Source organism: Lampris incognitus, chromosome 12, assembly GCF_029633865.1.
Source record: "Lampris incognitus isolate fLamInc1 chromosome 12, fLamInc1.hap2, whole genome shotgun sequence".
In the NCBI taxonomy this organism is placed as follows: domain Eukaryota; kingdom Metazoa; phylum Chordata; class Actinopteri; order Lampriformes; family Lampridae; genus Lampris; species Lampris incognitus.
The window spans coordinates 26,722,100-26,794,188 of record NC_079222.1 but is presented as its reverse complement, the minus strand read 5'-3'; the positions used below and the strand labels follow the sequence as shown (position 1 = coordinate 26,794,188).

Sequence of the window (72,089 nt, the reverse complement as noted above, 5' to 3'; positions counted from 1 at the left end):
CTTGACTGGTGGAGAGAATATAAGTTAAGGACTCATTAACGCAACAGTAGGTGGTGATAATGCTCTATCTGGTTGCAATTCGCCATTAATCCAGAAGAAGAAGAATACAGACTTCTTTTTTTTTCTTTTTTTTTTCAATTTTCCCCCTTTTTCTCCCCAATTGTATCTGGCCAATTGCCCTGCTCTTTTTGAGCCATCCCGGTCGCTGCTCCACCCCCTCTCTGCCCCGACTGACCGAAGGAGGCGCTAGTACAGCGACCAGGACAAATACCCACATCCGACTTCCCAACCGCAGACACGGCCAACTGTGTCTGTAGAGACGCCTGACCAAGCCATAGGTAATGCGAGAATTCGACCTGGCGATCCCATGTTGGTAGGCAACGGAATAGACCGCTACGCTACCAGGATGCCCTATTTTGTCGGTGGATGACATATTTCGTCAGTGGATAAGCCTTTGCTAACAGTACTGAACTGACTCCTGCTACCTGAGGTTTGATGCACATCCTACATGAGGGGGTATGTTTAAAACCGGGAAATGCTGATTTGCAATTACCAAAGTGTTTAATTAGGCCTACTTTGTTTTTTTGAGTTTTTTTTCTTGAAACGGGTTATTATCCTGAAAGTTTGATAAGCACAAGTAATGCTACTTAGGTAAATAATTTTGTTGACAATGAGCAACAATGTTCCTTTAACTACACCCATTCAGGTCTATGTTAATGGGTCTGATATTTGCACTATTTCTTCTGAATGTCTAATAACTTGTAGCTTTTATTATCAACAGAAAACTAAGATGCCTTGTTATTTTCATAGCTATAGTTCCACGAAGTCATTTTATAGAAAGATTAAAATGGAGCAGCTCCTGACAGTAGGGTTAAATTTCCTATTTTCATCTTAACTTTACATCCTATTCTGATCCTTTTATTGTTATTAATACGTCCTTATCTATTGTTACTCTCAATGCCACGTAGTTAAGAAATACTGCAAAGCACAAAGGTATATGTTTGCTTGCTAAGCAGCATAAAACTAATTTTTGTTTTATTCAAGAGTCACACTCGATTATCAATGATACAAGGTTATGGAGGTCTCAGTTGGGTAACGATCTATGGCGGGTTGGTGCATGGATCTGAACACTGCTGGTGTTGCCACTCTAAAACACATATTCTCTGGAACTATTCTACAGTCTGTCTGTGACACAGCAGGTCATTTTCTTTACCAGGTTATCAGCGTTGACAACTTAACTTTTGTGATGGTTAATATATATGGCTATAATTCTTAATCTGAGAATGATATCTTCTTGAAACGTTAAGAGAATCAGATTCAACACACTCTTAGGGACTTTCCAAATTCTGGTATAGCAATAGGAGGGGATTTCAACATGATTTTAGATCATAATATGGATTGCTGGCCTCCCCGAGACACTACTTCAGTAAATGAAAATTTAAAGGTTTTTATGCAAAGATGTAATTTAATTGACATATGGAGGAATTACAATTCTAACATAAATGCTTTCACTTGGCATAACAGACGTGCCACCAGACAGTCACAATTGGACTTCTGGCTAGTATCTAAAAATATGAACATTGACAATATATCAGTTAGTATCATTACAACACCATTAATAGATCATAATGCAGTCTCCATTTCTATTCCCTTACACTCTGCCAGTACTGAGGTCGGCAGAAGCGCTTACTGGAAGCTCAGTAGTTTGCTGTTACAGCACGAGATAGTAAAATTAGACATTGAAGAACTTATAATGCAATTCTGGAACAAAGCAAAATCTGAAAATACATTTTGTAGCAATTGGGAATTATTTAAATTCAAAAGCACGCTAATACTTGAGAAATTATGGTAAGTGTCTCAGCAAAAAATAATAGATTAGAAGAAGACAGGGTGGTTTCTAAAATAATTACTCTGTCACAGAAAAGCCCTGAAAATATGTCAAAAGAGGAAAGACTAGAGTTAATTTCAGATCAGCTTAAACTGAATGAAATATATTTAAATAAAACAAAAGGCGCCACTCGCAAAAAAAGGTGGCTTGAAGAAGGTGAAGAAAATTCTGCTTATTTTTTCAATTTAGAAAGGCATCATGGGAAAGTTAATATAATCCAACAATTTCATGTTAATGGCACTGTAACTGATGATTAAAAAAGAATAGCTGATTATGGCTCTAATTTCTATAATAATATAAATCCAAGTATAGTCATCAATCAACAACTGCACTTTTTAATTCCCTCAACGATATCACTCAAATTAATCAAGATGATAGAAATAGTTTATGCAACTGAACATCTCAAAATGAATAAATCTCCGGGAGTTGATGGCCTTTCTGCAGAATTTTATCAGGCTTTTACAGACTATTTAGCTCCTTTCCTGCTTGAAGTAATCTTAGAAAGTGCTGAAAAAGGAACTCTTCCTCCTTCACTGACACATGGTTTGATTACTTTAATTCCCTAACCCAAAAAGGATCTTCTTTTTATTGATAATTGGCGGCCTATTTCATTATTGAATAATGACTACAAGTTTTTTGCCTCAATAATTGCTAAGCAAATTAAAAATGTATTGGAGCTAATCATCAATGGCATTCCCTCAGGTTTCATGAGAAAAAGGCATATTTCCAATAAACAGCAGGCTTGTTTTAGATGTAACTGATTACTCATTCTTATGTCCTGATGATAGTTTCATCCTTTTTCTGGACTTCTATAAAGCCTTTGACATGGTAGAACACAATTTCATATTTCACTCCATGGAAAAATTTCGATTTGGTGACTTTTTCTGTAAAGCCTTTAAGACAATGTACACCAATGGTAATAGCTCCATCAGAATAAAAAGTGGTACATCCCCGAGGTTTGATTTAAAACGTAGCATCTGTCATGGTTGTCCAGCCTCCCCATATTTATGCATTCTTTGTACACAACTTCTTACTAATCATATTAAAAATAGCACATTAAAAGGAATATCCATTGCCAATAGAGGTATTATAATCAGTCAACTTGGCTGACGACACTGCCTTATTTCTAAAGATGCTAGTCACGTGCTTGTTGCTATAAAAACAATAGAATCATTCTCTGCAGTATTTGAACTTCGTTTGAACTTGAACAAGTGTGAGCCTTTCTCTCTTCAAGAATTTAACAATCTCTAACATACCAGTTAAAGAAAAGGTTACTTATTTGGGGATTACCATCATGAAAAATTAAGAAGTAAGGTGTTCTGAAAAATTTAGCTTGTTCATTGACAAAATGAGAAAAAAGCTTAACCAATGGTTGCAAAGAAATTTATCCTTAAAAAGGTGAGTGTTACTGATGAAGGCAGGAGGGTTATCCCGTCTCACATATGCAGCAATCTCTTTATTTGTTAATAAGCAGATACGTAATACAACTGAAAAATTACTCTTCAATTTTATCTGGAAAAACAAGACTCATTATGTAAAAAAATCTGTTATTATGAATACCTACGACTCTGGTGGGCTCAATTTTCTTGATTTCACTACTCTTGATAATACCTTTAAAATTAATTGGATAAAGCCATTTCTAAACAACCCTACATCTACTTGGAACTTTAAACCTAATTATATTTTCTCTAAGATTAGAGGCTTTGAATTTGTACTTTTGTGTGATTATAAGATAGAGAAACTTCCCTTAAACGTATCTAAATGCCCCCCCCCCCCCACACACACACACACACACATACACATATTGATACCTAGGGACAATTTAGTATGGCCGATTCACCTGACCTACATGTCTTTGGACTGTGGGAGGAAACCAGAGCCCCTGGAGGAAACCCACACAGACACGGGAAGAACATGCTAACTCCACAGAGGACGACACGGGATGACCCACCAAGGTTGGACTACCCCAGGGCTCGAACCCAGGACCTTCTTGCTGTGAGGCAACCGCGCTAACCACTGCGCCACCAATCACAATAGTAATAAACTTAAATAATTCTTATATAATCAATTTGATGATTATTTTAGCAAAGTATTACATTCATAAATCAAAATTTAGCCATTCTAAACCTTTATTTATAGTATTTGAGAATGCAACCAAACAGTACATTAAAACCATCATTAACTTTAAAAATAAGAAAGCTGCAAATACTGCCTATTTGTGTTCTTTGTTTAAAGTTTTCACTTAAACGATTCCGCCTGGCTCTGATGTTTTGTCTGTATTAATAACTTTTTTTGTATGTGAATTTTATTGTTAATAAAGGTGTGGGGGGGGGAAACATGTAAATTAACGCTGCCAACTTCCCACACCAGTAGTCGGTTAGGCCGCTGCAAACGGGATTTCGCGCCGCTAATGGTATTTTCATTAAACATTTTCAATCGCATTGTGTCTTATCTTTCTAAATATTTACAATATAACACATGTAAATGACTTAACACACTAACAGCAGGCTAACCAAAGCTATCCTAGCCAACTTCTGGACATTTATGCACCAAAACAAATCTCTTATTTACACAACCCTTATTTACTTTCTCATATTAACACAAAACTGATTTGAGCGTCGTCCTAGCAAAGTGTGCGGGCTTACCATAACTTGATCAATGGCAGCGCCGCCATTTTCCTGAACTCGACTGACGATGGTGTTTGTTTAAAGACGTAACACACAAACCATCAGCGTCTTTAAAACAGATCGAAACCAAGTGAATTATATAATTCACTAACTTTTTGTGGTACACATTACGTTATTATTCCCATTACTAACCTGAAAACCGGATAAAATCGAAGAGCGAGAAACGTGCTACCGCGCCTGAAATTTTTCCCGGAAAGACAGAAAAAAACGCACTTTTGCTTAAAAAGTGCCTCCCAGTGGCTGTTGTAGGGTAATGTTATGCAGCCAACAGCTCCCCCTGGGGGCACTGATTGATGTATACTTGCCCTGTGTAACATTCCTCAGTTGCGTTATGGGCACAGCCGGTGAATACATGTTACTAAGCGACACAGCCCGACTCTGTCTGTTATTTATATGCACCTACACTTGCAACAGTGGCCACATGGTGCATTTTTTGGCACAACCTGAGTACGCGCTCCCGGTCTGGTATTAACGTCAATACATAATTTTAGCTGCTGTTTGGTGGCTTTGCCGCAAATTTCAATTAGCTGTAACGGTCAAAAAGTTTCGAAAATCAAAAATTAACATGATAACTTCTGTGACTAAAGTTATCATGATAATGTGGTGGACACGTATTGGGGATAGAATCCACCCCAGGAACTAAGGGTTAAGTCCGGGTTGCCCTGGCAGGTTAATGCAGGGTTAAGTTATGGTTGTTCAGCCAGTTTTCTGGTTATTGTTGCCGCCTCCGCTCAGTCGAGCTGTGGTTTTGTTGTCTCGCTGATTTACCGTGGATTAAAGAAAGTTGCCTACACGGCTAAAGTGTGAACCTACGGTCTTCTCCGTTACTTCGGCTCTACACTGGTGACTATTGTATTTAGAAATCACGTCAGGACACAGCGCTGTCGCTCGACACAACCTCTCCGTGGCATTCTTTATTTAGACTGACACAGCATCAAAGGCAGACCCGATCAAACAACCCAGAGCCCGCAGGCATCACCAATCGATCCCAGCACAATAGAACAGCACCAAATCAAATGCAGCACTGTCGATGTGTGCATACATAACATTTCCCCCCCCCCCCCCCCGGGCAGGATTTCAAACATGAAAGGTTGACACAAAGTCCTCTAGGTGGCCAGGGCGTAAACGTGTGCGAACAGGTCGCGGGGCGGCCTGAGGCTGGGCAGGCCGAGGTGGGGAGGGAGATGGCAGGGGGAGCTGAGGCCCAGAAATGTCTGGGGCCCGTGTAGGAGCTGCATGAAGCCCCGGGGCGTCTCGCCATGCTGAGGGAATGGCTATGGTTGTGTCACCAGCTGTGTGTGGCGGAGCTGACACCTTCCGTAGACGACTGGAGTGCCACCGAGTGCCATCGCTGAGGAGGTAAGTGGCTGGGCCCAGCTGACGGGTGACTTGGAGAGGAGATGACCAGTATGAAGCCATTTTATTGTCCCTGTGGGGCCTGCGGACCCTGACCCAGTCTGACACATTGATGTCTGGCACCCTGGTTCGTTTTGACTGGTCAAACCGTTGCTTCATCCGCGTCTGCTGACGAGTGACTGAGGCTCTGACCCCAGAGGGAGGTGCCTGAGGTGTGGAGGGGCGGAGCCTGTCAAGGGGCATGCACAGTTCCCGGCCTAGCATGAGAGAGGCTGGGGAGACGCCTGTGGTCGAGTGCTGTGTGGCCCGATAGTGTAGCAGAGTGTGACGGATGGCCTGCGTGAAAGAGCACCCTTGGGCCATGTGTGCTCTGAGGCCGTTCTTCAGTGACTGGTGAAAACGTTCAACGCCGCCATTGGCCTGGGGGTGGTAGTACGCAGTGCGTATATGACGGATGCCCTTGCTTTCGAGATAAGCAGTGAACTCAGCAGAGACCATCTGAGGGCCGTTGTCAGTGGTGATGGCCTTTTCTGCTGCCAAGGTGTGGCGACAGTCAGGATTGCTGCCCCCCTTGTGTCTAAGAGGGAGAACCCCAGAGCGGAGAACAGGTCCAGGCCCATCAGGTTGGCCCCACGGCGTGCCACATGAAAAACTGCATTAGGCACCAGCTTGGTTCCATAGCGGACAGTCAGTTGGAGAGAGCCAACCAGATCGATTTTGGAGTCACCATACCCACAGAGGACAGCTGAGGGTGCGGACAGTGGCAGTGAACCGAAAAATTGACTGTAGGTATCAACATTCAGGAGAGACACACTTGCACCGGTGTCCAACAGCAGGGGAATGCACACATCATTAATGTTGACTGTGCATGATTTGAATGACACTGGCGCAGAGCTCACCTTGTGAATGACGGCGGTTGAAGACTGGGGGGTGTGGCCCTCTGACCCAGCCGGGGAAGATCGACAGACGTTGGCAAAGTGATTGTGCTTACCGCAGCTACGGCATGTCTGGCCACGGGCAGGACAGTTCTGAGCCCTTGAAACATGAGACCGAGACCCACAGTTACCACAGGACTGTTGAGGGCGGGGCCGAGAACGCCGTCGTTGCAGTTGCAAGACGTCCCCAGTGGAGTCGGCGCCCGCCTCGCTCTGGCTGGGTTGCGTCCCGAGGGGCAGCCGTGAGTAGAGGGAGGAGTCGTTGGCAGCTTGACTGGAGGTGGCCACTTGCTGTGTATTTAGCATAGCAGCACACTCAGCTGCTCCCTCAACCTGTAGTGCGATGGTAATTGCTCTGGACAGCAGCAGATCATCTTTTTCCAGCAGGAGAGTCTCACGCACCTTTGCGTTGTTGGTGTGTTCGATTAGCTGGTCGCGAACCATCTCGTCCTGAAGCGGGCCAAACTTGCATGAGCTAGCTAGCCCTCGCAAATTAGCTACGTACTGCCGCACAGACTCACCAGGCAGTTGGTGTCGCTGACGGAATATAAATCGCCGAAGGAGGGCACTCTGTGGAGCAGCGAAATGGGTGCTCATAAGTCCCACAGCTTCGGCAAAGCTTGTGACGTTCCCCAGAGACCCGAGCACACGATGACCCTCTGCTCCCAAGCAGTGAAGCAACAGAGCCGTCTTCCTAGCCTGGCTCACGCCGTCGAGCCCTGAGGCGATGATGTAATTTTCAAAACTATGTAGCCAGCGAGTCCATGGTACCGGAGGCTCGCCAGGTAATGCCAGGAAGGGGGCAGGTGGTGGGAGAGAGATATCAGCCATCCTCGTCGCCAATATTGTATTTAGAAATCACGTCAGGACACAGCGCTGTCGCTCGACACAACCTCTCCGTGGCATTCTTTATTTAGACTGACACAGCATCAAAGGCAGACCCGATCAAACAACCCAGAGCCCGCAGGCATCACCAATCGATCCCAGCACAATAGAACAGCACCAAATCAAATGCAGCACTGTCGATGTGTGCATACATAACAGTGACCCCGACGTCGGTTTTCGGATAAGTTTTCTGAAACCACACACATTATGGCTACGAACGCCGTTGCGATTAAACTGCCGGAGTTTTGGGAGTCCTCCGCGGCTACATGGTTCGCGCAGGCTGAGGCACAGTTCGCGCTCAGAGACATAACAGCAGACGAGACCAGGTACTACTACGTAGTGGCAGCGCTGGGGGGCGCTACGGCTTCCAGGATAAGCGGTTTCATAACCAACCCACCGGCCGATGGTAAATACGCCGCACTTAAAAATATCCTCCTTGAAACTTTTGAACTGTCAACAACGGAGAGAGCACGTCGCCTCTTCGCAATTCAGGGCTTGGGAGATGGCAAACCATCGGAGCTAATGAGCAGGATGTTAAATCTACTGGGTCAAGAAAAGCCATGTTTCCTGTTTATGGAGCTGTTTCTGCGCAACATGCCGCCCCACGTCCAGACTGCGCTCGCTAACTCCACCATCACTGATCCCCTTGAGCTGGCAAAGGAGGCTGACCGATTCTTCGTCGCTACACAACGTTCCTCCCATGCCGGGGTGCTGGCTCCTACCTTCACTGGCCCCCCGCCGACATCGCGGGCGTGGCCCGACGGTGGCGCCACAGTGTCAGACCGCTACAAGCCCTCTGGACTCTGTATGTACCACGCTCGATTTGGTGCAAAAGCTAAACTGTGCCGTTCCCCCTGCAACTACAGGCCGACGGGAAACGAGAGGGCCAACACTCAGTAGTGGCCATGAGTGTTGGCGATACGAGCAGGCTACTCTTCATCCTCGACACCATCTCCGGTCGGCGATTTCTCTGTGACACGGGCGCACAGAGAAGCGTGCTCCCTGCTACTGACGTCGACATCATTGGCTGGGAGCGGGGCCCCCTATCCACACCTACGGCGTGAGGTCTGTAGAACTGTGTTTTGGTGGACAACGTTTCATGTGGGAGTTCGTCATGGCCAATGTAACACTTCCCCTCCTCGGAGCTGATTTTTTGTGCGCTTACGGTTTGCTAGTGGACATTCAGAACAGCCGTCTGGTCGACGCCTTAACCTTCTCCTCCTTCGCATGTACGCAGGGGGAAGCGGCCTATGCAGGTCTAGCCAACTCTCTCTCAGAGGCAGACAAGTTCAACCGCCTCCTCGCTGAGTTTCCTGACCTCACCCAGCCTACCTTCTCTGCACCCACCGCTAAGCATGGGGTGGAGCATCACATTGCTACGAAGGGGCCCCCGGTCTACTCCAGAGCCAGGCGTCTCGACCCGCCAAACTCGCCATTGCCAAGTCTGAGTTCGAGCACCTGGAACGCATGGGGATCATCCGCCGCTCTGAAAGCCCGTGGGCGTCCCCACTCCACATCGTCGCTAAGCCTGATGGAGGTTGGCGCCCATGCGGGGACTACTGCCGACTAAATAACGCCACCACGCCCGACCGCTATCCTGTCCCGCATATCCAGGACTTTTCTGCAAACCTGTCTGGCAAACGCGTCTTCTCAAAAGTCGACCTGGTCCGTGATTATCATCAAGTTCCCGTGCACCCCTCGGACATCCCCAAGACAGCGGTGACTACCCCATTCGGCCTATTTGAATTCCTACGAATGCCATTTGGACTCAAAAACGCGGCCCAGTCCTTTCAGCGGCTGATGGATTCAGTGCTCCATGGCCTTCCTTTCATCTTCGTCTATTTGGACGACATACTCATCGCCAGCGCCTCCAAGGAAGAACACCTGTCCCATCTTCACGCCCTCTTCACACGCCTCAGCCAGCATGGGCTGATCGTCAACACGACGAAGTGCCGGTTCGGGCTGACGGCCATTGATTTCCTCGGGCACTGCATCACTGGGGATGGGGCGGTCCCCCTGCCCTCAAAGGTGGAAGCGGTGGCGGCCTTTCCGCACCCCCAAACAGCTCGTGCGCTCAGGGAGTTCATCGGGATGGTGACATTCTACCACCGCTTCATTCCCCGAGCCGCCTTTATCATCCGGCCACTGTACGAGGCGCTGAAAGGCAAGTCCCCCAACCAGGCGGTCGACTGGACAGCAGAGCGGGACCGTGCGTTCACCGAGACTAAAGCTGCGCTCTCCCAGGCTACCTACCCTGCTAGCGCATCCTTCACCTACAGCGCCTGTTTCCATAACCACGGATGCATCGGACTATGCTGTTGGTGCGGTTCACGAGCAGTGGGTGGGGGGGGCTTGGCAGCCTTTGGCCTTTTTCAGTCGCCAGCTTACACCCCAAGAGCGCAAGTATAGTACTTTTGACAGGGAATTCCTCGGTCTCTGGCTCGCCGTCCGGCATTTCCGGTTCCTGCTAGAGGGCCGCGAGTTTACTGCGTACGTGGACCACAAGCCCCTCACGTTTGCCATGTCCAAGACGGCCGAGCCATGGTCCGCTCGCCAGCAGCGACAACTCTCCTACATTTCGGAATTCTCTACCGACATCCAGCACGTCGTTGGTAAGTCTAACCAGGTAGCTGACTGCCTCTCTAGGGCAGTAATTGGAGCGGTCCACCTAGGCCTGGACTATGCACAGATGGCCGCTGACCAGGCCATGGACCCGAGCATCCTCCGTCTCCGGACCTCCGACACAGGGCTCCGCCTGCAGGACGTTCCTTTCAGCGACACAGGTGTCACCCTCCTGTGTGACGTCTCCACAGGACAGCCCAGGCCCATCGTCCCGGGCAGCTGGAGACGCCCCGTATTTGAAGCTGTGCACGGACTTTCTCATCCAGGTGGTAAGCCATCCATGCGCCTGACCTCTGCTAAGTTTGTGTGGGAGGGACTTAAGAGAGACGTGAAAGCGTGGGCCGACTCGTGTGTTGCCTGTCAGCAGGCTAAGATACACCGCCACATTAAGGCGAACCCCTGGAACGCTTCGCAGTGCCGGAGAGACGATTTGACCATGTCCACGTCGACCTGGTTGGTCCCCTACCCCCCTCCCATGGGTTCACCTACCTCTTCACTGTGGTGGACAGGACTACGCGCTGGCCTGAAGCTGTTTCCCTGGCATCCACGACGTCTGCTGATGTGGCCCGGGCTTTTATTGGGTCGTGGGTCTCACGTTTTGGTACGCCTTCCGACCTTTCATCTGACCGCGGGCCACAGTTTACCTCAGAGCTATGGAATGCTGTGGGTGAGGCTCTGGGCGTCAAGCTTCACCGCACTACCGCCTACCACCCTCAGGCGAACGGCCTATGTGAGCGCTTCCACCGGTCCATGAAGGCTGCGCTTCGGGCTACTCTCAAGGACTGCAACTGGGTGGACAAGCTCCCATGGGTCATGCTGGGCCTGGGGACCGCCCCGAAGGAAGACCTACAAGCCTCCTCTGCGGAGCTGGTGTACGGCACGCCGCTGCGAGTCCCAGGCGATTTCATGCCCAACGCAACGCGTCCCTGGTCAGCTGTGGACCAACGAGCCTCCTTGCTGGACGGGGTCAGAGCTTTCACACCCGTCCCTACCGCCCAACACGGCGCTCCGGTGTCCCAGGTGCCCCCAGGTCTGCAGTCAGCGGACTACGTGTTCATCCGTCACGACGCACACCGCCCCCCTCTGCAGCCCCCTTATGACGGCCCCTTCCGCGTCCTGGAACGGGGAACTAAGCACCTGGTGGTGGATTTTGGGGGCATGGCCGAGCATGTTTCAGTGGACCGAGTTAAACCCGCACACCTGGACTTGACGCAGCCGTTGGAGTTAGCCCAACCTCCTCGTCGCAGTCATCCCCCGGCTCCGCCTCCTCCCCCCGTGGAGGCCCACGCTGCCTCTTCTGCTCCTCAGGCCGACCTCCACAGGCCCGCGTCAATGCCTCCCAGGGACACTCCGGCCCCTGTTACCCGGAGCCGCCGCGGACAACCTGTCGTCCCCCCGCGCCTGCCTGACTTCGATTACTAGGGCGAATTCTGGGGGGGCTCATGTGGTGGACACGTATTGGGGATAGAATTCACCCCAAGAACTAAGGGTTAAGTCAGGGTTGCCCTGGCAGGTTAACGCAGGGTTAAGTTATGGTTGTTCAGCCAGTTTTCTGATTATTCTTGCCGCCTCCGCTCAGCCGAGCTGTGGTTTTGTTATCTCTCTGATTTACCGTTGATTAAAGAAAGTTGCCTACACGGCTAAAGTGTGAACCTACGGTCTTCTCCGTTCCTTCGGCTCTACAATAACATGATAACTTTAGTCTACCTGAGTTGACCAGTTATGATAACCACAAACAAAGTGGGAAAGTAGATTGGTCTAGGCTTACAGAAGATGACTTAAAACATTATAATTCACTGACTGATAAGAGCCTAAGTAATATGCATATACCATTTGATGCTATTCTGTATGGCAGCATTAACTGTAAGAACCAAAACCACAAGCACGATATGTATAATGTATGATAAAATTGTGAAATGTCTAAATAATGGCAGTAAATCATTCCACCAAAAAAGGGCTAAACAACATAACATCAGGCAAGGATGGAATGAATATGTAGCTGAACTGCATGTAGAGGCCAAAGAAGATTTTAGAAACTGGGTCTTATCAGGAAAAGCTAGGCATGGCTCAGAATGTGAACACAAGAAACAGGCTAACGCTAGACTTAAATATACTGTACATTTTATTAAAAGAAATGAGCAGGCCATGAGGGCAAAATCCATGGTCAAAAAGTTTTAGCAGAATAATGTCTATGACTTCTGGAAGGAAATTAACGTTATTAATAACAGTAAGATGCCCTTGCCATCCAGCATTGATGGGATTACTAGGCCTGAAAATATTGCTGAACTGTGGAGAAAACACTATAGAGACATTTTAATTGCGCAAAGAGTGATGGATTTAATATTTGTGATGTCTCTAACAATGAAGATGTGGTTATTAGACCCAATGAAATGTGCTATGCCATTGAGAAATGGCATAGAAATGGCAAAGCATGTGGCCTTGACCAAATAACAGCAGAACATCTGAAGTATGCTAGCCACAGAATCTCAGTGTTACTGGCTATGTGTTTTTCTGGATTGTTAATACATGGCATCCTACCTGACTCTATGTTGTCTGTCTTACTAGTGCCAGTAATCAAAGACAAAACTGGTAAAATATCCAGCATAGAAAATTATAGGCCAATTGCTCTGGCTAGCATACTTTCCAAAGTATTGGAACGAATTCTCTTGGATAGTCTTCAAGAATATATATCAACTACTGACAATCAATTTGGCTTTAAAAATAAACACAGCACAGATTTGTGCATATATGCACTGAAGGAAGTTGTTAGTAAATATAGAAGACGTAACATTACAGTATTTATGGGGTTTTTGTGTGTGTGGTTTTTTTTTTTTTTTTTTTTTGATGCATCAAAAGTTTTTGACTGAGTTAATCATGGTAAATTATTTGTTAAACTACAAAAGCTAGGGGTCCCCTCTTATTTGGTAAGGATCTTGCATTTTGGTATTCATATCAAACCATGCAAGTCAGATGGGGTAAGAGTATCTCCACCCTTCCCAGTGACCAGTGGGGTCAGACAATGTGGAATACTGTCGCCTGTTCTCTTCAATGTGTATATGATCTCTCCAAAAAGTTAAAAGAGTGTAAGACTGGCTGTATGGTGGGGGATAGTCTTATTAACCATCTGATGTACGCTGATGACTTAGTCATACTGTCCCCGTGCTGGCTTACAGCAACTGCTCAAAGTCTGCTCAAGTTATGGTGTGCAGCATGACATTACATTTAACTCTAGAAAGAGTGTTGTCATGATTGCTAAAACCAAGGAGGATAAGAAGCAACATTTTCCCTCATTCTTCTTGGCAGGTCAAGCACTAAATGTGGTGAACAAAATGAGATATCTGGGTCACATCATCAGGAATGATCTATGTGACGACGATGATGTGCAGTGCCAGTGTTGCAAACAGTACGCACAAGCCAATATGCTGGCACACAAATTTCATGTGTACAGATGAGGTTAAAACTGCTCTTTTTAGGGTTTACTGTACTCCACTCGTTACACCCCACTTGTGGTGCAATTATAGCCAAGCAAAAATGAAAAAGCTGCAGGTAGCATATAATGATGCATTTAGAATCTTGCTCAAGCTTCCAAGATGGACAAGTGCAAGTCATATGTTTGTGACTAGTAATGTTCCCACTTTTCATGCTGTGTTGAGGAATTTTATCTACAAATTTATGTGTTGATCAATTGATTCTAAGAATGTAATTATAATGCTGTTAACGGAACCTACACAAAGTGACACCAGGTACTCCTCTTGTTTCTGGAAACATTGGAACAAGTTTCTGTATAGCTTTTAATCATTATGGACTTGTGAGCTGCTGTTTTTAGCTCTATTTTTATGTTCTTGTCTTGTATTGTATTTCTTTGTTGTTGTCTTTAACATGGACCTACCTTTGTATATGAATAAAGTAAGATTTGTTGTTGTTGTTGTTGTGAGGCTTGGACTGAAGATCACGTGTAGCAAATTTGGTGAAAAGTTGGACAAAACATGTGGCCTGTAAAAATTGTTTGAACTTTTTGATAAAATCCAATACGGCAGAAAATCAAATTTGGCGGAAATTGACGTCATTGGGTTGAACTCGGCTTGATCCAAGAAGTCTTGGAAAGATTTAAGCTAAATATGGATATACTTGTGTTTTTTGTAAATTAGATAGAGAAACGATATTTCATTTGTGTTTTTCACTGTGCCTATTCTAAGTTAGTTTGGATTAATATGCAAGACTTTATAAATGGAAAAATTGGTACTAATGTACAGATTAATGTATTTCATGTGATGGCATATTTGGTGTTTTGTGGGATGGACAGCAACGTTACCTATATAATTCGGCTTTTGATTATTCTTGGTAAATTCCACATCCACAAATCTAAATGGTCTGACTCCAAACCCTGCTTTCATCGATTTGTTGCTGAACTCCAGCAGTATGCCGGCTTAATTTGAAAATGTGAAAAAACAAAAAAGCTACAAAGACTTTTGATATTTTAAAGAAAGTGCATTCTATTTGAACTCTGAGAGGACTTAAAACGAGTGGACTTTGAACTCCGCTTGTCTGTACAATTTTTTGGGGTTTTTTTGGTTTTTTTCTCTGTATGAAAATTTTATACCTATAAATCTGACTAAGACCAAACACATGTGCATTGACTTTAGACATAATCCCTCCAACCCAGTCAGCGCTAAGATTAATGGTCATGAGGTTGAAATTGTTGAGTCATACAAGTACTTGGGCACTATAGCTGAAAGCAAGCTGAAGTTTGATTGTAATACCAATTTGCTATTCAAAAAAAAAGCCAGCAGCGCCTTTTTTGTCTGAGGAAGCTGGCTAAGTTCGGTGTCGACGGGTCCCTGTTGACTTTGTTCTACAAATCTTTCACTGAGTCGGTTATTACTTTTTCTTTTATTGGCTGGTATGCCTCTCTCAACCTTAAACAGAAAAATGCACTAACAAAGGTGATCAAGATCTGCAGTAGCATAACAGGTACCCAACAGAAAAGTCTATCTGATGTATATAACAAACAGATGTTAAGGAAAGCAGAATACATCCTATCTGACAAGCACTCACCCCCTTGCACCTAGAGTTTCAGACCTTGCTTTCTGGTTCCCGCTTCAAATACCCAGTAGTCAAAACCAATAGATACAAACACTCCTTCACTCCCTCAGCCATTTCACTGCTAAACTCCAATAGTAATACCAGCTCCACCTTGATAAACACTGTTAACACTGATTACTGTTGCGTTGCATTTCGTTGGCTTTGTTCTCCTCAATACATTGTTGTATCTATTTGTATTTATTTGCATTTATGTGTTCTGTGGGGTGTTTGTGTGTTTGAATGTTGCCCCTGCTACATAACAATTGCCCCTCTGGGGACAAATAAAAAACCTACTTTGACTTTGACTTTGTTGTAAATAAAAGTTTTTTTGGGAAAAAATCCAGCAGTACCTCATTTTCGAAAATCAGACGTACTGTTCAGAAGTTACATGCATAAACGTACCTCCATTTGGTGGCGCTAGAGCGCTCAAAGCGCAAGCATGAAACTTGTTGAAAAGAATCATGGACTGTCCCCAGTAATTTCTTGCCAAATTTCACAAATTTTTACCATACAGTTCTCGGGGCTTCCATAGACACCCTAGCCAGAAGAGGATATAAATGGGATTTTAAAGACAATGTTCTTTACAAGGAAAAGAATTGGCATTGTGGTAAAACTAAAATTATATAATCAAGAACGGATAGAGTGAAACATTTTCCGTTTTAGGGCTGTACATATGGGCTGTACATATTTAAAAAAAATAATAGAAAAATGTAAGAAAGAACTGAAATAAGGTGTTTAGTTAGAAGCGAATGGGAGGCAGACAGTACTGCTTTGAAGGCAATATACAGTGGATTAATTAGATCAGTATCAGATTATGGTTGTGTGGTGTATGGATCAGCTGCAACTACATCTCTCCAAAGGTTAAATAATATTCAGTACCAGGTCTTGAAATTATGCACAGGCGCATTATAAAAAAAACCAGCAGCATTACAGGTGGAAATGGGAGCAATGCCATTAGATATGAGAAGGATTTAGCTATCACTGAATTACTGTGTTAATTTACACGGCCATAGTGAAGATCACCCGTGACGAGACACTTTAAATCCGTGTTGGGAAAAGGAGAGGAAAGAAACACTTTTTTTCAGTGGACAATGGACAAAGACAAAAACAGAATTTACAGTAGATCAATTACACATAAGTCCAGCAGTACCATTACCTGCAATAGCCACCTTGGATACTTCCTGATGCCACAGTAGATTTTACATTATTAGAAAAGAAAAAAGACAATGAGTTTACTTTTTAATTCACATACCACACAAGCATATGTTGTTGGTTACCACAGTTACATCCAAATCTACAAAGATGCATCAAATAGTTTAGTAGATAAAATAGGAGTAGCTTTTATTGTTTCATACATCAGAAGAATTGCCTCATCCCTTTGCTCTCACTTCTCTCACTGATTGTTGAATAAACATCCATTTATACTTGTCCATTTGTACATAATTAAATGGTTGGTTTTGGACTAATTTTGTTTCAAAGGTGCTTTTTTTTTTCTTGTGTGACCCTCAACACAGGCTTTAAGAAGCCGAGGCCTATTATTACTACTACCACTGCTACTACTACTACTGTAAACTACTAATAAGACACGTTAGCCCCTAGCTAACGGGTCTGACCCTTTAACCGAGCGGTTAGTGATGTCGCCTTGTGGTGCAGTACACCCCGTATCGAATCCCGCACCGGTCAAGAAAATAACCGGTTACACTACTGATAATAATAAGAAGAAGTAGAAGAAGAAGGGCAACAACAATAATAATAATAATTTCATATCAAAGTATGGAAAAGGATTAGTGAGGGATTATCAGCCTACACTGGCGAAATGATTGCAATATTGTTAGCAGTGCAGTGGATAAAGGAAACAAGAGAGCAATCATTTGCTCAGACTCATGCTCATCCCCAGCCAATTTACAGTATAGTCATTCAGATAGCAGACTGGATTTTATATTAGAAGTACAACAAACATTATACAGAATTCAAATGATGGGTCTGACAGTTTTTTTTTCATGGGTGTTTAAGGAAAGGAAATAGCATATAAGGTTGCAATACAAGCTACAAAAATAAACATGTTAAATTAGCTGTTGGATTCAGCAAGACAGAAACCAAGAACATTATTAAGCAGCGATTGAAGGAAAAGGAAAATGAAATACCCAATGAATTTACACCAGCAGTGTTACAGCACCTCCCCCAGAAAGGGAAACCGGGCCCCCCCCCCCTGGAGCCAGACCTGGGAGGGGAGCTCGCCGGCAAGCGTCTGGTGGCTGGACCTTGGCCCATAGGGCCCAGTCGGGCCCAGCCCGAAAAAACAACATGAAGCCACCACCCCGTTGACCCACCACACGCGGGGATGAGCATTGGGGTAGGGTGCAATGCAGGCCGGGTGGCAAGCAAAGGCGGAGACTGGGGCATACTGGCTTCCGACATCACAGATTGGTCCTTGGGACGTGGAATGTCACCTCTCTGGCAGGGAAGAAGCCTGAGCTGGTGCGGGAGGTAGAGCGGTACCAACTAGATATAGTTGGGCTCACCTCCACACATAGCATGGGCTCTGGTACCAAACTCCTGGAGAGGGGCTGGACTCATTTCATTACTTTTCTGGAGTTAGCCAAGGTGACAGGCGCCAGGCAGGTGTGGGGATACTCACAAGTCACCAGTTGAGTGCCCCTGTGTTGGTGTTCTCCCGAGGGAATGAGAGGGTCGCCTCTATACGACTGCGAGTCGCTGGGGGGAAGGCTCTGACTGTTGCATGTGCTTATGCACCGAATAGCAGTTTGGAGTATCCAGCCTTCTTGGAGTCTCGGGGTGGTGTGCTGGATAGGGCTCCACCTCGGGACTCTATAGTTCTACTGGGGGACTTCAACGCTCATGTGGGCAACAATGGAAAAAGAAGATTGATGATAGACTTTGCGGGCCTGTCATCAGATCTGTGGCTGTATGTTTTGGACACTTGGGTGAAGAGAGGAGCAGAGCTGTTAACTAATCACCACCTGGTGGTGAGTTGGATCGGATGGCGGGGAAGGCTGCCAGACATACCTGGCAAACCCAAACTTATAGTGAGGGTGAACGGGGAACATCTGGCAGAGGCCCCTATCGGTGAGGTCGAAGTTCTTGTGTATGCCGAGGGAGGCTGGGGACATGGAGTCTGAGTGGGTCATGTTCAAAGCCTCTATTGTAGATGCGACAGGCAGGAGCTGTGGTCATAAGTTCATCGATGTCTGTCGAGGTGGCAACCTAAGAGCCTGCTGGTGGGCACCGGTGGTGAGTGAAGCCGTCAGGCTGAAGAAGGAGGCCTTTCGGACTTGGTTGACCCAAGGATCTCCTGAAGCAGCAAACAGGTACCAAGAGGCCAGAAGGGCTGCCGCTTCGGCAGTCGCGGAAGCAAAAACTCGGGTGTGGGAGGAGTTTGGTGAGGCTATGGAGGAGGACTTTTGGTTGGCCTCAAGAAAGTTCTGGCAAACCATCCGGCGACTCAGGAAGTGGAAGCAGGGCTTGACTCAGGCTGTGTTCAGCCAGCGATGGGAACTGTTGACCCGGAGTGGGGATGTTGTCAAGCAGTGGAAAGAACACTTTGAGGAGCTCCTGAACCCGGCTAACACGTCCTCAGTAGAGGAGGTGAGTCAGAAGACTCAGGGAAAGCCCCACCCATATCCCTGGCAGAGGTCTCTGAGGTAGTTAAAGTGTGGCACCAAGTGTGGATGAGATTCGCCTTGAGATGCTGAAGGCTCTGGACATTGTTGGGCTGTCTTGGTTGACACACCTCTTCAGTGTCACGTAGAGGTCGGGGACAGTACCTGTAGAGTGGCAGACTAGGGTGATGGTTGCCATATTCAAAAAAGGGAACCAGAGGGTGTGCTCCAATTATTGGGGCATCACATTGTTCAGCCTCCCTGGGAAAGTTTACTCTAGGGTGCCTGAAAGGAGGCTCCATCTTGGCCGTGGAACAATGGACCAACTCTTTACTCTTGCAGAAGTGCCGAGGGGGGCATGGGAGTTTGTCCAGCCAGTCTACATGTGTTTTGTGGACTTGGGGAAGGCTTATGACCATGTACCCCGGGGCACTCTGTGGGAGGTACTGCGGGAGTATGGGGTACCGGGGCAGTTGCTACAAGCCATCCAGTACTTGTATAACCAAAGTGAGAGCTGTGTCCGCATTCTCGGCACAAAGTCAAACATGTTTTCGGTGGGTGTTGGACTCCGCCAAGGTTGTCCCTTGTCTCCGATTCTGTTTGTGATATTCATGGACAGGATCTCAAGGCACAGCCAAGGTGAGGAGTGTGTCCGTTTTGGGGACCGCAGAATTGCATCTCTGCTCTTTGCAGATGATGTGGTTTTGTTGGCTTCATCAGAATGCGACATCCAACGTGCACTGGGGCGATTTGCAGCTGAGTGTGAAATGGCCGGGATGAGAGTCAGCACCTCCAAGTCTGAGGCCATGGTTCTCTACTGGAAAATGGTGGATTGCTTCCTCCGGGTTGGGGAGGAATTATTGCCTCAAGTGAAGGAGTTCAAGTATCTCTGGGTCTTGTTCACGAGTGAGGGTAGGGTGGAACTGGAGATTGACAGGCGGATGGGTGCAGCATCAGGAGTAATGTGGACGTTGTACCGGACCGTTGTGGGGAAGAAGGAGCTGAGCTGGAAGGCAAAGCTCTCAATTTATCAGTCAATCTTGTTCCAACCCTCACCTATGATCATGAGCTTTGGGTAGTGACCGAAAGGGTGAGATTGCAGATACAAGCAGCTGAAATGAGTTTCCTGCGTAGGGTGTCTGGGCTTGGCCTTAGAGATAGGGTGAGGAGCTCGGCCATCTGGAGAGAGCTTGAAGTAGAGCTGCTGCTCCTTCGCGTCGAAAGGAGCTGGTTGAAGTGGTTCGGGCATCTGAATAGGATGCCTCCTGGGCGCCTTCCTTTGGAGGTTTACCGGGCACGGCCAACTGGGAGGAGACCCCGGGGTAGACCCAGAACTCGCTGGAGGGACTACATGTCCAATCTGGCCTGAGAACGCCTTGGAATCCCCCAAGAGGAGCTGGGGGGCGTGGCTAGGGAGAGGGACGTCTGGAGTGCCCTACTTAGCTTGCTGCCACTGCGAATGAATAAATGAATGAATGAAATGTGGCAAAAGCAATGGGGGGACGAGAGGAAAGGACGATGGTTTTACAGAGTTCAAATGCAAGTGTGAGAAATGAGGAGTGCTGAAAGGAACAGGAGAAAGGAGACAATAATATCTAGACTTAGATTTGGATACACTGAACTAAATGATACACTGTTCAAAATAGGCAAACATCATACAGGCAGATGCGACTACTGTGTGAAGAAACAATAGAGCCTGTTATGCTTAGAAAAGCACTATATAAGATGCATTTATTATCATTATTACTATATTATTATTAGTATTATTATTATTATTATTATTATTATTAACTGTCAGAGATATGGGGCAGAAAGACGGAATCTGATTCGAAACTCCAGAAAGGAAGAGGTTAACTTAAACTTTAATAGACATTCTATAAAAGAACTAAGGAAATGATAAATGATTGTTATCGAATTATAGTTAAGTATCTTAGAATAAGTAGTTTGATTGAGAAGATTTTTTTATTTTTTATTTTTAGTAAAGACGTTTTGGTCCACTCTCCATTCCAGTTGGTGGCGGTAATGCGCCAAATCGTTGTTTGCCAACCGCCAATAAACCTAAAAAAAAAGAAGAAGGGGAGGAAGCGTAAGGGGGCGGCCGCGCTCGCTTTCTCCTCTGATCTACAAGCTCTTGTCGCAATGGCTCTGGTGAAGTCTGTCTACAATTTGCTGTTCAGAAGGACGTCTACTTTCGCTGTAACCATTATGGTTAGTGCGGTCTTGTTCGAACGAATGTTTGACCAAGGGGGCGATGCTATTTTTGAGCAGCTGAATCAAGGGGTAAGTGTGTTACCTTGGCGTTTTAACGTTACATCCACTTCCCGGCCGACCTTCCGAGTAGAGGACGAACGCTCTTTAGCAGATCCTCGCTAGCCTTAGCTAGCCTTACTTAGACAGCGGGGACTGTTTGACTTTCCCAAACTAGCGATAACTGTAGAACATTTATAACCTGTCAGTTATAATGTCCGTATGTGTTACTAATTATGTGTTTATTACAGAAACTTTGGAAACACATCAAACATAATTACGATAAAGACGAGTAATTGGATGTGGCCTCATTGTTGCGGAACAAGACAACTGCATCTCGTCCCCCTGCCATGGTTCCACACCTTACTCGTAGTCAACATGGATGATGTTCAGAGACTCAAGCTCAGGCTGACACCAAGCCACCAAACACCTTGGGGAAAAGACTGGTGGGAATATCACGGGGATGGAGTGGAGTATACATCTTCCCGAAAACTTGTCCGCACTCCTCAAGTTAATTATTCGTGATTATCATCCTGTCCATCTTGTCCCGTACGAAGTACAAATGTGTTGTTAAATTAAACAAGAATGTGTTAATGTCAGGTGGGGCTCATTGTGTTAATTTATAGTTGCACTGCAATTGTACGCATTTAACAATGTCTTTACAAATGTGGATGCTGTGTAAACCAACTGAGTGGGATTATTGATCACAAACGCATTACTATAAAATATTTGTCACGTGACATCGTGTTATGTGAGCCAAACTCTGGGTGTATTTTTACCCGAAAATGTGTGAAGCTTCACAGCTTCATTTGATCATTTGAAAGTTACATGGATATTGTTCTGCTTCGAGCCAGATTGAGAGTGGTTTTGCTATTTCCATTCTTGCTGATGAATCCAATTAATGTCTTTAGCCTTATCCAGAAGATTTGACAGTGATGACAACTCCCCGGTTGTGTAGTAAATTATGGTCTGCCTTGCAGGTTAGTTGAAATTAAACCATGATGGAGCAGTAGTTGGATGTGGAGTTAAAATCTATGTTTGTGTCCTTTTTGGCAGGCTATGGTAGCACGCCAAAGATTCAAAAATATCCAAGCCATAAAACCAAAATAGGTATGCTGAAAACCAACTTAGTATGGAGTGCTATCAGCTCTCAAGTTAGTGAGATTTGGTAAAACTGATGTGTCCTACCTGGAGTGCAGGACGTGTCTTGTCTACATAACTGATTTAAATTTGTCCATCAGACAGAGAAAGCTGCCCTAGTAAGCAGTTATCAGGGTCTTACAAAATGTTGTCTTACTAGCAACTTTCAAACACGTTTACCTGGTTTTTTTTTTCTATTAAAGAGTTTTATTGTTAGTTTTTACAATTATACAAAACACGTTTGATAAGGGAATTCCAAAAAAATAGCACTATAACAAAATAAAACAGATAAAATTGGGGGGGGGGGTGCAAGGGTGACGCCCAGAACCTGCAACAACAGTTGACAGTTTTTTCTGTCTTATACATTCTTATATATATATATAAAATCCTTCCCAAGTGGAAGTGAGTACCTGAAATGTGAAAAGTGGTCGGGAAGAAGCAAGGTATTGTTACAGGCCACACAAAGCAATAGAAGAGCAAATGGGAAGGAAAAGAAGGGAAAACAGTTCCTTAATTGCTAGGGCAAATATAATCAGTTACTATTTTATTATCAAACAAGGATCTTTCGGACAGTGTCCTAGTGGTCTTCCAGACCCTTATCAAAGTGTTTTAATAGGCAAAGCTGCCCATTCCATGTTGAGCAAGTCCAGGTATTCCACCAGCCACGAATCACTATAGAAGCAGGCTTGTTTAGGCTCCTTCCAGTTTAAAATAATTTGTTTGTTTTTTTTGGGTTTTTTTTAGTAGATAAGCAACCCAATGTCGAGAGCTGGTCAACAGTAACACCAACACTATTTTCTGCTATGGGGCCCAGAAGGTATGCTATGGGAGATACATGGAAATCAACATTAAAAAACGGGCATTAGTTTTAACAGCTGGACAGCCCCAAAACAGGTGGAGTAATGAACCTTGATTGCCACAGTCGTGCCAGCATAAATGTTGGTGTTTGTCGTCTATCTTGGATAATCTCACGGGCAATATATGCTATATTCAGAATCTTGTATTGCGTAATCCTAAATCTCACACATATAGAAGAGCTCAGAGGTGACCTTCAGATTGTATTCCACTGAGAAGCAGCCCAAGATATGTATTAAAATCATGCTCCCAAGCAGGCTGGACAGAAGAATATGCATTAGGGGCAGCCCTAAACATTAAGCTGTAAGTACTTGAGACCACACCTCTTGACAAGGTTGCCTTCTTAAAAAGCTGACCCTACTCCAAGCATGAGGCACTGCTCCTTCTTTAATTCTTTATAACAGGTGATAGCTGTGCATATTTTAAATGGGAAGCATCCAAAAGGCCAAAGAGATTTTTTTAAGTTGTTGAAATGGTAAGATTTTATCACTAAAGATCCGTCCGACTGTTGTAATGCCAAGTCTGTGCAAAGTTTGGATACTTAATGTACATCCTCCAGCTGAAAGAATTGGATTACACCAGATGGGGCAGGATGGAAAAGAAAGCCCCTCGATGCTAAATCACCTGTGCAGATGCTTCACAATAGAGCATGCAAACTTGATAATAGGTGTTATCCAGAGGAGGTGGTGGTCTTGGACAGAACCACAATTATACCAAGGATATGTTCTTATTTCCAGATATGATGGTCTTCTCCAGCCATTCCCAGCTGCCCAAGTTAATGGATGAGAGATAATACTGAAGTACATCTAGGACTCCTAGACCCCCTGGATCTGGACATAATTAATTTCTTGTAAGCGATTCTGGGCTTTTTGTTATTCCAAATGAATCGAATAAAAAGGGGATTTGATGTCTAAACCAGTTTTGAGGAAATTTAAGAGGAATATGTGCAATGGCGTGAGTAAGGGCATTTCCATGCGTATAGTCCATTTGCTTTGGTCCGAATCAGTGGATGAGTTGCTACTTTTTCGAATTGTCCCTTCGGTTCGGTTCGGTTCGGTTTCACACGGCAAAATTTCAAGCGAACCAAAATGTATCAACAACAGCCACGTGGTAGCTGTCACTCGGTTCATTGGTCAGAAATCACGCGGGCTTGGCGGGCGGAGAGAGAAGAGTGTGTATTTCTTCCGGGATAGCGATCCAAGAGAACTGGCCAAAGGTAGGGCGCCGGGCTTTGAAGCAAATTCGACATAGTGGCTAAACCGTGTAATTACAACATCACGTGACGCACGCTGACCCAAAAAGACCTTTCCCGGTAGCCTTACATAGTGAAAGAGACGTCTGTGAATCAGATAATATTTTTAAGGTACAACAACTCCCCGGTACGAACACTTAAACAGATAGCCCTCGTTTAAATAATTATGTCATAAAAGTTGTAAAATTCACTAATAGTCGAATCCGGAGTGATGCGCCTAGGCATGATGCACGCGCATCAGAGCCACGGGACGAGACTGCGCCGTCCCGCCGCCCTGCGCGTTCATACAATTTTACCGGCTTTCTACCAGCTGTATGCGGCAGTAACCATGAATATATTGGCTGCAATTCATCAGTTTTTGTTATCTTATAATACTGTAAAGCCTGTGTCGTCTATGTTAACGTCTCGGTACCGTAACGGCACGGTGGCCCAGTGGTTAGCACTATTGCCTCACAGCAAGAAGGTCCTGGGTTCGAGGCCGTCCCAGGTCCTTTCTGTGTGGAGTTTGCATGCTCCCCCGTGTCTGCATGGGTGCTTCTGTTTCCTCCCACCATGCCAAAAAAAACATACATGTTAGGGTTAATACTCCTGCCTGTGCCCCTGAGCAAGGCAATGGAAAGAAGAACTGGAGTTGGTCCCCGGGCGCTGCAGCTGCCCACTGCCCCTATACAACAGGATGGGTTAAATACAGAGAACAAATGTGTTGTAAGAATACAATCCATTGTAAAAACACAATGAAAAATAAAGTGGCTTTCTTCTTTCTTAACGCCTTTGCTCCCAAACAGCCGACTATCGTCTGGTTGGCACGGCAGAAATTGGATTATTATTACCCCCCCTTTTTTTCCCCTTCCCGATTGTACATGGCCAATCACCCTATTTTCCGAGCCGTCCCAGTCACTGCTCCGCCGCCTCTGCCGAGCCGAAGAGGGCTGCAGACTAACCGCATGCTTCCTCCGGTACGTGTGGAGTCACCCGCTGCTTCTTTTCACCTGACAGTGAGGCGTTTCGCCAGGGGGACGTATAGCGCGTGGGAGGATCACGCAATTCCCCCCAGTCCGCCCCCCCCCCAAACAGGCGCCCCGACCGACCAAAGGAGGCGCTAGTGAAGCGACCAGGACACATACCCACATCCGGCTCGCGATATTATGAACCCTACATAGGCCTCGCCAAAATCCCGTTTCTGGCTTTGTCACGTGTGCGCCACCGTAGCAACGCGAAAATATGTTGTTATGGGGTTAGCGCTCATCAAGGAAACGCTGTACACCCACAATTTAACCTGTCTAAGTTATCCACAATCAACATTAACGTTTTTAACTCAATCTTTGCTTGCTCCACGTTTGAGCATAGGATACTTCACCCCTTATCATGACTACAAACAAAACGAGCTCCTATACTGTAGTAATATGACTTTTACATTTATACACAGGTAACAACTTACTGATCAGCTTTCTTAAATGTGAGAAAGTCTATTTATTAGATATATGTTCATGTTCAGACAACTAACGTTACTTACCTCCGTTCTGTTGTTGACAGCCAGCAGTCCAAAATTACAAAAGCAGCCAGCTGTCCAAAATTGCGAAAAATACAAAATTACAAAATTGAAGGTAGCTAACGTTAGCTTTGCTTCGCACCGAGTTGATAGTTGATTGTTTCCTTAGCAACGCAGCGGAAATCCGGCGTCCGTTCGCGAGATTTGGGACAGGGTACGGGATTTTGGCGAGGGCTATGTAGGGTTCATAATATCGCATCCGGCTCCCCACCCGCAGACTGAAGAGGTCACTCAGATGAGTGATGAAACGTATCTGTCAATAAAAGTTGTATCCAGATGAAATGATTTAATCTTCTTTGACCTGAAAACCAAGACTTCTGCCACAAATATAACACAACCTTAAAACAATACAAAAAAAATCCTCGGTCGGAAGAAAGCAAAAAACATAACGGGTAAAAAAAAAGCATTAGACCAAAACTTATTTTGGAAACTTTGAAATATGATATAATCATCCAAACATACACGCAGTATTACAGAAAAAAAGACATGTCAAAAAGACATGCACGTCACGGTTAATACTCCACTCTGTGCCCCTGAGCAAGGCAGTGGAAAGAAGAACTGGAGTTGGTCCCCAGGTGCTGCAGCTGCCCACTGCACCTATACAATAGGACGAAAGAGTGGCCACTGGCCTGTAGACGGGTGTAGACTGCGGAGTCCTGGCCTGACGTGTTAGCTCTCCTTCATTTTATTGAGCATGCATGAAGACGTTTGCAATCACAGCATTGTAAGATGGCGACAGATGTACTCTTAGGCCCCCGGACACATGATGTGGACAAATGGGTAAAAAATCTGTCCGACAGACAACTCACCCAGGCAGAGAAAGACATCCTTGCTGAGGTGCTGAATTTTGCTGTCACGCCGAGGGAAATCCCGCTAGTGAAACTGATCAAGAACCTTCTGTCAAGTGTAAGAATATGTTTTCAATGTGCGGTAACAGCTGTCATACTGAACCTTTTTTGCATGTAAAGACTTACAATGTTGCGTGGTAAATTCAATTTAGATGATGCATGGTATCATGAAATGCAGCATATCAATGTTAATGGGGTGTTTGTGTATTTCTTATAAGAGCTCTTTAACCCTCATTTCATTTTTAACATGTGCCTGCGCATTGTTTTTAATGACAATAAATTGAATTGAATTGAATTAACATGTTTCATTCTTTGCATATCAGAAAACCTCTATGGACTTTTCTTGTGTCTCCAAGAGGTTATAGGTTGTTCAAGTTATATGTAGGTAGATAACGTCTTGATTCCTGAAGAAATTATGTTTATCCATAATTACTCTGGGCATATATTGGCCAACTTGGTTAACCACTGAGATATCTATATAGATCTGCTGTCACTTTTCAGGAATCAGGAACAATTTATTTGACATTTCATATTGTATACTACGTAAACAAAAGAAACAAAATTCCGTTCCCCCCGGCCCCGTTTAGACCATACTTTTAATTAAAGTATGCTCTAAACGTTGTGTAAAATGCTAAATTTCGCCAATCCAGTAGGGTTTTAGACGCTTAGCTGCCTCTCCCCTTCCGTCCAGTAGGTGACAGTAATAAACTGATAGTTAATCTTAAAGTTGTTAATAGAGTGTGCGTTTACACTGTCGGTATTTAGATTAGACACCAGTAGTTTTCAAATAGGAATTTGAGTCAGAGACTCTAGAAAATGATTAGATATATATAAAAAAATTAAAAATACAGCGACACCATACAGATTAAAACCACTGAAAGAAATTTGTTACAATATAGAAAAACAGTGAATAATAAAAATAATGATAAACTTGATTCATGTAGAATATAAATATGCGAAACAAAACAAAGCGAAATTCTTCGCAAGGCAAAAATAAGCAAAAAACAATGACACCAACAAATATCAGACCACGTGATAATAATAATGCGTTATTACACATTAGTTATATGTTTTTTTTCTGTTCAAAACTTAATATTTTGCACTGCATATAATTAACAACGTCCAGGGTCTGTAAAGGTATACATTTTGCTCTTTATTCAAATAAAATCCGAAATTACGTCCTTGTGAAGAACGCGTAAAGCATTTGCCCATGAAACATACTAATGGGCTGTGTTGTCTGTTCTGGGCTTAGGGTCAGCTTTAATCGGGAAATATCATCAGTGATCAGTGTTTATCTTAATGATTGGGGTTATTATCCATTTTTGATGATTTTGTAGAACATTAACTATACCACATATCTCCAATTTCCCTTGGGAGGGAGGAGAAGGGGAATAGGGGAAAAGCATGTTCTATCTATCTATCTATCTATCTATCTATCTATCTATCTATCTATCTATCTATCTATCTATCTATCTATCTATCTATCTATCTATCTATCTATCTATCTATCTATCTATCTATCTATCCATCCATCCATCCATCCATCTATCTATCTATCTATCTATCTATCTATCTATCTATCTATCTATCTATCTATCTATCTATCTATCTATCTATCTATCTATCTATCTATCTATCTATCTATCTATCTATCTATCTATCTATCTATCTATCTATCTATCTATCTATCTATCTATCTATCTATCTATCTATCTATCTATCTATCTATCTATCTATCTATCTATCTATCTATCTATCTATCGGTGCAAAACAAAGCTCCATCACGCTTCATGTTTTTTTTCTCCATCAGACTCTCCACGAGACAACTTAACAGCGTCCCTGATTACGTCAGAACACTGGCCAGCCAATCGGTTGCAGTGGGTGTGTCTTTTCGAGCGGGGTTATATACAGACGCAACAGCCGTTCACGCTTGGTTTAAACCGGTCGCACAGCGGAGAACTAGCGGGTTCCGGCGCAAGTCTGAAAGTCTGCAGATGTCGCGTAACAAATTGGTGCCAGCTCTTTTCAGGGCAAGCTCGGAAAATATCAAGAGAACAATTATTTCCCCTTGGAGATTCCGGTCGACGGGCGCATCCACCCAGCGCGGGGAACTGAGAGAAAAGGAGCCGCAGTTAAATGAGTGCGCCTTGGTGAAAGCGGTCCAGGTCGAGCTCATAAGCCAAACAAAAAATGCAAGAAACGTCCAGGAAAATAACATCACCGTTGACTTCGACAACACAGCAGAAGCATACAAAAGCAAAGATAACATAGAATTGCTGAGAAGTCTTCTGGTCTTCAAGCTGTGCACGTTTGACTTCCTTGTTAACAAAAACAAAGAGGTGAGTCATCTGATTTGTGGGAAAACTTGTCACGCTGTCGTGATGATCAACCTACAAAATCAGTGCAATCTATTTATCTATCTGTAAAACAGATATGCCCAGGTGCGTGTACTGAAATAGTAGATTTTACTTGTGATGATCGAAGTGAATAACCGAAAGTACATTTAAACTTAAAAATGGGAACAAACTACAGGGCGAATCCCCCCCAAAGGCAAACTATAGAATGTGTCCTGGTTTAATAATGGGCTTTCATAATCATGTTACAAAATGGCTTAACATAAACACGTGAGAAAAAATTAAGTCTTCCTTTTTTTCAGTTAATGGATCTCTGTAAGAAAGTCCTCGGCCAGCGGCTGTTTGAGAGTCTGATGAAGATGACTTTCTATGGGCAGTTTGTGGCAGGGGAGGACCACAACGCCATCAAACCTCTGATTCAGAAGAATCAGGCCTTCGGTGTCGGGGCAGTACTGGACTACAGTGTGGAAGAGGACTTAACACAAGAAGAAGCGGAAAAAAAGGAGATGGAGTAAGTGCTTCTCTATCTGGAGTAACACAAAATAATCTGACCCTACAGTATCATTCCTCAACAGATTTTCGAGGTAACACGTATTATGGTTCATATAGTGCACAGCATGCCAACTGAACTTTTCAATCAAGCTTTTCCTTCCTGCTGGACCCTCTTAGTTTTTCACTTTTCTCAAACCCCACGCACTGTCAGTGGTCCTTGTTGCGTCCCTCAGCAACAATGTGGTTATATTTATACTCACACCCATATGATTTTAATGACCATTAAAAGTAAAAACCAAAATGTTCCATACCGACCTTTTTTTTTTAATGTTTATTGGCATTTACAATTTTGAATATTGAATAATTCAACACAATAAACCCCTCACCTCCCCCACCCCTCCCAACATTCCCAGATCCTCAAGGAGAAATACAGATTAAAGAAATAATGAAATGACACGCAACTAAATCGAAGACAAAAAAAAATCAAGAAAAATTAATAATCAGCATGGTGCACCTGTACACAAAGAATCTCTCAGTTTACAATCAATACTAGTTGGGTCGTTCCTGACTCAAGCCAAGAGTAAGCCAACAAAGGCATCCAGACTTTCTTGAACTTGTCCCTGTTATCCCTTAATGTAAATTTTAGCTTTTCCAACTTAAGATTAAACACAATATCCCTGATCCATCTGACATGGGATGGGGTTCTTGAGTTCCTCCAATTTAAGAGTATTAGGCATCGTACTAAATTGTCCCTAGGTGTGAATGTGTGTGTGTATGTGTGTGGTGGCCCTGTGATAGCCTGGCGGTCTGTCCAGGGTGTCTCCTCACCTGCCACCCAATGACTGCTGGGATAGGCTCCAGCATCCTCGTGAGCCTGAGAGCAGGATAAGCGGTTTGGATAATGGGTGGAGGTACCGAGCTTGTAATGTAGTAAAGGCCACCAATTTATACATGTTAGATGGCCAGTCACAGTCTTCCGGTCTCACACCAAGTATGGCAATTAAAGGATGCGGATTTCATCTGTCACAAGTGGGTCAATGTTGAGGTAAATTTTGGCCAATTTAGCTTTGGTAAGGTGGACACGGTGAACAATCTTAAAACTGAATAAGCCCAAATCTAAATGAATGAAGAGGAAGAGTGTACCTGATCCAAAACTGCATCCCACAGATCATCACGGAGAGGAGTACCAAGATCCTGCTCCCAGAGGTTTCTAAGGCTAGCCATCGGCTGAGGATTTATAGTGGCTAGTTTATTATACATCCTTGTGATGGCACCCTTGAGACTAGCCTCTGTGGCTAAAAGTGAATTTGTTGATGTCGTCAGATGTATCTCAGGGAAAGGATGGAAACCATTCTGAACAAAATGCCTAATCTGTAAATAGCGGTAGAAGTGGGAATAGGGTAGGTTAATTTTTTCTACCAATTGATTGAATGAAGCGAATACCCCATCAAAGTATAAATCCTTCATCTTTTGTTTTTAAATGTATTAATGATTTTTCCCCTTTTCCTCCCAATTTAGTGGCCAATCGATCCCTATTTTAGTTCAAACACCCACCCTCGTACTGCATGCGTTCGCCAACTGCATCTCTCCGGCTGGCAGTCTCGAAGGACACGCCTCGCCACATCCGTGACAAGGCGGATCCAGGCTGAACCACTTCTTTTTCCCACACACCCAGAGACACATTCATATGACGAACACAAGCCGACTCCGCCCCCCTCCCGAAGACAACGTTGCCAATTATTGCTGCTTCATCAAGTCCGGCCATAGTCAGATCTGATGAGACCGGGGCACGAACCCCGGTCCCCAGTGGGCAACTGCATCGACACAAAGCTGATGCTTAGACCGCTACACCACCGCAGACTGTATAAATCCTTTATCAATCGAATTCCATTCCCATGCCATGCTTGAAAAGCCATATCTAATTTGGCAGGGGTAAAGAGGTGGTTTGACATAATGGCTGTCATTAAGGGGGCTTTTTGCAGACCAATTCTTTTCCTAACTTGAGTCCATATTCTGATTGTATGAGCTGTAACCGGATTTTTGTGTAATATAGTAATTAAGATTGGGCATAGCCATTTCTAGCGTCAAACACTGCCTTTTCTATGCGTCAGACTCCGCCCATTGTAGAATAATTTCATAGACCTACTTTCCATTAGTAATTTGCTCAAGATAGTATCATAGTTGACTAGTTTTAAAGCAACCTGAGTAAGATACAAGAAGACGTACTTATTTGAGATTAAGAGCCATATCTACAATTTCAGAGATCCAGCAACGTAACATTTACATAGTGTGTATGCTGTAATGTATGGATGGTGTAATGCCCTAACAAACTGAACTATGTGCAACCATTGAAAGAGCAACACACTGAAATATGTGACTGATGTTGAAATTCAGAGTGGAAGTATATTTTTCTATTCAATGTGATGGAAAGTATTTTCTCTCTTTCAGCTCATGTGTGTCTGAGGCAGAAAAGGAGAGTCCAGGTGTGTATATCAGTGAAAACAAATGTTTTTTGCTCAAGCTTGTATTAATTTTCAATGTGCAGCGTTTTCCCGTGTTCTTCTCAAAAGTATTTATACTTTTATTTGTTGCAGTGCCAGCTACTGAATGCTTCATTTCACAGGACCTTAATGACAGTAAATTTTACTTAGGACGTTTTCTAACAAGTGTTACAGTGCCATGGGGAAGTTTCCAGGGTGTGCATGGGAGGGAAACATTCCTGGTTCAGTAGTAAGGTTCTGGGTTAAATACAACGCTACTTCGCTAGTCCTGCAGCTTGGTTAAGTCTGGTCTTTTCTGGATTGACTGTCTTTAAGGGGATGAGGCTAACAGTCCTGCATGTAAAGTAGGAAGTGGGGTGGAGGCTTGAATTCATGCTGGCATGTTTCCATTACCCCAACTTAGTTTTCACCTGTCATATTTTACCGAATCTGACACTGCACATATAGAGATTTGACCAACATTCAATCAGTAACGAAAATCAGTAATACTTATTATTAATATCATTAGTAGTAGCCTTATTAGTGTTATTAGTATAACTGACAGAGGGCTTTGCTGTCATACTACCCATCATAATATATAGTATCAATGAAGTTGCAGATGTCGACTTATGGTCTGGAAGATTTTTATTGATTCATTGTGGAAGAACAAAAGAAGTCCGTAGTTAGACAATTTAAGAGTTATTCAATAAATAACAGTTAAATGTCTTATGTGTCTGTGCCTCATTGTTTTATTTAAGTGGTGGCGTTTGTGGTGTGGCTCTTTCTGTCTCCTTTAATCTTCTTCATGTTTATGTGGATACGCTGTTGCCCACCTAACAATTAAATATTGTTATTCTTTAACTGCAGATGATTATCATCGTGAAAAAAAGTACAAGGCCCATCGTCAGTTTGGAGACAGACGCGGGGGTGTGATCAGTGCCCGTACCTACTTCTATGCAGATGAGGCCAAATGTGACAACCAAATGGAGACTTTTATAAATTGCATCAAAGCATCTGGTTAGTAAAACGTTCATTTCACTTTCATTTAGAATGCATAATTTAATATAAAGTTCTTGATGATATAAATGAAAATGTCGATATATAAGGATCTTTAATAGTCATTGCAATTCATCTTACATTAGTATATACAAGTCATGTACATACCGATGTAAGAAAGTTCTAAATGCTTTTCAAGAGGGGATCTATAATCATAACATTTTTTCATAATAATAATAACAATAAACATTTTATTTAAAGGCGCCTTTCATGACACCGAAGGTCACCTTACATCAAATACAATAAAACAGCAGTAAAAAACATTAGTGCAATCGACAATTAAACACACAATAAGCAATAGAACACACATCAGCTGGAGTTAAAAAAAAAGATGAATTCGATGCTGTTAATGCTGTTAAAATTAGTATGCTTGTTTAAGAAGGTGGGTTTTAAGAGCAGTTTTCTGTAATGGAGTCCAGTAAGTGGCTGTGACGGAATGGAGTTCCAGAGTTTTGGTGCAGCATAGGAGAAAGCCCTGGTACCCATTGTACTGAGATTGATGACTAGTAGTACTAATAGACCTGCTGGTGAAGACTGCAGGGAGAGAGATGGAGTTTACATCTGAAGGAGGTCTGTGAGATAAGCAGAGGATAGATTATGAAGAGCTTTGAATGTTAATAATAAAAATTTTAAATTAATCCACTGTGACACAGGAAGCCAGTGTAACTGAATCAGCAGGGGAGAGACATGGTCAGTGGACTTCGAACATGTAATAATCTGTGCTGCAGAATTCTGGATGAGTTGAAGTTACAGGCGTAATTTAGGAGGGGGTCAGGGGGGACATGTCCCCCTCAATATTTGGAAGAAGTGAATTTGTCCCCCCCAAAAATATATCATGAATGATAATGTTAACTTCCTCGCCAAAAAAGGTAAAATAACAACACAGACATTCGAACTACTTAAAATGTCATTCATACTTGTTTTCCAACGATTTCATACACCCCTATGCTTGGACCATACCATTTTAACCTTGCCACTGGGATTGCCGAACTCGTTGCTGTCTTGCAGTTGCTCCTGACAACCAGGAGACCGGAGCATTAATGATCGTGTAAGCAAGTGTAAGTAACGTAGCTAGCCAGCTTGCTTGTCTAGCCCAGTACACCACCCTTTCTTACCTTTGGGGTTTCCGAGTTAGATTTTCTTACGTATTTCCGGATGAATTATAGCCTTATCTAGTTTATAACTTGTGTTTGGGGTTATCAGTTCAGACCGCCTCACGAGCTAGCTAGTGCTTGCTAACAGTAGCCCCTAGACGTTTATGTTAGCTTAAATGAACTTGAACTGATAATTTCGGGCACATGATATAACATAATAGGTACATCTACAAACATCTATTGTATTGGTTCAAATGCATCTACTACTTTGATTCACAGAGTCAACATGAGCAAGAGGAAAGTAACAGAAGATATCCGATAGGCTAGCCTATCTGAAAGTTGTTTTTCTTTTACATAAATAAGACATTTCCACAATAAATTGATGTAGAAAAAGAGAAAATTGGTGCATACAAATTCACCAGAATGCAGGAAATTAAATGTGTGATGCTCAAAATTTCCAGGGGGGGGGGGACCCCCTGACCCCCCGCTGAATGTGTCCCTCCCCCCAATGTTCAAGTGAAACTTACTCTGGAAGTCAGTGAATAAGTTTGTTGGGGATGCCTTTCAGGACTGCATTGCAGTAGTCAATGCGTGATGTAACCAAGCATTGACTAAGACTTCCGTGGAGTGTTGTGTTAAAGCAGGGCATAGTCAGGAGATGTTTCACACATGGAAAAAGGCAATCCGGGAGACATTGTTTATATGACTGGAAAGGAAAAGGGTACTATCTAGGATAACACCAAGGCTCTTAGCCTGAGGGGAGACGGGTATGGTAGCTCCAGCAATGGGGAGTAAGCAAACATTAGTTTTTGAAAGTGTAGATTTAGTGCCAATGCGGAATAGCTCAGTTTTAATACCGTTGAATTTCAGATTAATTGTTAGTCATCCATGTCTGTATATCATGGAGACAAGCAGTGAGGGTACTGGAGGGGAGATTGGAAGTGGGCTTAGTGGATACATAAAGCTGTGTATCATCAGCATAGCAGTAGAAATGGATACTATAGTGCCAGAAGATGTTTCCAAGAGGGGGGAGGTAAATAATAATGGGAGTGGCCCCAACACTGAACCCTGTGGAACTTCATGAGGAACTATCAAACTTTCTGACCGGTAATTCTGAATTTGTACAAAATGTGTCCTGTCTGTAAGCTAGGAAGCAAACCACTGATACACAGTGCCCCCAACTCCAATGCTAGCCAGACAATCCACGAGGAGCTGCTGGGATATAGTATCAAATGCTGCGGTGAGGTCAAGGAGGATGAGGATAGAGAGTAGACCGGAGTCAGCTGCAGGTCATTAGGGATCTTAGCCAGGGCTGTTCTGTGCTATGTTTGGGGTGAAAGCCAGATTGGAATTGTTCAAAGAGATTATTGTTCTCAAGGTAGATCTGGAGTTGAGATGCAACTACCCTCTCAAGGATGTTGGAGATGAATGGTAACTTGGAGACAGGCCGGTTGTTTGTTTGTTGTTTTGGTCATTAGAATCTAAATTAGACTTTTTCAGAATTGGTCTGATTATGGCAACCTTCAGTGAAGGGGAAACTGTACCAGTGGACAGAGAGGAGTTGATGATGGAGGTTATCAGGGAGATGATAGTTGGCAGGTATGTTTTAACTAGAGTTGTGGGAATTGGATCCAGGTGACATGTGGAGGTGCTAGACTTAGTAATAAGTTCAAAAATGTGATTTTCAGTTGAAAGACTGAAGTCACATCGGACAGTGGATGGGGACAGTTTCATGGCACTTGGTGATAGTAAGTCAGTGTGCATGATGTTAGCAGAGGCTAGCTGCTCAGGAATGGTACTAATTTTGGTATTGAAAAGCTTCAAAAAAGCAAAGCATTGTTCATAAAAAGGTTACTGTTCATATTGATTTCAGTTGGATTTAGTAACCTTTTAACTGTGGAGAAGATAATTGCAGTGTTCCCTTCAACTGCACTGATGATATTTGTATAATATGATGTTTTAGCTTTTGAAAGAGCATTTCTGTAATGGAGTATATGATCCGAATATATTAGTTTGTGAACAGCAAGTCCAGTCTTGGTGCAAAGCCTCTCAAGGCGCCAACCTATAGCTTTGATCTGACGTAAGTCAGGTGTGTACCAGGGAGCAGTATGGGCAAATGAGACAACCCATGTTTTCAGGGGCTAAAGTATCAAGTGCAAAAGGTAAAATATTATTGTAGTAGTCCATAAGTTAAGGGAGTGAGGAGGTGGGGGCAGGAATGGGGTTTGAGGTAATTAAACTGCTGAGATCATCTGGAATAACATACCTAATTTTGCGGTATGATATGGTACGATGCAGCCTTGATTTATTGAGCAGTAGGTTGGTGTTGAATAACACAGCTTTATGGTCAGAGATGAGTAAAGGAAGATTGATCAGGTAGAGAGAGTCGCGTTAGTTTTATACTATTGCGATATATCAGCACAAGGCCACCTCCTCTGCCATAAGACTGCGGTTTGCATATAAATAAATCCTCGTGAAGTTGCTGAATTTAGCTGTCGAAACATAAATGGTTCAGTTTGTCCTCAGTGACGAAGTCATTGACCAGAGGGGCTTTGTTGGTGACAGATCGGATATTGTAGAGGGCAAACTTATGAAAAGTCATGTGCGTACAAACAGCTGATTTAACTAGTGGAGTGAGCACACTGTGGTCTACATGCCAGTCACACTTTAATATGTCATGTGGATCAGAGGTCCGGTGCCTAATAATAGTCCGTCTGTATGGGAAAAACTCCCAGTGGGGGGAGATAGCGGGCAAAACAGTACTGTGGGGTGCCACCGTAGCAGAAACGGCGGTTCCGGGAGGGAAGTGTGGTATGTAAACAGTCAGTCATGTGGAGATTACTGTATGGCGTGCTTTCTCATCTTTATTTTGATCACACCAATTTCATTTTTTTCATGAAAGCGAGCCAGTTGCATAAACTCCCCTAAAAATGCAACATGCTGAATGTTGCAGAATTGATTGAAACATAATTAAACTAAATCTGAAATATTTTTAGTGGGCTCTGATACAGGTTCATACTATCCCAAGCAATCAACTACCTCTTGTGCCAATTCACAGAGGTCAAACAGAGGTCAATAATAGTGGAGTGTGATGGAAGTGTATATGTGTAATTTTTGGAAAATGAAAATTCTATTCAACAATTGCGTTTTCTTTTCCAACTCTAAGCATAAAATGGAACAATATTCAAATCTAAATGCAATACTCCAGTTTCAACTTTAAATTTCAAATACTACTGTGCATATTTTGTAACACATTGGCAAGACAAACACAAAATAGATTTACATTTTATTTTCAATGACTTTCCTTAGTTTGTGTGTAACGATATTCAAATGTTAATTTAAACTGGGAAATGGCATTTCAAATTTTAATTTCATTGCCAGTGCATTTCCAAGCACTGGCAATGTAAAATAAGGACTGATAAACAAACCATACTTGAAACGAATGATATTGCTGATCTGTTCAAATGTCAAAAAGCAAAAGAAGAGAAAGAGGAATAACAATGTTTTTTTGTTTCTTTTTTGCATTAAGGCCTAAGTGCATGATGGGAAATGGGGAAAGTTAGAAAAATCAGGGAAAAACGCCTATTTTGTTATGTCTAGATGGCACTAGCCCATTTAGCGAACAATCAGTATATAATCAGTACATAGCAAAACCTTCTGTACCTTTAAAAACATAAGCCCTGGTTCTCAGCTAAACTCAGGCAGCTTTGTCAGGCCAAAGAGGAAGCCTACAGGACTGGAGATAGGATCCAGTAAAACAAAGCCAGATATACACTCACAAAGGAGATCAGAGTTGCAAAAGGTGATACTCTGAAAAGTAAGAAAAAATAGGTTTTCTGCCAATGAACTGTCATCAGTCTAGAAAGACATTACCAACTACAGGAGAGCATCCCCCTACACTGCAGGGTGGGGGGATCAACTGGCTGATGATCTAAATGGGTTTTACTGCAGGTTGAAAAGCAAACTTTCACACCCTTCCCCCTCTACGCTACAATACAAAACCAATTGTACTCCCTGCCAGCCACTCTCCCCTCCCCACCGAACCCCCACCCCCACCCAGGATCTGTGTTGAGGATGTGCACCAGCTCTTCCAGAGACAGAAGACCAGGAAGCCACCAGGCCTGGATGGCGTTTCACCTTCCCGTGTTAAAGTCTGTGCTGACCAGCTGGCGCCCATTTTCACACCGATCTTCACTGTAGCTGTGTGAAGTCCCCTCCTGCTTCAAGAGCTCCACTGTCATCCCGGTCCCCAAGAAACCCCATATCACAGGCCCATTGCCCTAATGTCTGTTGTCATGAGATCCTTTGAGAGGCTGGTGTTGGCCAAACGGAAGGAAATCATAGGCCCCCTTCTCGACCCCCTGCAGTTTGCCTACCGAACAAACAGGTCAGTGGATGATGCAGTCAACATGGGATTGCACTACATCTTCCGACACCTCGACTTCTCAGGGACATACGCAAGGGTCTTGTTTGTGGACTTCAACTCAGTGTTCAACACCATCGTCCCAGATATCCTCCACTCCAAACTCACCCAGCTCACTGGAATAGCCCCCATCTGCCAGTGGATTAAAAACCTCCTGACAGAAAGAAGGCAGCTGGTGAGGCTGCAAATCACATCCACATAGAACATTGTGACAGACAAAAATGAACATAGAACATTTGAAAGTCAGACATACAGTGGGACAGTGAATAGAGTGAGTAGAGAGAGGTTTGGCGAACGGGATTAGAAAAAAGAGAAGTTGAGAGAATGAGCAGAATTTACAATCCTGATAGCCATTGATCCGCTAGTTATTTTTCTGTGTCAGTTATAATAGCACTTAAAATAACCAGACACAGCAAAAGACCTACACTCCTCTTTCTATCAGAGGGTGAGCAGCTTCAGGTAACTGGGTGTTTACATCACTGAGGACCTAACATGGACACTTCACACAGACACTTTGGTGAAAAAGGCAAGGCAGCGTCTTTATCACCTCAGGCTACTGAAGAAGTTCAGTGTCTCCCGCAGATCCGGAAAACCTTTTATTCTGGTGCCACTGAGAGCATTCTGGCAGGGTGCATCACTGCCTAGTATGGGAGCTGTACCTCTCAAGACAATAAAGCCCTGCAGAGAGTGGTACAGTCGGCTAAGCGTACCACTGGGTCCACACTCACCAACAGGACTTATACACCAGGCGGTGCAGGACCAGGACTACAAGGATTATTATGGATCCCCATCTCCCCAATTATGGACTGTTTCAGCCGCTGCGGTCAGGCCTCTGCAGCCACAAGGCCAATGCTGAGGAGAAGGAGAAGGAATTTGTTCCCCCAGGCCATAAGGACACTAAGCTCAACAATGACAATTACTACCACCACTTTTACCACTTTACCACTGTTACCACTTTACTACCCTACCTCAGACACTCTACACTTTACTCATTCTTTTTCTTGTTCTTATATGGGAGGAGACCCCAGGGTAGACCCAGAACTCGTTGGAGAGATTACATGTCCTATCTGGCCTGGGAATGCCCTGGGATCTCTCAGGAGGAGCTGGAGGGCATTGCTGGGGAGAGGGACATCTGGAGTGCCCTACTTCACTTCTTGCCACCACAACCCAACCCCGGAGAAGTGGCTAATGATGATGATGATGATGATTATATGCATCCACAGAATTAATCATGAAAGTTTGTCAGACAAAGCAACAGTAACTAAGGAAGGCAAGACTTTGTACATGAAAAATTGAATACTCTGTGTTTTGCAAATAGCAAAATATTTAATTCAAATGAATCCAAATTTGAGTTTACAAGTTGTATAAAAGTTGTTACTGATGCCATACTAAGAAATCCAAAGCCTGCATTGCCTGATAGTAAATGCTTTGTTAACTTAGGCCAAGTCTGGAGTATTGAAGGGCACACCACAGGAGGATCTAACTCTAAGCTCCATGTCATAAGATTGAAAAGGTCCAGAATGTATGTAGGAATTCTGGAGGAATAAACAAATAAAAACAAAACAAAATTCAGTTGTGGATATCATTTGCCTCATCAGGCTGGAAACGTACCCTTCACTGCAAATTCCCTGTTTTCTGATACATGGGCAAATTGAATATCAATCACTATTGTTTATGACTTCGATTTTCAGGAGGGAGCTCTGCACATGGATTTTCTGCCATTAAAATGACTGCGCTGGGTCGTCCACAATTCCTTGTAAGTTTAACCATGCAAAAATGTAAAGGTGTCAGTGCTGACAGCTTCACGTTGACAGACTTGTTTTAACTGGTAATTTTCGCAATGTCTCTGCATCTTAATAGCTCCAGTTCTCAGAAGTCCTTGTGAAATGGAAACGGTTCTTTAAGCTTCTCGCAGCACAACAAGGGAAGTCTGGAATGACAGCTTTAGAGCAAAAACTGGAATTTGAAGAACTCAAGGTGGGTCTTGCCTAGAACAAATGCGTGTTCAGGAATCATTTTCATAACTGACAAGGACATTTTTTTTAGTTGAATACAAAACTGCAAGTCTTGCCATTAATCATAGATAATATGGGGTTGCTGCTTAGTGTATTTCTAGTTATTTGTCTTTGAGAGAAATAGAAACGGGAAGTAAATTTCTTTTGAGCTTGTTGTATAATTTATTTTATTTAATCACTGGAATATTCAACAGGAGAGTTTGACTAAGCTAGGTGTTGGAGCCAAGGATGACATCGATAACTGGTTTACTGGAGAGAAACTGGGCTCGTCAGGGTGAGGCATTCATTAAGCTCATCAGTAATAGTGATTATGATTCATAAATTATAGTTGATATAATTTTTCCATAAATGTATGACCTATTTTGCAGTATTTGACATTCTAGATATAAGTAACACACAAACTTGTTACTGCAATAACCTTGTTACCGAATCTCACATTTTGATTTTTTTTTTTTCTTCAAGCACAATAGATTTGCTTGACTGGAATAGCTTAATAAATGATACTACAAAAATGTCCAGCCTGCTTATGGTCCCAAACCTAGAGGTGAGAATTTCCAATGTGAATATATTTATTCACACCCAGATGCACTTTTTGGATCCATCCACATAAACCATCAAGAGAACATGAATCTTTTATATAAACATCACTGGGATATTTAGTTCTGATATTTCATTCATTCACTTATTTATTTGTCTATCTATTTCGATATTTAGCTCCAATATGTCTATATATTTGTGGGCATGAAAATATAATGGCCAAAGCAAGCTCATTTTGTTTTGTGTGTTGACTGTGTAGACTGGTCAGCTGGAGCCTCTGCTGAACAAATTTACTGCTGAGGAGGAGAGGCAGATGAAGCGGATGCTTCAGAGAGTTGATGTTCTGGCAAAGGTAAGAATATACTGAATTTAAATGCTACTGTGTATTGTGGATGTCATTTTAATTTAAGAGCAGCACAGCTACATTTCTTACTTACAGATTTTTTTCCATCTTTCTTCTGTTATGTTCTTCTATGCACTACTGCCTGCTGTTTCCTGAGCAATACCTATTTAACAAATAAGAGGAAAAAGTTTTGTATTATTCTAAAAATTAATATTTAACCTTGAAAAGGAATCTTCACAACTTAGCTGCAAATGTTCACTTAAATACCGTAGTCTTTTTTTCTATCTAGAAAGATCTATTAAGGGGCATCCGGGTAGCATAGTGGTCTATTCCACTTTGAGTGGCTGTTGCAGCTAGAAAAACGCTAGAAAAAATGCAACTTGATTGATTGATTGATTCCGTTGCCTACCAACATGGGGATTGGCATTTCGAATCCCTGTGTTAGCTCCGGCTTGGTTGGGCGTCCCTATAGACACACAATTGGCCGTGTCTGCAGGTGGGAAGCCGGATGTGGGTATGTGTCCTGGTCGCTGCACTAGCACCTCCTCTGGTCAGTTGGGGTGCTGTTCGGGGGCGGCGGGGGGGCTGGAGGGAATAGCGTGATCCTCCCACGTGCTACATCCCCCTGGTGAAACGCCTCACTGTCAGGTGAAAAGAAGCAGCTGGCGACTCCACATATATCGGAGGAGGCATGTGGTAGTCTGCAGCCCTCCCTGGATCGGCAGAGGGGGTGGAGCAGCGACCAGGAAGGCTCGAAAGAGTGGGGTATTGGCCAGACACAATTCGGGAGACAAAGGGGGGAAAATGTTTTACTGTAGCGCCAAATCATTTTTGGTGTTGTGCATATCACTGGTTGACAGCAAAACTGAAATAGTAAATGTGTTCTCTAGCATGCTGTGGAGAATGGGGTTAGGCTAATGGTGGATGCCGAGCAGACTTACTTCCAGCCAGCCATAAGTAGACTGACCCTCGAAATGCAAAGAAAATTCAACAGAGAAAAGCCCATTATTTTCAACACCTACCAGTGTTACCTCAAGGTAATACCCTAATACTTCAATATTTCATTGAAATATATGTCATTTCAGAAATCTCTCATATCCTACATGAGTTTGTTTTATCTGTTAGTTTTAATATTAAAATTCGTTTTTCACTGTTAAGAGATCTTTTCTCTCTCTGACTTTATATTGACTTCTTTTGAAGTGGAATTATTTTGTGGAAAGTCAGTCCAAGGAATATTTTATATTTGCACAAAGTCAACCTCTTGTACAATTTCACTGAAGAAGCTCAACAAAGCATTGGTTATAATATTGCAGATCTTGGTCATCATAGCTCTGTATATTCTAGTTTTGGAAGAAAGTGAAAGCAATTAGCAATAACTTATGTGAAGGTGACTTTTTCCTTCTAATCCTGTAATCTGATTTCTTTTTCTGTAAGAGCGGCCCTTAGTTTTACTGACAGTATTTTGTGTTATTCACTTATCCTTGATAGACAACGTTATAGTTAAGACATATGAGATAAATACCCTGAACTGTGACATTGATGTATTATTTAATTCCTTACCTTATGTTTTTAGGAAGCCTATGATAACTTAACTGTGGATGTTGAGCTGTCAAGGCGGGAGGCGTGGTATTTTGGTGCCAAACTAGTCCGTGGAGCATACATGTACCAAGAGAGGGACAGGGCTAAGGAAATAGGCTATGAAGACCCCATTAATCCTGACTACGAGGCTACTAATAGGATGTACCACAAGTAAGAATCCTATCTCTATCTGTCAAGTTATTGGGTTCTGGTGTTTTTCAGTAAGTAGGACATTTTTAATTTTAATCAACATTTTCTACTTGATTTTTGTGAAGATGTTTGGAATATGTACTGGAGGAGATTGAGCACAGCAGGAAGACCAATGTGATGGTTGCCTCCCACAATGAAGATACAGTGAAATTCACCCTAAAAAAGTAAGATCAATCTCAGCATTGAAACACTCGAACCAGTCAAGCTAAGGAATTGTGCATTTTGTTTATGCAAAACATGAAACCCTGAAAGCTCTCTTAATGGTACATTGTGTAATTTTTAGATTAATTTAATGAATTAGACATAATTGTTTCTATGCGCACAGGAAATGATGGTGCCTATGGAGCATAAAAATGAACGCAGGGGCATCTGGTAGCATAGCAGTGTATGCCATTGCCTACCAACATGGGGATCGCTGGTTCAAATCCCCATGTTACCACCGGCTTGGTCGGGCATCCCTACAGACACAATTGGCCATGTCTGCAGGTGGGAAGCCAGATGTGGGTATGTGTCCTGGTTGCTGCACTAGCGCCTCCTCTGGTCGGCCTATTCGGGGCAGAGGGGGAACTGGGGAGAATAGCGTGATCCTCCAATGCGCTTCGTCCCCCTGGCGAAACTCCTCACTGTCAGGTGAAAAGCAGCAGCTGGTAACTCCTCATGTATCGGAGGAGGCATGTGGTAGTCTGCAGCAAACCCCGGAAGAGGGGTAGAGCAGCAATCGGGATGGGTCGGTAATTGGACAGGTACAGTTGGGGAGAAAATCCCCCCCAAAAAATGTCTTGTTAGTGGTACAGGTTGCAGAAAAATATGTGTGGTCCATTGCTGAAGAAAAAAAAAAAACATCTAAAGTCCTCTGTTCATTTTTATCATGCCTCACAGTGAGCATCATTTCCTGTACACGAATAAAGGATCATGTCTCGTTCGCTGGTGTTGAGAAACTGCTGCCCGTGCTTGTTGCACCACACCATTTAATAAAGGGGTGTATTGAAGCACCAGAGGTCTCAGATCTTAATAAATAGAAAATTACATAATGTTGCTTTAACTCTGATGAAACAATAATTCTGTGTTTTTACAACATGGGTCTTATTTCCATAGTTTTTACCATCATGCATATTGATCATGGTGTCATTTAACTCACAGGCTTTGATTTGGAGAGCCTGGACATGGGATCATTTCTAGAGACAGCATTTACAATGGCGTCTTATGGTGCCACGGAATATGAGTGTTGGACATGTTTCAAAATGTCCAATTTAGTGTGTCTGTGTAGTGTAGCGATCTATTCCATTGCCTACCAACACGGAGATCACCGGTTCGAATCCCTGTGTTACCTCCTTGATCAGGCATCCCTACAGCCACAATTGGCTGTGTCTGCGGGTGGAAAGCCGGATGTGGGTATGTGTCCTGGTCGGTGCACTGGCACCTCCTCTGGTAGGTCGGGACGCCTGTTCAAGGGGGGGCTGGGGGGGAATAGCGTGATCCTCCCACGTGCTACGTCCCCCTGGCAAAACTCCTCACTGTCAGGTGAAAAGAAGCAACTGGTCACTCCACATGTATCGGAGGAGGCATGTGGTAGTCTGCAGCCCTCCCCGGATTGGCAGAGGGGGTGGAGCAGTGACCGGAATGGCTCAGAGGAGTTGGGAAAATTGGCTAAGTACAATTGGGAAAAGGGGAAAATATCCAACAACAAAAAAAAAATCCTATTAACCCAAGTATCTAAACTCCATATTTGGAGGTCAAAAGTCAAAACGAACTTGAAACTTAAAAGTTACTACTCAAAATATCCAGCATTATCAATGGTCGATTGCATTGCTGAGCTATTTCCTGGTTCCACTTGCAGGAATGATTAGCGTATACTTAATGGTAGGTAGTAGTAGTAACCATCAATAAAACTATTCAGTCAGCGCATTTGCAAAATCACAGGCACTGGGTGGAGGGGGGTTAAAAGGACAAATTTAAGGGTTTTATACCATTGCACCATTGTAAAGCTTTGTCCAGTGGTGGTCCTATGTGCAAGATCTCCACTATAAAGCTGGTAAGATGATATCATAATTTATTTGATTCACATGATGGCTAACTAGGAAAATAAGACCAAGTTTGTAAAAAAAAACAAAAAACAGAATGATCCTTTAAGAGCTATACAAATAAATTTGGCTTAACTCATTTCATTTCCAGAGCAAAAGTCCTAATAGTTCATCCATGCCATTGGTGTTAAAAGAGAATGTGTTGTCAGTCAACTTTCCTGTGTAAGTTTAGGAACAATAAAAGGAAAATAGTGTGAACTAAGGTATTCCAGTTCTCATTGTAAATCCTATTTTGTACATTTTTTTCTTTCATTTTTAGGATGAACGAGATGGGCCTTTCACCCACTGAGAATAAAGTTTACTTTGGACAGCTGCTGGGCATGTGTGACCAGATCAGCTTCCCACTAGGTATGTTGCTGCTCAGTAAGTTGTATAATATGTTGTGTAATGTTTACATCATTTTGCCATGTGTTTTTCTGCCAGAGATTTCCCGGTCAGCTAAGAATGCCCATGCCAAAACAAGACTGTAACTCTTAGCTGTGTTCACACATGCGTTGCAACCCTAAACTTATGTAGACACTACCCGGAGGAGCTGTGCAGGGCTGTATGCTAACTCTTTTCCCAAGGAGTACATATGCTCTTAAATGAAAAAAATTAGGAGCACGCAAAGAAATTTAGTAGTACAGTGAAAAATGTTCAAGCAACACAGTTTATTAATAAACAATTGATTGCGGTTTTTTTTATTTTATTTTTTTAAACTGCGTGCATAAATACTTAGGGAAATACACATACATCTGTGCAATGGCACATACCACCAAAATCACACATTGGCCCATGTGAAAACCAGTGGGGGACTATAAAAGTGGGAGAACCTAGTATCGAGACACTGGGCATGGGCTTTAAAATATTGAAAACAACATTGACATAGCTTTTGAAAAAACTGAAATGCTGAAACACAGATTTTTAAATGAAATATTGCAAGAGCTTTTTAAAACATTTGATTTTTTTGAAACATTGAAGCACTGAAACAGCTTTTTGAAACATTGAAATAGTTTTGAAAATATTGACACTGCATTTTAACAGACATATTGTTTCTGCAGTACATCTTTTTTTTTTTTGGCTGGACTGCAACAGTGGGGCCAGCCCTACACATGCGGTTGTCCGTGAGTGAGTGCCGGTGTGTGATCGAGTTTCACCGTGGGTCGGACAGCCAAGCTGGAGTTTCCCTATTGGCCATTGCTCTTTCAAAATGAATCGGTGCCGTTTTCTGTTTTGTCATCAGCTGTTCACGGAACTGATGTCAAAACAGCCACTTTTTAAACCTAGTCATGCAAAAACAGCCAATTAATAAATGTTGTCGTGGTCCAGCCATCCATTATCCAAGCCACTTATCCTGCGTAGGGTCACGGGATGCTGGAGACTATACCAGCAGTCATTGGATGGCAGGCAGGGAGAAACCCTGGACAGGCCGCCAGTCCATCACAGGACTGGCACATTCACACCTAGGTACAATTTAGTAACTGACTTCTTTCCCACCCCCCAGAGTCACTAATAACTCCCCCACCATGGGAGCCCCCTCTCCGGTGACTGTCTGAAGTTTCACAATGGTGGGGAAAACAATTGTTCTATTCTTCACCACATCAGGTATGACCAGGGGTTGTTGAAGACCCAGTGTCCACCCGCGCAGAGCAGCATGTAGTCATTGGGGCATACCAGCAGTCTTCTGTCCACGTTGGGCCCAGCACCACAAGTCACTCCAGTTGGTCGTCTAAATCACCTGCTGGTCTCAACACCCCCACTTGGTTACACTGTGCTGCTTCCTTGCTTGGACAGGGTCAGGACGCAGCCCCAGGAATCCACATCATCCTGATTATGCGGTCCCCATCCCGTTTCCCTGATTCGCAGGTGTATGAGGGTGATGCCAGACCAGGTGCCCAGGCTGTCAACATCCCCAGCAGGCCTTCAAGCATGGCCTGGGCCACTGCTCTTCTCGCAATGTGGCAGCCTGCACTTGCTGAGTTAGTTCCTCCACCCAGGCAGGTTCTGCTGCATTCAACCCAGTCCCACTTGCAGCCCTCACCTTCGGTGAATTGTCAAATGCAGCCCCCAGGAGGCCAGCACACAGCATCTCTTTCTCTGTAGATAACTCCAAAGCCTCCTGGAGAGACCTGGGGTGAGCCAGTAGTGTCTGGATATGCAGGTCAGCCGGTAGCAGGGCCTGGAGGAAATGGTCTCAGTCTAATTCACTCTGGATGGCAGGGGGCATGTGAGCATAGGTGCGGTGAACCAGCCCCTCAATATCGTTGGCGAGATCCCTCAGCGGCTCCCCAGGTTGTCGCTGTCACCTGCACAGTTCAGAGTGAAATAGGCTAGCTGCTCAGCATAGCCCAAACCGCCTCTTTAGAGCTACAACTAAAGCGTCATAGTCACTCCTGTCATCAGCGCTTAGTAGCAGCAGGCTTGACAAAGCATCACTGATAAGGCACATTGCTAGTTCGAGGGCTTTCTCTTCAGTGGACCACTTACTGGCCTGAGCTAACAGTTCAAATTTTGCATGAAAGGCTTCCCAGTTAGCTTTGCCGTCATAGCTGGGGTTTTCATTTAGGGCAGGAGAACTTTTCCACGGGGCTCAATATATTTGGTCGTGTCTGTACTTCTGGCCGCCGCTGTTTTCTCAAGGGTGGCAAGTTCGTCGCCGGAGTGACCAGCCCATCTCACTGTCATTTTCTAGCCCGCTGTCTGTGCGCCACCTCTCTTCAGGCCGCAGCAGCGCCATAACGTCCCCGTTCATCAGTTTCCTCCTCCTACTTGATTTTGGAACAATCCCCCAGCAGCATCTTTCCCATCACGGAACAGTCACAGCAGTCCCCTGCAAGCATGTTGTGGAGAAGTCGGCAAATGGCGATGAAAAACCCCATAGGAGAAGCTTTGTACTTCTGACACCAACTGCATCATCCCTCAACAAGAAGACTATGAAACATGGGCTGGTTTTGCTAGCACTTTATTAGCGACAATACACAGGCTACTGTGGGCTGTAGCCAACAGTATTGTAGTCGAGTCACTAAACCTCGAGTCCGAGTTGAGTCTCGAGTCCCCAGTTTTCAAGTCCGATACCAAGTCCGAGTCCCCAAAGAAGAGTCTGAGTCGAGTCCGAGTCAAGTCCCCATTGTCTGAGTCCGAGTCCGAGTCATCAAGATTGAGTCTGAGTTGAGTTCCAAAGTGGGCTCCAGTGCTCCACTCTGGCACCGTAAAAAAGCTATTGATCACCACATTCTATTAGAATGTGGTGATCAATGTTATGGTATTAATGTAGCTATCAATATCTTATGCCAAATTATTAGGGCATATTACAAACAAACTAACAAAAAAAGTCTTTATCAATTAACAAGTCCGAGTCCTCATCTCCATCTTCTGAGTCCGAATGCAGTCAATGCTCGAGTCCAAGTCCAAATCTGAATCATAAGTGCTCAAGTCCAAGTCGAGTCACGAGTGCTGAAAATCAGGACTCGAGTCAGACCTGAGTCCGAGTCCTGGACTCGAGTACTACAACACTAGTAGCCAACGTCAAAAAAACAAAACCTTTCCCCTTTATGTGAGTTCTCTGCACTCTCAACTTGCTTGGCTCCCGTTATTATCTAACTCCACTCTCCAGAACTAACAGGAACAACAACACAAACATCCTCCCTAACTCTCTGCAAATCACAGGTACGCCGTCTCACCCAAACCACCACCACAGGCAACTGAAAATGACTGACTCACACCTCCAAGCATACAACATGCTCATTGACATCCCGGAAATCCCAGCAACCGCAACAGTCAAAAACCAACATGTCACTCAGTCTGTTACACTATTATACATAGCACGTATATTTTCGCGACAACTTAATTGTTAAATAAAATATTTGGTACTACTTCATACTTTGCTTTGTGTGTGTGTGTGTGTGTGTGTGTGTGTGTGTGTGTGTGTGTGTGTGTGTGTGTGTGTGTGTGTGTGTGTGAATGCGTAAGTGATAGCGCTTTTCTAGTCTACCGGCCACTCAAAGTGCTTTACAGTGAATGCCTCACATTCACCAATTCACACACATTCATACAGTGATGGTGGTGCGTGTGTACATGTGTGTGTGTGTGTGTGTGTGTGTGTGTGTGCGTGCGTGCATGCATGCACGTACTTTAAATGTTAGTCTATACATATCATATCAGTCTAGATAATGTCATAAGATAATGTCATTGCAAAAGTATTCATACCCTTTGAACTTTTCCACATTTTGTCATGTTTCGACCACAAACTTAAATATATTTTATTGATGATTCAAAAAAGGACTGGTTGTTAAAATCCCTAGTGTTTGTACTGCAACAGATTCAGTGGAGATCAAACTGGAGATGTCTGCCAAGGTGACATTGCCACCACCAGGACACATCATCAGTTGTGTACCTCAGCATCACAGGGTGTTTCGGCCTTTTATTACAAGACACCCTCCGCTGAGGCAGGCCCACCACAGGTTGATCGGTCCTGGGTGCGTGACCTGTGGTTAGCTGTTCACCCTGGCAGCCCAGACGGCGTCTCTCCTTTTGAGCCAGATCCAGTGGCTAGTCCTCTCAGCAGTGTTGGCTAGCTCTTTGATCACTCTCCTGTGGGCCTGCCCCCTGACTCCTAGTTCCCTCAGGACTTTTGCTGTGGAGCTGGCAACAAAGCCCCTACAACCCACCTCCACAGGGCGCACCTTCACCTTCCAGTCTCTGTCCTCTGCTTCGGCTGCTAGGTTGGCGTACCGCAGCTTCTTAGGCGCGTACGCTTCATCGACTGCATCCTCCCAGGGGACTGTGAGCTCAATGATGTAAGCAAGCTGGCTAGAATTGGACCAGAGGACGAGGTCTGGTCGCAAGGTGGTTGTTGCGATCTCTGTCGGGAAGATGAGCTTCTGGCCTAAGCCCACTCGCATTTCCCAATCCCTGGCTGAGTTCAGTGAGCCTAAGTTGGGAAGTGAAGGGTTCGCCTTCAGTTTATCCCCCTCTCGAATGAAAGCTGGAAACCGCCGGGGCCCTTCCTGGTTGTTGAAGGGTTGGGCATTGATGGAAACCCTCTTGCAATCGAGTTCAGCTGCCAAGCACCTGAGCACCTGATTGTGTCGCCAGGTGTATCTGCCTTGGGTAAGGCTGGTCTTGCAGCCAACCAAGATATGCTTGAGGGTTGCTGGGGCTGTACACAGGGAGCAAGATGGATTCTCTCCAAACCAGAGATTTAGATTTATGGGAGAGGGCAGGACATCATATGTGGCCTTGATGATGAAACTCAGCCTGTTTGATTCCATGCTCCAGAGCTCACTCCATGTGAGTTTCCTCTTTTCAACACCCTCCCACCTCATCCAGCGACCCTGTTTGGCTTGTGCTACGGCTTTAGCACATCTGGCTGCTTCTTCCTGTCGGCGGACCTCCTCAACCACCATAGTTCGCCGTTCGGTAGTAGTCGCCTTTTGCCAGGTAGGTGTTTTTATTCCCAGGCCAAGGCCGCCTCTGCCCTGTTGAACATGGCCTACTACGTCTCGGTGGCGGAGGGCAGATTTCGCCTCCAGTACAGCTGCAGCCGGGGTCCATTTCTTCCCTGTTGCTAGGGTTGGAGCAACTCCTCTCACTACTGGGTCTCGGGATTCTGTGAGGGACATGTCCAGCCTCACTTTGGCACATTTGAATTCCTCAACCAGGCTGTAAATTGGCAGTGCGAGGGCTCCATTGCCGTAGAGTCCAACACTGCTGAGGCACCTTGGCAGTCCAAGCCACTTCCTCACCTGCGAGTTCACTAGCCTCTCCAAGCAATTGGCATGAGATAGTGAGACTTCGTACATGGTTATTGGCCACATGAGTCGGAGTAGCAGCCCAAACTGAAAGCACCAAAGCTTCAACTTCCCGGGCAGTGCAGTGTTGTTGATTTGCCTGAGGCTGGGTGTCTTTGAGGTCTGCATTGTACCACCGTCCGAGGCTCTTGATGGGCTTCTCCCGGACTGTGGGGATTGGTTGATCACTAATGCAGAACTGTTCATCTGCTAGTTGGCCTTTGACAATGGAGATGCTGCGAGATTTACTTGGTTTAAACTCCATTCGTGCCCACTTGATGTTCTCCTGGAATTTCTGCAGCAGGCGCCTGGTGCATGGTTTTGTTGTTGCTATGGTGGTCAAGCCATCCATGTACGCCCGGATTGGTGGAAGACGCAGGGCATTCCTGGACCTTTCGCCTCCCACCACCCATCGAGATGCACGGATGACGAGCTCCATTGCCATGGTGAATGCCAGAGGGGAAATAGTGCATCCCGCCATAATGCCCATTTCCAGATGTTGCCAAGTGGTGGTGGTGTTCTGTGTTGTGACACAGAACTGGAGATCCTGAAAATAGGTCTTGACCAACTCTGTGATATTTTTGGGGACATGGAAAAAATCAAACGCCGTCCACAGGATCTTGTGAGGAACTGATCCAAAAGCGTTGGCAAGGTCTAAGAAAACCACGTGCAGGTCTCTCCGTTCTTTCTTGGCAGCTTGTATCTGGTACCAGACGATATTAGCATGCTCCAGACATCCTGAGAAGCCATGGATCCCGGCTTTCTGCACTGATGTATCAACAAAGTTGTTTCTTTGCAGGAATGTGGAGAGCCTTTGGGCAATCACACTAAAAAATATCTTTCCCTCTACATTAAGAAGGCTGATCTGGCGAAACTGGCTGATGCAGGAAGAGATCTTTTCCTTGGGGATCAGAATGCCTCCTGCTCTTCGCCATGCCCTGAGTATGACTCTTTTCTGCCATGCCACTTTCATCAGCTTCCAGAGGTATTTCAGGACTCCAGGAGTGTTCTTATAGAGTCTATACTGAATACCATTGGGCCCAGGAGCTGACATCGATCTTGCCTGCTTTACCGTCCTCTCCACCTCGCTCCGTGTGGGGGGTCTTGTGTCCATATGGTGGTCAGGTGGGTGAATTGGTGGCATGTCATCCGGGATGGTGACTGGCTCATGTCTCCGGACATCAGAGTAGGTCTTCTTTAGGTGCTCTTCCAGATCTCGTATGGGGACTCTAAGGCTCCCATTTTTCTTGCTGTCAAAAAGGCTCTTGACAAAGCTGTAAGGGTTGCTGTAGAAACGAGTCCTAGCCCGTTCTTTCCTCTTATGCTGTCGTCTGAGGTGTTCTGCTCTTCGCAGCTTTGTCAAACGCTGCTTTATTTCAGCCTGCAGTGCGTCAAGCCCAACCCTCTCTCCCTCTGTGGCCTTCCTCCACTGCTTCCTCAGTTGTCTTCTCTCCTTCACCAACCTGTCAATTTCCCGCTGTCTCCTGGATTTGGGCTGGGTTGAAGGGTCTTTCTGCCTACTGGGAATTTTATGTGAAAGACCAACACACAGTGGCACACAATTGTGAAGTACAAAGAAATTGATATTTTACATTTTTTTTTGCAAATAAAAAACTGAAAAGTGCAGTGTGCAAAAGTATTCAGCCCCCCTGAGTCAATACTTTGTGGAACCGCCTTTTGCTGCAATTACAGCTGCAAGTCTTTTGGGGTATGTCTCTACCAGCTTTGCACATCTAGAGACTGAAATTTTTGCCCATTCTTCTTTGCAAAACAGCTCAAGCTCGGTCAGATTAGATGGAGAGCGTTTGTGAACGGCAGTTTTCAGATCTTGCCACAGATTCTCAATTGGATTTAGGTCTGGACTTTGACTGGGCCATTCTAACACATGAATATGTTTTGTTTTAAACCATTCCATTGTAGCCCTGGCTTTATGTTTAGGGTCGTTGTCCTGCTGGAAGGTGAACCTCCACCTCAGTCTCAAGTCTTTTGCAGACTCCAACAGGTTTTCTTCCAAGATTGCCCTGTATTTGGCTCCATCCAACTTCCCATCAACTCTGACCATCTTCCCTGTCCCTGCTGAAGAGAAGCACCCCCAGAGCATGATGCTGCCACCACCATGTTTGACAGTGGGGATGGTGTGTTCAGAGTGATGTGCAGTGTTAGTTTTCCGCCACACATAGCGTTTTGCATTTAGGCCAAAAAGTTCAATTTTGGTCTCATCTGACCAGAGCACCTTCTTCCACAGGTTTGCTGTGTCCCCCACATGGCTTCTGGCAAACTGCAAACGGGACGTCTTATGGTTTTCTTTTAACAATGGCTTTCTTCTTGCCACTCTTCCATAAAGGCCAGATTTGTGCAGTGCACAACCAATAGTTGTCCTGTGGACAGATTCCCCCACCTGAGCTGTGGATCTCTGCAGTTCGTCCAGAGTCACCATGGGCCTCTTGGCTGCATCTCTGATCAGTGCTGTCCTTGTTCGGCCTGTAAGTTTAGGTGGACGGCCGTGTCTTGGTAGGTTTGCAGTTGTGCCATACTCTTTCCATTTCCGGATGATGGATTGAACAGTGCTCCGTGAGATGTTCAAAGCTTGGGAAATCTTTTTATAGCCTAACCCTGCTTTAAACTTCTCCACAACTTTATCCCTGACCTGTCTGGTGTGTTCCTTGGACTTCATGATGCTGTTCGCTCCCCAATATTCTCTTAACAAACCTCTGAGGCCGTCACAGAACAGCTGTATTTGTACTGAGATTAGATTACACACAGGTTGACTCTATTTAGTCATTAAGTCAACATTCGATCATTCAGCAATCATCAGGCAACTTCTGAAGGCAATTGGCTGCACTCAGAGAAAAGGGGGCTGAATACTTTTGCACACCGCACTTTTCAGTTTTTTATTTGTAAAAAAAATTTTAAATCATGTATAATTTTCTTTGTACTTCACAATTGTGTGCCACTTTGTGTTGGTCTTTCACATAAAATTCCAATGAAATATATTTATGTTTGTGGTCGTAACGTGACAAAATGTGGAAAAGTTCAAGGGGTATGAATACTTTTGCAAGCCACTGTATATTTGGATTTCAGTCCAAGACCAATATTGTCAAATCATCACAGCTAAATGTTAGCGACTCGGTTCAGCTGTCAAAGAAAGTTGAATTAGTTATCTGGACACAACGTTTATCGACTCAGCCGTGTATTTGCTCTCTTGAGCACACCCCATTCCTCCTGTGAACAAGCGACTTGAATCATTCACTCAGTGACTGTATGGCTACACGTTCGCTCGCAGCTGACCGAGGGCTCAGCTGAACTGACAGACAATGAGCAGATCATTTCAGGAAGTCTTTCATTACATTACATTACAGTCATTTAGCCGACGCTTTTATCCAAAGCGACTCAAAATAAGTGCATTTAACGTAGGAAATCAGGAGAACTACTAGTCATCAGAGGTCATAAGTGCATCTAAACAAGCATCTAAGAGCAAAACCAGTGCTAAAGTAAAAGCGCAAGAAAGATATTTTTTTTGTTTTTTTAAATGAGTGAATACAATAAGTGCTAAAAACAAGTAACAGGGTAGTAGTTCTTTCAGTTTAGTTCATTCACCCGAAAGATTCGAATCGTTCTTGAATGACACAACAATACTTGCGAAGCCCCTCACTGAATTCTCCTTTCTCCTTTTCTCTTTTTCGCTCAAAATAAAAACTAATGGACTTGTTTTTTAGCGATGTCTTTGCGATACTTTTTAAATTTATCTGTCCCTGACTGACTATGGGTACGTTGTAATCTTAACTCGCACTATGTGCTCTTATATTATTTTTTCCGGTTCACACATATGTATTTTTAGGGCCAAATGCGAGGGAAATAGTTGCACTGTAGAGCCCTGCTGTATGTGAGAACGCAAACGTACGAATCAGCTGGATCGGACATTAAACAGACTTTCCCCTGCCAGCTTCCCAAGTACAAAGTCTGTGTAATGTCCAACTGAGCCCATGTGAGAGTAGAGCTGGTCATTGCCCGGAGTATTCACAGCGAGTGAGTGGGTGTGTTGATGACGTTTCTATCATACAACTGACGCAAAACCGAAAGAATACAAACATCCAAGGGTGAAGAACAGGGTCATTTACGCGAAGACACAAACGAAAATGTCTATAGGAGAGATGACGAGATTCAGGAACTTCCGTCACACATTTGCGTTTTCACCCACAGCTCCTCTGGGCAGGGCCGGATCTAGGCATCAGTAAACTAGGCAGCTGCCTGGGGTCTAATTGCCACAGCGGGGCCCAGACAGACGGATAAAAACATCAACTTTTGGTCTAAATTAAAAATATGTAACGTAAAATATTTTAACCTATAAACAGATAATAATAATAATAATGATAATAAACAAAATATATAGCTAACTAATTAACCATAATAACCATGTGGCAGTTAAAAGTAATATTGTTTATTTACAAAGTATCAAAATGTGCTTGTTTGGGGGTGGGGAGGGGGGGCCCATGAAAAATGCTCTGCCTAGTGTAATCTATCCATTTAATCCAGCCCTGCCTCTGGGTAAAGTCTAGATAAGTTCAGGGTTGCAGTGTATGTGTGAATACAGTATAAGGGAAATAGTACAGATGTGATTCAGTATACTTTATGCTAAATGTTTTTGTCATTTATTATGGAAAAAAAAACTTCTTGAAACTGTTTTGCTCCTTTATTCCAACATGTCTCTTCCCATATCTGTCTGTTTTGAGAAAAGGTCAAGCAGGATTTCCTGTCTACAAGTATGTTCCATATGGTCCAGTCAATGAGGTCATTCCCTACCTCTCACGCCGTGCTCAAGAAAACAGTGGCTTCATGAAAGGATCTCAGAGAGAGCGCAGCCTGCTGTGGAAGGAGCTGAAGCGCAGGCTGCTCAGTGGTCAGGTCTTCTATAAGCCTGTATACTGAGTCACACACACATTTAGTTTGTAGTATTTCTATAAGCATTCCACTGTCTTTATTGTACTTGGATGCAGTACTCTTAGGAAGGCCAGGGCTTTTCTTGTGCATTTGTGTCTTTGTATAAATCACATACAAGATGGCGACAGATGTACTCTTAGGCCATCTTACACGCCATCTTACAATGCTGTGAATGCAACTACTCCCCAATCGTCTGTGAATAATACACATGGCCATTATAACGCTAGATAATGGTCACACCAATTTGCATATGAAACTTATCGTAATCCGGGTAAGAAAATCGTGGTAATCATGGAAAATGTGTCGGTGGGGATGTTGTCAGCTCAGTGGTACAGTGTCAAACCTTAAGTACTGCTCAGTATGTGTTGGTTTACAGTAAACATCAACAATCAAAGCCACCTAGCCATTGGTTCAGATTGGTGGATGACACCTTAGTTAAAATTAAATCGAAGGCAGCCTATTCCGTTGCCTACCAACGCGGGGATCGCTGGTTCGAATCTTCGTGTTACCTCCAGCTTGGTCGGGCATCCCTACAGACACAATTGTCCATGTCTACGGGTGGGAAGCCGGATGTGGGTCTGTGTCCTGGTCACTGCACTAGCGCCTCCTCTGGTTGGTCGGGGCATGTGGTCAGGAGGGAGGGGGAACAGGGGGGAATGGCATGATCCTCCCACGCACCATGTCCCCCTGGCGAAATTCCTCACTGTCAGGTGAAAAGAAGCAGCTGGTGACTCCACAAGTATCGGAGGAGGCATATGATAGTCTGGTCTGCAGCCCTCCCCAGATCGACAGAGGGGGTGGAGCAGTGATCGGGACGGCTAAGAAGAGTGGGGTAATTGGCCAAGTACAATTGGGAGAGGGGGGGGCCCTAACCCGAACACCCCCCCCCCCCAAAAAAAACCCTCAGGATGTACCACATTTCACCAACCACATGAACTCTGCGGACAACCACATCAAGTTCACCAGGGAGGATGTCAAAAATGACAGGTTAGCCTTCTTAGACTGTGAAAGTGCAATTGGTGATGGGGGACATGTGATTGTTGGTGTTTACCATAAAGCAACACACACTGATCAGTACTTAAGGTTTGACTCTCATCATCCACTGGAGCACAAACTAGGAGTCATCAGGACACTGTACCACTAAGCTGACAACGTCCCCACTGACACAGTGGCCGGGAAAGGGAAGGAATCCCATATTAAATGGGCCCTAGTTAATTGTGGTTAACCTACGTGGGCGTTTGTCAAAGCCAGGAAGATGTCCAAACAGTGCACCAGCCGATCGAAGAGAGGAGAAGGACAACAGCTGCCTTAGCGTAAACCAGTGGTGATTCTGTATGCATCGGGAGTGTCAGAACAGTTTTGACTCGTACTTTCCAAACACCGCATCTCAGTTGCTTTCAAACCCCAAAACATGCTGCGCCATAAATTGGTTCACCCCAAGGATCAGGTCCCCCGGCACAAGCAGAGCAATATAGTGTACACTGTTAAGTGTCACGAGGATTGGCGTGACATGTACATTGGGGAAACTAAACAGACGCTGGCCAAGAGGATGGCACAATACAGAAGAGCTACCACGTCAGGCCAGGACTCCACAGTCTACACCCATCTACAGGCCAGTGGCCACTCTTTCAAGGGTGAGGATGTGCACATCCTTGATAGTAAGGAACGCTGGTTTGAACGAGGAGTTAAAGAGGCCATTTGTGTTTAGAGGGAACGTCCATCCCTGCACCGGAACTGAGGGGGGCCCTATGAGTACATCTATCACCATCTTACAATGCTGTGATTGCAAACCATTCCCAAATCCTCTATGAATAGTACACATGGCAATTGAAACTCTAGTTAATGGTCACGCCCATATTTGCATATGAAACATCGTTGGTTTCAGTCGTTATGCAACTGTATTGTTTATAAGGGTGGGGATACCTGCAGTCAGTTTAGAGGTCATTTAGATGAGTGATGAAACGTATCTGTCAATAAACACTGTATCTAGATGAACTAATTCAACTTTCTTTGTTCCCTGTAGGGGGTATTAACTTATTGTATCACGGTCCTTACTTATGTATAGATTTTGCGTTTCTGTAATTTTTTTTGGATGTTTCAGTTATTTTGTGGAAAAGTAGGGTTTACTGTCTAAAGATGTGGTTTTGTCATTTATATTTGTATTCCTTTGATCAAATTCTTTAACAGCTTTGAATTGACAGGATTAACTTTGTCAGCTCAATGGCTTCCACTGTCTCATCTCTATGAAAGACTGTACAGATTGAAATAAATTACACACATCATGAGTGGGGTTTTTTTTTTGTCTTGTGTTGTTTTGTTTTTTTTTGTTTTTTTTACTGGCAGTGATTTGTAACAGTGTAGGTGCAACATGATTATCAAATCAGTCTCATTAAATCAACCTGATAAAGTTATTAACCAGTGATTTTGGTGTTTACAATTTTATAATTAAACTGCTAAAATTGATGGAATAATCAAATCAGTTTCATTGTATCAGTTTCATAAAACTATTAACCATTAGTTTTGGTGTTCAATAGTTATAATTGAACCGTTAAGTTGATGGAAGAATAAACGTTGCACCAATTGGAGTCCTTTACTTGGCAGAGGATGGCTTCACTGAGTACTGTCACAAAATAGGCAGGACGACTTACTTCAATGAAAACAATTTATTAGAACAATCAATTAAAAAGAAAATCCACTAATCCGAATCAGTTACCATTAATAACTGACAAGCAATGCAATGATCAAGCCATAAAAGGTGATATGAGGTAGCGAGGCTGTGCAGTTATTACGTGCGTGTGTGCGTGCGCGCGCACCGAAAGGAGGCGTGGACATGGAAGTATATATGTTCGTGTATGAGTGTGCACACGTGCGTTGTTGCACGCGTGACGCGGTAAAGAAATGGCGCTGCCAGGCCAAATTGTGTTCGGGCTGCCCAAATGTGTCCGGGTGACGTCATCGCAATACAATCGCGACAGCTCGCATTCCTGACATTCCTCTCTCGCTCTAGTTCGTAGAGTCGTAATATTGCAGGCAAAAACAGGTTTAATAGTGTACTCTTTTTGGCCACATCGTACAATACATGCGCAGGGTCACCTTATATATAATCAATTTGCAATTGTTTTTATTAGGATATGTTTTTCAAAAAGCACAAAACATACTTTTAGTCGAAAGTTCATCTACTGGTTGATCACGTTGTTAGCGTTATGTAGCCAGTGGACGAGATTTTCAGTAAAGATGTGTTATAAACCTATTTTCCATTAAAATGAAACGTCCAATATTTGCCATTATATGTTTTTTAACTTCAATGACAACTTAGCTAGGTAGCTAGCAACCCCCCCCCAAAAAGGGTCACGAAATGTTATTTTAAACAACCGGACTTTTCATGAACCGAGAAGGCTATGATTCCATTGCGATGACGTCACCCGGACACATTTTGGCAGCCCAGACACAATTTGGCCTGACAGCACCAAAGGCAGGTTAGAGGGAAAAGGGAGGAGAACGGCGCAAATGACAGGAGAAAAGTAGATGGTTTGTCTACCAAGCTCTATGTGGATCAGTGTGTGCAACTGAATAGTGAATGATACTTTTCTCAAGTAACAAGGGAAGTGTGAGGGCAATTCACACCCCCAATACATAGTCCCTGAAAAGTCCAGGCTGTCGCCACTGGCATACAGACCGCCTGAAGCACCGTGTGTCATAGGCCCTCTTCTGCCACACTTGGGAGTCAGCCCGGGCCCGGCGATTGCAGGAGTCGCAGCAATGTACATGCAGCTCCACGTCTCATCAACAGCCAGGCCAGTAGAACTGCCCCCAGAGGCAGTGGAAGGTCTTGGCGTTCCCGTAGTGCCCTGCCCCCACTGAGTCATGGACCATCTGGATATCTTGGAGATGCAGCACACGGGGCATCAACAGCTGCGTGGTCAACAGGAACAACCTCTGCTCTTTGCTGACAGTCTGGACAGCTGCCACCGTTGGCATCATCTGGCCTTGCTCTTCCTGCCACTGGCAGCAGCGGCACTCAAATGCTGCACCAGGGCTCTGAGCCTGCTGAGCGACAGCTGCTCAATGACTGTGCATGAAAGGGAACATGGAGGACAAGTTCCAGTTCAAGATCACAGGCATAGCCATCCCAACCATCACAGAGAAGCCAGTCAACAGCTTAGACAAAGTTTTTGACAGCTCTCTGAAGAACATGACATCCATCCAGACAATGTGCACCAAGTTGGATGGCTGGCTGAAATCTGTGGACAAGTCTGGCCTACCTGGGAAGTTCAAAGCCTGGGTGTATCAACATGGCATTCTTGTCAGAATCCTGTGGCCCCTCCTTGTCTATGTAGTTCTGATCTCAATTGTCGAGACCTTAGAAAGGAGTGTCAGCAACCACCTAAGGACATGGCCAGGGCAGCAAAAGAGCCTGAACAGCATTGCACACTACAGTCACCACAACAAACTGTAACTGCCCTTGAAATCCTTGAAGGAGGAATTCAAGGTAACAAGAGCCAGAGAGGTGATCCAGTACAGGGACTCGAGTGGTCTGAGGGTGGCTAAAGCAGGGATCCAAGTGAGGACTGGCAGGAAGAAGATGGCAGAGGAAGCTATTCAGGAAGCAGAGGCATGGCTGCATCACGAGTGGCTGGTGGGCGTGGTCACATGAAGCCAAGCTGGGCTAGGATCCTTTCCAGCTCCCCAAATGAACACCATCAGAGGGAAGGAAAGGTGTTGCCTAGTTCAGGAGGAGGTGAGAGCAACAATGGTGGAGACGAGAACCTATAAATCATGGGAATGAAGCAACAAGGAGCTTGGACAAGATGGGAGAACACGGTCAAGAGGAAGTGACCTGGGCAGAACTTTGGAAAGCTGAGCCACACCGCATCCAGTTTCTCATCCAGGCATTATATGGTGTGCTTCCAAGCCTATCAAACCTGCACATATGAGGCAAAGCAGAGTCACCAGTGTGCCCACTGTGCTCCAAGCGAGGAACCCTGGAGCATATCCTAAGCTGCTGCACAAAGGCACTTAGAGAGGAACGGTACTGGTGGAGGCACAATCAGGTCCTGAAGACCATAGCTGAAGCCATCAGCACTGGACTTGAGTGGGCGAAGTGGTCCCAACCCTCCAAGCATTCCATCAACTTTGTCAGGGAAGGGGAGCAGCCAAAACCTACTAAAAGAACATCTGCAGCCATCCTGATCTCAGTCAAGGACTGGCAGTTGTTGGTGGAACTTGAACAGCAGCTGAAGTTCCCCAACTATATTGCAGACACCGCCCTGCGACCAGACATCATCCTTGTGTCTGAGTCCACTAAGCAAGCTGTGCTGCTGGAGCTGACAGTCCCATGAGAAGATCGCTTTGAAGAGGCCTTTGAAATGAAGCCCACCAAGTACATAGGTCAGCAGCTGCCAACAGGCTGGATGGAGGGTGAGGTGCCTCCCAGTGGAGGTCGGATGCAGAGGATTCACAGCCTGTTCTTTAGTCAGAGCATTCAGAGATTTGGACATCAAGGGAGAGCGTAAGAGGAGAGCCATCTGCAGTACCACCAATGCGGCAGAGACAGCCTCAAGATGGCTGTGGCTCAAAAGAGGAGAGGCATGGAGTCATAAATAGCTAGTTATCTGGGCAAAAGCTGGGGTCTAATCAGCCCCAGCTGTGTCATCTGGAGGGGGGTATATGTTGAAAGACCCGAAACACCCGATGATTCCAGGAACATCACTTAAGATGTGTCCAAGGGCATCGGTAGATGTATGTACACAGTTAAAGTGTCAGGTGAGACGGTGGGTGGAGATCACCTGTGAGGTTAAGCAGGGATTTATGGATATTGTAGTCCACGGGCAACACTGGTCCCTACAACAGAAAACGGGGATTAATTGTACTGTAGTGCAAAAGAGGAAAAGTGTTGTATTACATTGCTTATTGCAGTTGTCTTGCTATGTAAGACACTGTCAATGAAATGCTCTATTTTACAGTGAGAGAAATGCAAAGCTTTTCTTTTATTCCAGCTGTATATGTAGGCTTACCGTATCCTCGCTGTTAGAGAGACAGTGCTATGTCCAGTGACCTTGACCTCAAGTTTCATGCCCTGCAAATGGAGGCGTTCCGTCAGGGCAGGCAAACCAAGCAATTGCTTGGGGCCCCCAAAATACACGTGGGAAAAGGGGCCCCGATGGCCACACATATATATTGGCACTGTACATTTTGCAATGACAGCTATAAACCCCCTTAAACGTCTCAGAAAGGCAGACCGCCCCCCCCCCCCGTTGGCCACTCATATTGGCGCATTTTGCAGTGACAATTGCAAAGTCATACATCCCATAAAGCATAAAGGCACTAGTGCGCCGTCAGTGAAAACTGGAGTGTGAAGGCTGTGCGGTACCAGATGCCAGAGATGGTGCACTGTCTGCACTGAAGGAGATTGCTGTGGAACAGAAGGACTCCGAGGTAATGTCCTCAGCCGAGGGCATACAAGGTGAGTAAACAAGAGCGGGACAGAGAGGACAAATACAGGGGAGAAATACAAGCTTGATAATATACGTAACTTTGATGAAAAGAGAAATCTTGTCCAACTAGAATGTCAACAAAAAGAAATTGTATTGCGAAGATTTTGTAATGTTGAATATATTGTAAGATATTGTGAAGATACTGTAATGTGAAAAGCCAAAGTCCATTTGGGATAACTCTCAAGCACTTTGAGGCTTACAAGCTTGATGATATAACTTTGATGAAAATTAAAGAAGACCCTAAAAATAAACCTCAAGAAAACATGAGAGGAGCAGAGAGGACAACAGGGGAGAAATGTTTTGATTTATTTGATTTTACATACTGTATTTAGATGTTGTTGCTCCTTCTTTTGTACTACTGTGCTGTTATTTATTATTTTTTAATAAATGATGGTTTTTGAATAGCACAGTTGACCGAATGCATTTTTTGACTGAATTGACTGAATGCATTTTTTGGGGGGTGTGGTGGGGTGTGTGTGGGGGGAGGGGGGGGGCCTCAATGGTCTTCTTTGCCTGGGGCCCCCCAGAGTCTAGGATCGTCACTGCCTGCAAAGGTATCCTTTATTTAGCAAGACATCAAATCTAACCATTCTTTGAGATGACATTGTGGGGCTGGTCCTGCACTCTTATACTCACATGATTAGGGGCAGGCTTAAAGATTAGTTTCACAAAACATGCAAATTAGCTATGAAATGTCTAATCTTTACTGTTTCTATCCTCTAATTATATAATGTGTTTGCATGCAATCTCACTGCGAGCCACTTCAACATATTGTTATGCAATGGTCTGCTTAAAAAAAGTATGCTTACATAAGTGAGTCAGTGAAACCGCTTGGTGCACACTGAGTCTCCTGTTTCACTCCACCGTCTGTAACTGTACTAGCCAGTTCTAAGAAAGATATGTGATCCTTTTACGTGCACATGTCATAACATGCATGTTATGACATGTGCATGTTTTCATTTAGGGAAATGACAAATGTTCACCTGTGAGCTGTGGGCTAGGTAATAATAATTATTATTATTATTATTATTGTTATTATTATTATAAATTAAACACAAAATATGACAGTGGGTAATGAAATAATACCATTATTATATACAAAAACTGTTGGAATTTATTCTGCATTGAATGCTGACATTCTCAAAGGTGTCTACTCTGCAACACCTAAAAGTTAAGTATTATTTTCACTCAGTAAGTACTGAGTAAGCCATTTAAACAATGTTGATATTGTTTTCACGAGATGCCATGTGGTGTACGGTAAACATACTATATTTCATGGAAAATTTACTAAAAGAAATGGGTTTTTTTTGTGTTATTGATGCAATCAAATACTAGCTATTCTTTAAATACCACCTAAATAGGTGACAAAATGAAGTAGCTTGCATTCAAAAATAATTTTATTTTCGGTATATTAGATTAACACAAACTGGATGCGCTTACCATAGTCCTAAGTTTATGCGAGGCTGAGAAAGCAAACAGCAAGACCTCATCTCCAAAATCAACAGAGTAGCAGATGGTACAGAAAACACAAACAAGCTCATTCTTCCACTGTTTTGGACAGTGTAGTATTCCAAAACATTTCAATATCAAGTGCTGTGATTTCCTATCCAACCACACCTGCACTGTTACACAAGTTGCAGTGGGGCTCCATTGTGAGAAGCAATGGGTATGGGATCAGAGTCGTCTCGATATTCACAAATACCAGAAAAAAAAAGGTCCACAAATGTACTTGTGTTCACAAACGTGTGTTCATATTAGTACATAACACTTAAAATATAGTTTTTCTGCTAAATGTTTCTGCCCACATTTTTTTGTGCACAAACCACCTCAGCCACCAGCCCACCCCCACCCCCCACCCCTCACCCCTGAAAAATGTTGAACTCTTTCCAACATTTTCCTGCATTTTCAGCCACTGTTAATAATGACTGCTGTGGACTTTCAACAATGTTAATGAAGCTAGAGTGAGACAGGAGAGAGACACAAAGAGAGAGAGAGAGAGAAAGAGAGAGTATTGCCTTTTCAACTTGGAGCACCTTTATTCACTTGATGAAGGGGTCTTTTCTTACCAAGCTGTGCTTCACCTGCCCTTCCCCCTGTCTGGCCTCTTCGGCATTCTTTCCTCCCCTGCCAAACATTAAATTATGAGAATAACAATTACAGTCCTATAAAACCAGAAGATGATGGTATCTAATTAAATAAAGTCAATCTGGATGATGCAGGGGTGGGAAATCTTATCCAGAAAGGGCCAGTGTGGGTGCAGGTTTTTGTTCCAACCAAGCAGTTACACACCTGATCCCACTAATCAACCAGTAGAGTCTTTGCTGAGGAACTTCATTAGGAGACACAGGTGTGTAACTGCTTGGTTGGAGCAAAGATCTGCACCCTCACCGGCCTTTTCTGGATAAGACTGCCCACCCCTAGATCAGAACTTACTTTCTATTGGGGGGAGGGTGGGGAGCAATGGATACCTGACCCTTTTCTCTTGCCGTTTTCCTTGTTGTAAATATCAGGTTTAACTGAATATCAAAAATCCGTGGATAGCCTTTGTGTGTGACAGTATAACAAGACTGTGTTCCAAATTTGGTGAAGACTGGATCAAATCGATAGGAGGAGCGGCAAAAAGAAAAAAAAAGTTAAGTTTCAAAATGGCGGACCATTAATTTCACTGTCCTGTATGGATTGTTTCTATGATTTACAGTGAAAGAGTAATGGCTGTTTAAAATTTAGAAGGATGCTATAGCACCCTGTATTGGTGTAATGGTTTGAATTTTTGTGGCAGCCTAGAGTTACACTACACTACATGGCCAAGAGTATCTGGACACCCCTTCTAGTTGGTGATTTTGGCAATTTTATGCACACAGGTGCATAAAATCAAGCACACAGCCAAGCAATCAACATAGACAAACACTGGCAGTAGAATAGGTCGTACTGAAGAGCTCAGTGACTTTTCAATGTGGCACTGTCAAAGGATGCTACCTTTCCAAAAAGTCAGTTTGTCAAATTTCTGCCCTGCTAGATCAGCCCCAGTCAACTTTAAGATTGTTACTGGGAAGTGGAAAAGTCAAGGGGCAACAACAGTTCAGCCACGAAGCAGTAGGCCACAAAAGCTCGTGGAACGGGACCAAAGAGTGATGAAGTGCATAGCGCATAAAAATAGCCTGAACTCAGCATCAGTTCCAAACTGCCTCTGGAAGCAATGTCAGCACATGCACAGTTCGTCAGGAGCTTCGTGAAATGGGTTTCCATGGTCGAGCCGCTGCACACAAGCTTACGTTCGCTATGCGCATCGCCAGGCATCAGCTGAAGTGGTGTAAAGCACAGCACCATTGGAGCAGTGGAAACGTGTTCTCTAGAGTGGGGAATCACACTTCACTAGCAGTCTCACGAACGAATCTTGGTTTGGTGGATGCCAGGAGAACGCTACCTGCCCAAATGCATAGTGCCAACTATAAAGTTTGGTGGAGGAGGAATAATAGTCTGGGGCCTTTTTTCCATGTTTAGTTCCAGCATACAAGGACATATTGTATACATGAACCCGATTCATGCCCAATGTCCACAATGCAGTCATTTGTCTACAGTTGTTATTCACTATTCACTTTAAGTCCAAATTATCTTCCATTTCTGCAGGAAAATATGAGTCCTTCCATCAATATAGTGTCCTATTTTTTCCAGAGTCACAATCTCAACGATCAGAGATTTCCAAATGGAAGTAGAAGGAGGATCATCCCTGACCCGCTTCACCATGATGGCTTTCCTCGCCAGCATTAAAAGCAACTGAACGGCTCCCTCATATTGCTTAACAGTCAGACATTTCCAAGCACACATGAAAGTGGATATGCTGACATCTGCTGACCTAATTGCTGTATTGATGTTTACAGGTATTGCCCTCCAGAATAACTGAATTTTGTTGCATTCCCACAAGCAATGCAGCCTAGTAACTTACATTTGGGAAATTTTGAAAATCTTGGTTTAGAGGCTATTTACTATAAATATACAGTAATATACATATGATATATTATAATTCAGGGAGGCAACTGCAGGATATCGTACCACACATCATTATCCATCACACATTTGAGCAACTGGTGTATACAGAAGAAGAAGAAGACGAAGGAGGAGGAGGAGGAGGAGGAGGCGGCGACGGCGACACTGAAAAGTTGAAAAACAGGTTTACAGCTAACGATCCTGCATCTGTGTGGAGAGGCCTGCAGGACATCACCAATTACAGGAGACCATCCCCCCACACAGCTGAGAACCATCAACTTACTGATGACTCTCTGGCCACATCACACAACCAAATGTACTCCCTACCACCCCTTCACCCCTCCCCACCAAACCCCCCCACCTGCACTAAGGATCTGTATAGGGGATGTGTGTCAACTACTCCACAGACAGAAGATCAGGAAGGTACCAGGCCCAGATGGCGTGTCTCCCTCGTGCATGAAAGTCTGTCCTGACCAGCTGGCCCCCCATCTTCACACTGATCTTCAACAGATCACTGGAGCTGTGTGAAGTCCGCTAATGCTTCAAAAGCTCCGCTATCATCCTGGTCCACAAGAAACCCTGTATCTAAGAATTAAATGACTACAGGCCCATTGCCCTGACGTCTATCATTATTAAATCCTTCGAGAGACTGGTCTTGGCCCACCTAAAGGAGGGAAGTGTGGGATGTAAACAGTCAGTCACGTGGAGAAGACTGTATGGTGTGCTGCAGGTTGGCCTCTACCATTCGGCTACCCAGCCTGTTTGAGTGGACTCCATCAGTTCTGAAGAGGGAGAAATGATCCCAAAACAAGGGAGAAATCTTACATTAAACAGGCCCGGTTAAGTGTGGTTATCCTAACCGGGCATTTGTCAAAGCCAGGAAGACGCCCAAACAGTGCACCAGCGTAAACCAGTGGTGATTCCATATATAGCAGGAGTGTCGGAAATGTTGAGATGCGTATTTTCCAAACACCGAATCTGAGTTGCCTTCAAACCAGTTGCAGCTGGTGCTAACAGTTTTGTTTTTTTTGGGGGGGGGGGGGCACAATTGACCTTGGCGGTCAAACCTGTCTCTAATCAGGAAGCTAAAAAATATATGGTGATATAATGGTGATAATAACTTGACATAAACAGACACACACAGACACATCCACACGTGGATTTGAATATAAAGATTATACATACTCTACCCTTCAATACAAATGTGATTCCCTCAGAAAAACATTGGATGAAAACAATACTCCCTTCCCGTCACCCTGTTTTAAAACAGTGGCAACTGACATAAACCAACATTTTAAAGTAACTTTTTTTAAATGGCACAAATTCAAGTAAAAATAAACATCTTCTAAGTTCAATTTCTTAAAATGGATCACTCCCCAGTGTGTGGTCTGACGGTATCAAAGTGTTATAACATCAAATGAAGACATCATTTTGTGCTCTGGGTAAATGTAGATCAAAGGCTCACAACTGAACCGCTACCTTGCCATAACCAATGTGAAAATGCTCAGGCTTCCTTAAAATGATGGAGCAGTGTTCTCCTTTTTATCTTTTATGAACTTTGTATCCTTCCTGTTATGTTGGGTGATTGTATAATCTTGATAGAAAATGCTTGTGACTCCACTGAGTCTATCGTAATGAACATCTTTATCCAGATAGCAAAACGTGACCTACCCCTAAAAGTAGTCATTCACTCATAATAATTACTTAGAAAAGGTTAATAGAAATTGACTAATAAATGTGATAAACAATGTTCAATGTTACAGCCGATTATCTTTGTGCTAGGGTCACCAAGATACACACACATAATCTAACCTTGCAGGATATATTGATTTAGAGAAATAGCTCCTTTACCACAGTAAAATCAAGATAAAGATCGTATCCCAGGTTTTTCGGTGTTGACAATCAGTAAATAGCACTTTTTAACCAACCCCATAATCTTGTGAGCCACAGGCTTACTCCTAGGTCTGATAAGTACTGTATCTCAGGAGTGAGCATTTTTCGACAGAGTGTCCTGTATTTGGGGTCAATGTCCTTTTTCATGTTGTACCCCAGGATGGAAGACTCTCCAACCGGCTGCCACGGAAGCAGATTTTTATTCTGTATAAACTTGGCTTCAACTGCACTCTCCCCCTCAATACAGATAGCCTTCATCTCAGAAATCCTTCTTCTGAGTTCTTTCACTTCTTGCTCCATTCTTTTTTCCCCAAAAGTATGTACTCTGGTCCAGAATGTAGAATTAAAGTGCTGGTAGAGTCTCCAGTCAGCTCCGTTCCAATTCAAGGCTTTAGCTCTTAACTCTGGGGTCAGTCGAGACACTTGTGATCTTTGGCGGACATTAAACTTAAAAAACAAAAGATCCTCTATGGTCCAACAGAGAGTTTCCTTAAGGAGGACAAGAGATTCCTCAAAGTATTCTGCTATAAGTATGAGGTGGAAATGTTCAGAAAGGGTTTGAATAGCCCTGACAACAAAAGAGTCATCTGCTTCCAGGTTATTGTCAAAACCAAAATCAAAAAAGAGCAGATTCCTAAGATAGAATGAATTATATGCTTCTGGGCTGTAGTAGGTCCAAGGACTGCGAAGAAACTCTGTCATTTTGTCTTCCCCAGAAATCCTCCATGTGAGGGGAACTGCTCTGTGATAGTAATGGAAGGAAGACTCAAAAAGATCTGCTGGGTCCCGTAAGATGGTGATATACACTGTATCTAAGGGCAGCAGCTTGGCTACCTCCTGAGCATTAAAGCGCATATGGTTACAAACAATATTGAAGCACTCTCTAGGCTGATAGTCCTTGACCTGAGAGCACAGGAAAGGAGATGGATAAAAAAAATCATTGCGACCATTAGGGAAAGCAAACTTTAGCTTATTTTTCTCTCCAAATCGAAAGAGGATATTAAGTAGCGTGCTACTTGCAGTTTTGTGAGTCTTCATGAACATAATGTTCACCTTTGGAGAGCACACTGCTGATTTGTTTTTTGTGCTCAAACGGGGGATAGTGAAATTATTTTGCCATGATTTTGACACGCTAAGAGTGCATGATTGATCCAGCGAGGCCCTGTGAATACAGTTTGTGAGTCAGTAAAATGCACAACTCGTCATTGTTTATTTAATCTCCATAAATTTGCTTTCAATCTTTACTTCTTTACCTACTCATCACTTGGGTTGGGATGGATAAGCCGTAGATTACCAGCATCACGCTGGTCAGTAATGTCCAGAGAACCACCCCTTTTATTACTGACTTTGTCTTCCTTTTTTTCATGCCAAACATACCTAAATTCTTTGAGGAAACCTGAAAAAAAAATTGGAGGGTATGTACACAGAAACAAGGGTGGAGAAAAGACATAAAAAATATTGGTTGAAATGTTGGTATGGTACATAACTCTCTCAAATATGTTACCATTATGACTAATTAAATATGGTAAATTAGAGTCAATTTGTCTCATTTTTCTCCTAAAAGATAATAGCCCCCCTTGTTCTTATACAGAGTTGCAAAAAAAAACCTGATCTACACAATATAGATTAACGATAATGTAGTAGCAATAAAAATATGATTAGCTGTTACACACTACACTAATCATTCAAAAATTGTATGTTACACTAAACTATGCAACACTGGATCAAAACAGGGATTTCAGGAAAACTTCCAGTGTGACAAAGTAAAGAATATCAGATAAGAATGAAAAGTGCTGTTTCGTTATTTCTTTCAAACAAAACCCTCCCTATGTTTACATACCAAACATGTTTATGGTACTAAAATTGTCCTTTCAGACAGCACAAAAAGTGACCTGCTAGAGTGACAAAGGAACTTCCCATGGCTTAATTATAAGCTGTCTTTTAACCCATTGCCCACTTTACACAATGAATAAATAAACACTACAACATATATATGCACAATTATCCTTATCATAATATGGCAATGAGAGGAAATATTCCTCTAAACATTCACAATCACAAAAAGACAAAAATGTTAATCATAATCATGTGAGCGTCCTTATCAAGAATTCTTTTTCTGCCTTTTTTTTGAGAACCACAAAGCTATTGTTTCAAATAAAAGTTACGTGATTGCAATTAAAATGTTAACAACCCGTTTTTTTTAATACCATTCATATAGAAGGGGGAAAATAGGGAAGTACCATAATATTTGTCTTTTTGAAACTTACTTCAAGATAAAACTTAAAACTATGTTCCATCAGAACTTAGTTTGAGCTTTAAGGAGGACAAAACTGTCAAAATAGAAACGAACCTCAGACATTAAAGACAACTCTAGTCCAAGTGAATAAATAATTTCCAAATTTATTTAAGTGAATAGATTTGGAAATGACTGCTCTCCAAAAACAAACAGCATCTCATGGTGTACATACTCTTTAAATACTTTCTTTTATTACCAATTCTAATTGGCAGTCTCTTTTGTAATCTGTTTGTGGCATCTGCCAAGAACTGCAAATGTGCAATAGAAAGAGCATTTACAATCTCTAGCAAAAATGCAATTACAGTATTTCAAAACCGACAGATAGAACTATAAAATTAACTCTAAATTAATACTTTACTCACCTAATAAAGCTTCCTTTAAAATTGAAAAAAGAGCAACAGTATAGACAGAGTAGAAACTCAATTGGTATACATACAAAAAATACATTACTCAAAAAGCAAGTCAGAATTTTGGTTTATCTCCCACCAGAGGCAACAGCTACACTTGCATCAGAGTGAAGAAATACTATTTTATCAAGAGTAAAAAGAAACCTGTTTTTGAGAACACAGTACACACTTCCTCAGTACACACTACACTTCTTGTAAGACCTGAGGTAAGTCAGTTAAGTCCCCTCCCATACTGGCAACAATAGCTGATTTGTCAATGAACAAAGTGTCTGCCGGTGTCCTATTGGTCATCTAAACTTCAAAATTTAACATTCTTGGTTTGAAAAACTAGACAGAACAATCTAACCTGAGGTCCATAATTTCAAATCATTATATTAGGACCCATTTTTTAAGATGTGGTAGTCTGCAGCCCTTGGAGCAGCAACCGGAAAGGCTCGGAAGAGTGGGGTAGTTGGCCAAAGTAAATTGGGGGGGGGGGGAAGGGGGGGGGATCCAAAAGAAAAAAGCACAGAGGACAAAGCAGGAGAGACATTTTCCCAAGGTGCATAACTGAGTTTATGAGCTCACCACTAGAAAAGTTGGAGTTTTGCATGTTGCTGAGTTTTAGCTTTGTTTACTGCCAAAAAAATGTCCACATCAGTGCCACCCACCTAACATCTTTACGTAACTATAACTTCAAT

At 43.7% G+C, this 72,089-nt stretch overlaps 3 protein-coding genes across 3 annotated transcripts; 2 read left to right on the top strand and 1 right to left on the bottom strand.

The window, feature by feature from the left end:
- Positions 1-21,163: 21,163 nt before the first annotated feature.
- Positions 21,164-21,921, top strand: LOC130122015 (cytochrome b-c1 complex subunit 9). Its single transcript, XM_056291029.1, has 2 exons — positions 21,164-21,355; positions 21,574-21,921. Exons 1-2 carry the CDS (start codon positions 21,215-21,217, stop codon positions 21,616-21,618), a joined length of 186 nt encoding a protein of 61 aa, XP_056147004.1. The 5' UTR covers positions 21,164-21,214; the 3' UTR covers positions 21,619-21,921.
- A 7,003-nt stretch (positions 21,922-28,924) lies between these two features.
- On the top strand, positions 28,925-58,788 carry prodha (proline dehydrogenase (oxidase) 1a). The gene is made up of 14 exons (XM_056290693.1): positions 28,925-29,305; positions 29,623-29,831; positions 32,261-32,295; positions 33,160-33,309; positions 40,557-40,621; positions 40,726-40,842; positions 41,075-41,154; positions 41,343-41,424; positions 41,677-41,769; positions 42,651-42,797; positions 43,334-43,509; positions 43,614-43,712; positions 45,889-45,977; positions 56,133-58,788. The coding sequence occupies exons 1-14, from the start codon at positions 28,961-28,963 to the stop codon at positions 56,321-56,323; spliced, it is 1,878 nt and encodes a 625-aa protein (XP_056146668.1). The 5' UTR covers positions 28,925-28,960; the 3' UTR covers positions 56,324-58,788.
- A 9,927-nt stretch (positions 58,789-68,715) lies between these two features.
- gal3st1b (galactose-3-O-sulfotransferase 1b) lies at positions 68,716-70,081 on the bottom strand. The gene is made up of 2 exons (XM_056291209.1): positions 69,960-70,081; positions 68,716-69,868 (listed from the first exon to the last, which is right to left on the bottom strand). The coding sequence occupies exons 1-2, from the start codon at positions 70,079-70,081 to the stop codon at positions 68,716-68,718; spliced, it is 1,275 nt and encodes a 424-aa protein (XP_056147184.1).
- Positions 70,082-72,089: the final 2,008 nt, after the last annotated feature.

Coding starts and splice junctions, on each gene's coding strand:
- LOC130122015 (XM_056291029.1), top strand. CDS start 21,215: ATGGCTCTGGTGAAGTCTGTCTACAATTTGCTGTTCAGAAGGACGTCT. Junction 21,356..21,573: donor TTGAGCAGCTGAATCAAGGG/GTAAGTGTGTTA, acceptor TGTTTATTACAG/AAACTTTGGAAACACATCAA.
- prodha (XM_056290693.1), top strand. CDS start 28,961: ATGTCGCGTAACAAATTGGTGCCAGCTCTTTTCAGGGCAAGCTCGGAA. Junction 29,832..32,260: donor GCGGAAAAAAAGGAGATGGA/GTAAGTGCTTCT, acceptor TCTCTCTTTCAG/CTCATGTGTGTCTGAGGCAG. Junction 33,310..40,556: donor AAATTGCATCAAAGCATCTG/GTTAGTAAAACG, acceptor TTCGATTTTCAG/GAGGGAGCTCTGCACATGGA.
- gal3st1b (XM_056291209.1), bottom strand. CDS start 70,081: ATGTTTGGCATGAAAAAAAGGAAGACAAAGTCAGTAATAAAAGGGGTG. Junction 69,869..69,959: donor CCAACCCAAGTGATGAGTAG/GTAAAGAAGTAA, acceptor CTGTATTCACAG/GGCCTCGCTGGATCAATCAT.